The sequence below is a fragment of the Erinaceus europaeus genome, chromosome 12 (assembly GCF_950295315.1).
Source record: "Erinaceus europaeus chromosome 12, mEriEur2.1, whole genome shotgun sequence".
Taxonomy (NCBI): domain Eukaryota; kingdom Metazoa; phylum Chordata; class Mammalia; order Eulipotyphla; family Erinaceidae; genus Erinaceus; species Erinaceus europaeus.
The window spans coordinates 11,272,571-11,343,854 of NC_080173.1; the positions used below are offsets into that span (position 1 = coordinate 11,272,571).

The 71,284-nt window shown below is 45.2% G+C and overlaps 2 protein-coding genes across 5 annotated transcripts; one reads left to right on the forward strand and one right to left on the reverse strand.

Annotated features, from left to right (window-relative positions):
- The first annotated feature begins 9,519 nt into the window (after positions 1–9,519).
- On the forward strand, positions 9,520–41,813 carry LOC132541831 (CMRF35-like molecule 5). Of its 4 annotated transcripts, none has more exons than XM_060202696.1 (5): positions 9,520–9,673; positions 10,668–10,997; positions 12,681–12,888; positions 14,867–15,083; positions 41,308–41,813. In XM_060202696.1, the coding sequence occupies exons 1-5, from the start codon at positions 9,607–9,609 to the stop codon at positions 41,323–41,325; spliced, it is 840 nt and encodes a 279-aa protein (XP_060058679.1). In that variant the 5' UTR covers positions 9,520–9,606; the 3' UTR covers positions 41,326–41,813. The 4 variants fall into 4 exon arrangements, with proteins under 4 accessions (XP_060058679.1, XP_060058683.1, XP_060058681.1 ...); XM_060202700.1 differs by having other exon boundaries at positions 10,668–10,820; XM_060202698.1 differs by lacking the exon at positions 41,308–41,813 and adding an exon at positions 25,171–25,294.
- On the reverse strand, positions 18,839–23,736 carry CD300E (CD300e molecule). The gene is made up of 4 exons (XM_007525174.2): positions 23,602–23,736; positions 21,648–21,995; positions 20,848–20,926; positions 18,839–19,633 (listed from the first exon to the last, which is right to left on the reverse strand). Exons 1-4 carry the CDS (start codon positions 23,660–23,662, stop codon positions 19,516–19,518), a joined length of 606 nt encoding a protein of 201 aa, XP_007525236.1. The 5' UTR covers positions 23,663–23,736; the 3' UTR covers positions 18,839–19,515.
- Positions 41,814–71,284: the final 29,471 nt, after the last annotated feature.

Sequence of the window (71,284 nt, forward strand, 5' to 3'; positions counted from 1 at the left end):
CACTGCAATCTCCCCATCTAAATGCCCTTGTACTGACTTCTTATCAATGATGTATTATTACTTTGCTTCCAAATATTCCCTCTTCTGGTTTTGTCCAATCTGGATCATTCCCCATACTCTAGGAAGAGGGGTTTTTTAAATGGCAGCCACCATACCCTTCAAAGACTCTGATTCATTCTATATATTTTTTTCTGATTCATTCTAAAATAATTCTAAGAGCTCCAACATCGTTCAGCTCCTTGTCCATGGCTGTGGTAAAGTTGCTGACATGTCTATATGACAATAAAGACACCAAACTCCAGAGAAGGCTGACAGGGTAGGTCCTCAGGGGGAAGACATGGTTCATTAATGATTGTTTTTTTAAATATTTACTTATTGGGAGTCGGGCGGCAGCGCAGCAGGTTAAGCGCAGGTGGCGCCAAGTACAAGGACTGGCTTAAGGATCCCAGTTTGAGCCCCCAGCTCCCCACCTGCAGGGGAGTAGCTTCACAAGTGGTGAAGCAGGGCTGTAGGTGTCTGTCTTTCTCTCCCCCTCTGTCTTCCCTTCCCCATCCATTTCTCTTTGTCTTATCCAACAACAGCGTCCTCAACAACAACAATAATAACTACAATAAAACAACAAGGGCAACAAAAGGGAATATAAAAAAATATTTACTTATTTATTCCCTTTTGTTGCCCTTGTTGTTTTATTGTTGTTATGGTTATTATTGTTGTTGTTATTGATGTCGTCATTGTTAGACAGGACAAAGAGAAATGGAGAGAGGAGGGGAAGATAGAGAGGAGGAGAGAAAGATAGACACCTGCAGACCTGCTTCACTGCCTGTGAAGCAACTCCCCTGAAGGTGGGGAGCCGGGGGCTTGAACCGGGATCCTTATGCCTGTCCTTGCGCTTTGCCCCACCTGCGCTTAACCCACTGAGCTACCGCCCAACACCCTTCATAAATGATTTTTAAATATCAATATGAACTATCTTACACCAACCAAAGTACGCGGGTGAGCTGACCTTTACTGGAGAAATGGAAACAGCTTGAGAGATGTTTTTCTAACTCAGTGATAGACTGGTGGGACGGTGCAGTGGGAAAAGCCTCTGCCGCTGTAACAAAACTTCTTTCAAAGGTTAGAAATGATTTTTGTCATGTGGGACAGCAAAAACTTTTACTAAAATTCCACTGAAAGACACAAAGAAAGATTTGAAATCTAGGTAAAGATGGTAAAGGGAATGAAAACAGAGAAACGGTTTTTTGTTGTAAAGGTAGAGGTCCCATGTCATCAGCCCCCAAGTCCACTTACCAGCAACGGTTTTGGGACCTGGATCCATCCAGTGTGAGGGATGCAGAGTCGTTCATCAGATAAGCGCAGGGCATCCAGTCAAATTTGAATTTTCAGCAGCATTTGATGTTGCACATCGAAGTTCTCTTCATTTACTTGAAATTCACATTTAACTTGGTGGGTTGCTTCTTGCTTATTTATTTGTTTTATTTTATTTATTTTTGCTTTGAGCAGAGCATCATTTAGCTCTGGCTTATGGTGGTGCTGAGGACAGAACCTGGGACCTCAGAGCCTTGGGCATTCAAGTCTGTTGTGTACATTGCCAAGCTATCTAGCCCCTTTCTCCACTCCTTGCTTTTTAAATATTTTATTTCTTTACTTATTAGATAGAGACAGAGAGAAATTTAGAGGGGCGGTGGGGATACAGAGGAAAGAGAGACACCTACAGCCCTCCTCCATCACTGGTGAAGCTTTCCCCCTGCAGGTAGGGACCAGGTGCTTGAACCTATGTCCTTGCGCACTGTAATGTGTGCTCTTAACTAGGTGCTCCATCGCCTGGCCCCCTCCACTCCTTGATTATTATTTTTCTCTTCTAAATCTGGCAAAGTGAACTGCAGTTAATCCACACTTTCTCTGAATAGCTACTGGAAGTCCAGTGCTTGGAGTATGGTCTTCAAGGACAATGGAAGGCCACAGAGGAGGCAGGAGGGATCCTGCAGAGACTGTGTGAGCCTGAAGAGAGAACTGGGGAGATGGAGCTAGTGGAGAAATGGCAGAAACACCAGGTCTTGTAATTATTTGTGGATGTTCCTGAAGAGACCTACCAAAATGCACAAAAGTGATATTAGGAACCCTGGAGTACTATGCAGTCATTGAAACCAGCATCTAGAGCACTGATACGGGTGGTTCTCAAACACTAAACACTGATATGGGTGACACACACATGTAGACAGTGACTTCATTCCTTCTTGGTGGATATTCAGTTTTCAGCATTTTTAAGCTACATGACTATGATGACTGTCCTTGTATGTATGACTCGGTGTACTTTTCTGAATGTATTACTTATTGGTAATTTCAGTAAATAAAGTTGCCAGGTTTCAAGACTGCATTTTTCCAGTTTTGATGGATGCTGCCAAATAAATTATAAATTTTTTGACTCTTATCTATATGTGTTAATAAATGTCAACAGGCACAGAAGAATGGCACTTCTCCTCCAGGCACATAGATTAAAATATCCACACAGGGTAAATAAATCTGGAGAGTATGTGCTCTGTGTTCATCTATTTCCCATAATATATCCAATAGTAAGTAAATAAATATCACATGTGTGCCACCATCCAGCCCCCAGGTTTTCTATTTTTTAAGGCTTCACAGTGGGATGCATTGGATCGACCTTCTCGTGGTGCATCCCATTGGGGAAACTGATGATCCTTTGTAGCCGACTGAATCCACACAGATCCCAGTCACTTTCAAAGCCAGCAACAAGCAGACATCAGGCTCAACCTGTCGCTGTTGACTGGCTACGGAAGAAGGGCAAACGCTAGAAGAAGAAGAAGACTTCACAGTACTTGTGTCTCCTATGCTCTTGCACACAGGAGACTGTCTTGTGCCAGAACATTTGAACAGCAAGCAACCTGCCTGTCCAGGAGATTCCCTAATGCCCTACCTACTCCTCAGAACGTGTGAAGTTTCTTCACGGTCTCTGGGGTACAGTGTTGTGGCGTCAGAAGCCAGCCACTTCTTCTCATACTCTCAGATAGCGCTGTCTGGTTTGATGATCTGATTTGATCATTGATATGAGCCCACTGGACTTTATCACTAAAGTTCTCTAAGCCTAGAAGATTGTAGATTTGGATCATAATGTCTGTTTCTCTCCTGGAGGCTCTGTGGACTTGAATGTAGATTGTAGTGATCTCTTTATTTCAGGATAGTTTTTTTTAAAAAAATTCTTTATTGGGGAATTAATGTTTTACACTCCATAGAAAATACAATAGTTTGTACATGCATAGCATGTCTCAGTTTTCCATATAACAATACAACCCCCACTAGGTCCTCTGTCATCCTTCTTGGACCTGTATTCTCCGACCCGACTCCCTGGTCCCTAAGATGACATTTTGTCACAAGCAAAGAATTAGAGCAAGGACTCACTTGGAGAGTGTGTCAGGGTTAAGCAATAATTCTTTACTTATTTTAGATGCCAGAGAAGGGTCACGCAATTCACACAACACACAGTCAACCCGATAGCTCTCCTTACTACATGGTCACCATCTGCTGTGTTGCCGGACTGCAGGTCCTTCGTCTGCTGGCACGACCGGACGAGTGAGGGTCTCTGTAAGCTGGGCAAGCAGTTACTTGGCCTGGCGGCGTGTGCTTACGTCTTTAGCAGCACCGGCAGCATCCTGGTCAGTAACGGTGAAGGTTTCTGAGTACTTATACTAGCTTGCCTCCGGTTTCAAAGTTACATCTCCATTGGCCATCCAGGTTCAGGTTGATGTTTTATCCTATGTATACATATGTCTCTGTCTTTATCATACTATTCAGGTGCACTGTGGTTACTATAGTTACTAGGGTTCATTTGTCACTGAATCTCCTGGGCTGTGCTGAGCCCCCAATAGTTCCTTCCTGGATGCTCTGTGGATTTGAATGCAGATTGCAATGATCTCTTTATTTCAGGATAGTTTTTAATCCAATGCGATTACCATTTACTTTTATGGAATCACATTTCTGTTTCCTGTTCCTCTATCTCTAATCTTCTCACACATATATATTTTTTAATTTTTATATTATTTATTTGTTTGTTTTTTATAGATAGAGAGAAACTGAGGGGGATGGGTAAGCAGAGGGAAAGAGAGAAGGAGGGAGCCACACTGCTTCACCACTCGTGAAGTTCCCCCACTGTAGGTGGGGCCTGGGTGCTTGAACCTAGGTAATGTGTGTGCACACTGTAATGTGTGTGTTTGCCAATATAGTGTGCATGGTGTCCTTGTGTTGACAACTGTTCTCCTTTTTCTTTTTTCAAATCTAATATCACTTTTTGAGGAAATCCTGATTGACAGGATTTTTATTGTCACAAGAGTACATTTCTACATTTCTCCCTAATCCTGCAATCTACTCCACCAGTTTCCTGTGAGCACACTCCTCTGGACACTGTCAGCACACATCGGCTTCCTCTCCCCTCCCAGCCCAGCACACAGCCCCGGGTGGGCCACACTGACCTGGTCTTCCCATTGGTCTCTGTCAGGACAGGAATGACTGCAGAATCCTGAAGGAGGTGTTTGGGGGTGAGCAGAGTGTGGTCTTGGCTTGCTTTCACTTCTTCAGAGTGTCCACATGGGGGAACCACTACCTTCTAACAAGTGGGTCAGGAAGTTCAGCACCCTGAGGACTCTGGGAGCCCGGGGGGGGGGGGGGGTAGGGGCGTAGGAAGGGGGCTGTAAGTGTTCCAGTGCACTGACAGGTGTCTCAGCCCAGGTGTCACTGTGCCCAATCAGGAAACACTTGTCCTAAAACCCTCCCTGAGGCGAAGCATTGTAACCTCTGCTGAAATTTTTGTTCTCCAGCGGATATGCACCTTAGTCATTCCCTGATAAAGGAAGTGAGGGGCCCTTAAATGTTTAAGTGGATGTAGATGTTCAAAGGTCAAAAAATGCACAGCAATACTGTTCATACCCACCCGGAAGAAAGGGTCACACATGTAAACAGCCATCAACAATAATATAGATTTACTATTTGCATACAATGGAACATCCTAGCATAATTTGAGTTAGCAAGTTACAGACACATTGTAACAATGTTGATGAACTTCACAAGCAGGATTTTTACCAAATAAAGCTACACTGAAGGGAGTGTGTGCTGTGTGACCATGTGCATAAAGTTACAGAACTGACAAGATAAATGCCGACTGTTAGGAGCCAGGAGAGATTTGTCTGCAGTACAAATGGAGGCAGTATTGACAGCAGAGTTTGGTAGGGAACAGAGGGCTCCTCGGGCATGAAGACTTCTGTTTCTAAAATATTACTCGAACATTCTTCTTAGAACAAATTTATTGATCCTTGCAACTTGAGTGTGGATACTGTCCATATTTATTTCATACTCCAATAAAAGCTTGATAATTTGTCCATGAAATCTTTCTCAGCCATGCACCTATAGTGTTTTATTCTTTAAACAAGTGGCTAGAGCCCATCTTTAATGATGGGCCATCATGAGCTATTCCTGTGTTCTTGTATATCTATGCTACAGGCTCCGGGTCAAGGTGAGATGAAAACAAACACGCCCACCGGTCTCAATTGCTAATAACTGAGACCTCACAGACCACAAGGGGCAGCTCTCTGAGAAGTCGGCGTAGACCAGGAAAGGAGGACAAGGGGGCTCTGAAAATGGATGTGTTGGGGAAACTTAGACTGAAGAAAGGTCCCTGTAATACCCCGGGCTCACCCTCAGCTACCCATCTGTCCCTATCCGACCTTGCAGAAACACCCAAGACTCAGGAATTCCAGACCACTGCCCCTTCCCAGATTGGACACACACTAAGGTTAAGGTGGAGGCTAAGTGTCGGTCAAGTGCACCACAAAGGCTCAGAATCTGTACTAACCTTACGCCACATCCTCAGAAGCCAGATCAGCAATGAAGAGACAAATGAGGTGGCATAAAACTATAAATATGGTTTTTGTGCAAGGCTGACAGGATAGCAACAGTTCAGAGGCCAGTGAAAACCCCTAGCTCTTAGAAGAATCATGAGATTATTTGCAAGTGCAAAGACTAGCAGTCAGCTGCTAGTCATTCTGAAAGAGAAACTCAATAGGCCAGACCCCACACCTGGTAACTGAATAGAGCAGGAATCTCCCGGATGCCAGCCATCCTTCAAGGGGGTTGGTAACAAACTCTGGCCTCTGTTTAGACACAACAAAAATCCAATTTCAACTGACAGGCAGATAAACAGTGCACTCCAACCTAGCAGCAGGCAGGTGGGTCTCTCTTGGCCAAAATGTCTCCGTTAGAAACATGGGACACAAATGAGACAAGTAGAGTCAGGTGTGGAGACAAAGGAATGGTTTAATGTAGCAGCTGGAGGAGAGTTTAAGAAGCCAGCCATAGTAGCTGTAGTAGCCAGGTGAGCTCTAGGAGCCCCAGCCAGGAAGTGAGAGAGCAGGGGCAGGGAGCTCTCCCCCAGGACAGGCTGATGGACCTCATATAGGGTCTGGGATCAGATCTACCTACAGTGACGTAGGAAGGCCTGGTGGTCTTAGATCTATGATCTATGCAGGGCTATTTCTGGTTGGATGTGTCCGGTGCAGGCAGGAGTAAGGTAAGTTTTTCCTTTGTGGATGTGTGTGTGGGGGGTGGGGGGGGAGTGGTATCCTGATTGTTCCCAGCTGAGAACAAGCTCATCCCCTTCAGTCTGTCTCTTTCTTCCTGGTTTATGGTGGTGCTGGGGGTTGAACCTCAGACTCTGGAACCTCAGGCAGGAGAGTCTTCTTGCATAACCATTATGTTATCTATCCTCTGCCCTCCTTCAGTCTGTTTCAGTAGAGAAGTTCTTTCCATGAGGGCAGAGTCAGGTCTCAGCACGTTTCCTCTGTCTCACTGCCCACCTGTCTCTTCTCTTGGTGACTGTTTCTTAACTGTTAACAGTTCATTCCAATAATTCACTTCTATAACCTTAGCTGCATGCTATCTCTTTTTCTCCTGGATCCCCTATGCATTGCCAGACAGAAGATAACACAAACATGTCTTCAGTAACTACATGTGAACAGACTGCCATTCAAAAACCAGAATTTAGAATTAAAGACCTTTATGTGGAGATGAGGGATTGTTCAGTATGTCTGGGTTATTCTCATGAAATGATGCAAGATTTAACACTCATAGATCTACACCAAAATAAAATAAATTACACTGTGCTGTATACAAAAAATGCACATTAATAAACACAAGGGGTTAAGTCTTAAAATAGTTTCAATTTTAAAATAAATTTATATGCAGTTTATTTTATCCCACTTAAATCTAAATAAAACTGCTAAGGAATGGAGGGAGAGGGCTGGCAAGATAGCTCACTAGGACTGAAGGAGGTGGACTGAAACCTGCAAACAGAAAGAATTATGACACCCCAGTTCCCCCCCCCCCTTTGAGATACCTTCTTCCACAGACAAATCTGGGTAGTCCAACCACTTCCACTCCAAGCCACTCTCGGCAAAGGATGCATTTCTCCACCTGAGATTACCATCATCTTTGCCAACACAAGAAGGTCAAGCTGTATGGAAGTCAACCACCTTCCTTCTGCAATCCAGACCTGGATAGAATCTGCCTAACCCAAGAATAAAGAATCTGCTCCTTCCTGTCCCTCCACCCCCATGTACCCAGAACTTGTCACCTCATATTGCCTCCATCCGGGGTCATGTCTCTCTCTTGCCATCACTGTGCTGAGTCGTCCCTCACAGATGATCTCTAATGAAGTTTGCTGTTGTCTATCAACCTCTCTCTGTGTGATCTTTCTCACTCACTTTTCTAACAAGGATAGTGTGCTGCTTTGCCATGTGAGTGATCTAGGCTTAAGCCCGGTCCCCATCACATTTTTTTTTCTTTTCATTTTTTTACCAGAGCACTGCTAAACTCTGGCTTACGGAGGTGCAGACAATTGAACCTGGGACTTTGGAGCCTCAGGCATGAGAATCTGTTTGCATAACCATTATTCTCTATCTATCTATCTGTCTATCTCTGTCTACCTCACCTCTACCTCTTTACCTCTACCAGAAAAAAAAAAAAGAATGAGAGCAAAATACTCTCACTCCCCACTCCCCATTCTGATAAATTCTGGTTGTAGGAGAAACACCAGGACTCACTGAACACTCAAGCTCTGGAGAAGCATCATTTTAAATGTCAACATAAACAGGTTACTCCGAGCTTCCTCCTTTATGCTTCCTCCCAATCTGCCCCCCTCTTTCCTGGAGACCCCCATACGCCACTTCCAACCCCCTTCCAATACACACACACCTCAGGCTCTCTCATATATGTAGGGGGCAGGAAGGAAGACCCAGTAGGCTTCATCCCAGGAAGAATGGTCTGGAAGGAACACTGGAGGGAGGTGCTAGGCCCATGGACCCTGTGTCAGGACAGGTCCCTGAGGAGTGGGAAGGGGAAGGAATATTATGTTGATTATGTCTGAGCTGCTCGCAGGGTAGACGATCCACAGAGATGTCAGCAAGCACTGGCATAAGAGCCAGAACTAGGACGGGCAGGGAAGGTGCAGGAGCAGAGTATGTGCCAGTCATGAGAGCAGGGCAGAGAAGCTGACCAGGAGAAAACCATGGAGGAAAGACTTCCAAAAAAGGAAGATGGGTCTGTAAGAAGAACACCACAAAGAGGGAAGAGAGGGCACAAGTACAGGAAAGAGGAACACAGTTGAGGGAAAGAAAGAATTTGTGATACAGTTACTTAGAGGTCATTAGAATAGGAAGTTTCAAGGAGTCGGGCGCTAGCGCAGCAGGTTACACGCAGGTGGTGCAAAAGTGCAAGGACCGGCCTAAGGATATGGGTTCGAGCTCCCGGCTCCCCACCTGCAGGGGAGTCGCTTCACAAGCAGTAAAGCAGGTCTGCCGGTGTCTGTCTTTCTCTGCCCCTCTCTCTTCCCCTCCTCTCTCCATTTCTCTCTGTCCTATCCAATGATGACAACAATAGTAATTCCAACAATAAAACAACAAGGGCAGCAAAAGGGAATAAATAAATTTTTTTTAAAAGAATATGAAGTTTCAGTGCAGGAGAGTGGCCAACTGGCTAGAATCAGGTGGAAATCAGAGAAATAGAGAGAGAGACGGGAAAGGAAGCATCCCAGGCAAACTAGACAGAAGTGCGAAGGCCACTTCTCCTTTCCCGTAATCTCTTCCAGGATAAGTTTATTCCAGATAGACTTGGAAGGAAAGGGTAACAGTTTAGCCTCAGGGAGGCACTGCTTGAAGGATGCAGAGGCTGGGAGAGCCCTGAGTCCAGCATTCTTCCCAGACACAAATTCAGCACATATTAATTTCTCCCTCTGCTTCCCTCTGTCTCTGTCTTCCTTCTGGGCCCCTGACTCTATGCCTGCTTTGTGACAGTCTCCTAGCCCCTCACACCCCCTAGTCAGATTGGACCCTTGGCTTCCCCCAAATCACTGAAGACACATCATCATGCCAAGCAAACTCCCAAAAGATGATGTGCTGATGTTATCATTAATACAACTGGGAAGTAAGTGAAGAAAAAAAAATACAGGAAGTAGATGACAGAAACTAAAAAGTGATGATTTAGACACACAGAAGGAAGTTTGCCTCTGGGTTCATTCAAGTCCTCCGAGGCTGGCACTTGATCCCCATGGAGAGAAACCAGGTGGGCAGAACGCTGTGGCTACCCCCACTCTCTCTCCTTCTCCTCCTCCCAGGTAAGTGGGGCTTGGTCCCTAGGGAAGGGTGCTACAGAACTGGGACAGGAAAAAGAGGTTCTTCTCAGAGGAGAGCAGCCTGATTCATTCATCATGCGCTTGTTCATTTAAAGACACAGTTTAAAAGGTTTGTGGTCTGACAAGTACTGAGTTAGGTGTGGCTGAAAGAAATGAAATGGCATAAATGGTAGCTGTTTTCTACAATGTACCTTCTTAATCTTGGCAGATAGATGATGAAAGATAGACACAGATGTAGATGATAGACTAGATAGATAGATAGATAGATAGATAGATAGGTAGATAGGTAGGTAGATAGACAGACAGAAACAGTGGCCAATGGGATGGCATACAGATGAGAGAGCAGATATGCCACTTCCATACACACCTAAATTCACAAATTTCTGAGAGACTCTCAAGACCCAGATGCTTAGGCCGTAGGTCACACCCATTCAGTCAAGGAAATTCAGGTGTCTGGAGAGTTAAAAAAAATGTGACTGGGCTGACTTGTACCTAGTGCTGAAACCCTTTTCTCTGGAGATCTCAGAGCACAAGAGAAAGACAATTAGCAAAGCCAGGGGGAGATGCTCTCTGGGTGTTGCTCAGCCCCACACATGGCACCTGAGTTTCTGCTCTGGGTGAACCAAGAGAAGCCCATGGCTGCAGCTAAGGACTGTGACCCCTGGGAAAGAATATGGTGCCTAGAGGCTGGGAAGGGAAGAGTTTATAGGACAAGGGAGTGGCAGGGGTCAGGAGGATGAGGACTGAACAGAGCTCTTTGCACTGGGAAGTTAGGAGTCCCAAGGAAGAGGTAAAAACAAAATACTGATTGATGAAGAAGGTGGGGGAGAAGCAGGGCAGGGTATGGGGTTAGAATTCTGGGGCAAAGAGCAAAAGACTGGTCAGCCCCCAGGGAGGTGCCAGAGGTCCTGAGTGGCACCCAGGTAACCCTGAACTCATGGACAGAGGAGACTCATGTGGAGTTTCTGTCTTGCAGGCTGCTTTGCCATTAGTGGTCCAGGGATAGTGATCGGCACAGTCCGGGGTACGATGACCATCTTATGCCACTACAACTCAGGATGGGAGAGTTACTCCAAGTGGTGGTGCCGGGGCTCAGACTGGAGTTCCTGCAACATCCTCATTAAAACCGGTGGGTCTGAGCAAAAGGTGAAGGAAGGCCGAGTGTCTATCCAGGACAACCATCAATGGCGTTCGTTGACTGTGACCATCGAGGACCTCAGGAAGGAAGATGAAGATGCATACTGGTGTGGCATAGAGAGATCTGGAACTGACCTGGGACACAAAGTTATCTTGTCTGTTCACCCAGGTAGTGACTTCCTCCTGAGTGCATACAAGGGCTGACGCTGGGAGATTCAGAATTTTCTCCTCTGTCCTGGGAACAGGCAGAGGGGAGTGGGGGGCTTGGGGTGGAGAAAGGTGGGCATGTAGAGAGTCTAGAAATCTACTTGATATTCGTGTGTTTGTGCACGTGTGTTTGTGTGTGTGTGTGTGTGTGTGTGTGTGTGTGTGTGTGTGTGTGTGTGTGTCCCACATTTGCATGGGATGGGGGGAGTCTAAGGAGACTAAGAGTGGACTTGGGCACATCACCCCATCCTCATCTGTTGTCACCAGAGGGAGGCCAGCTGGATCCTTGGTTTGGACATTTTTCCAGGGAAGGCAAGTCCTTTTCAAAGTCATGTGGGCATCACATCTTAGTGATGGTTTTAGTATAGGACGAAAGAGTCTCTCCCAGGCCCCCTCTCCCTTCTCTCCTCCTTCTTCTGGCAATGTGAGAGCAAAAGAACTCTGCGGTGGGCACTGAGATAATGGAAGGCAAGATCCACTATAGAGCAGGAAACCCCTCATGGGCTTGCTCAGAAATCCATCCAGAACCCCAAAGTTTTGCCATTGATCTTGTCTCCATTGGGTACCATGCACCCAGGGAACCATGCACCATGGTTTCTCCAGGGAAACCATGCACCCCCACAAAATACAGAGACACACAGACATGAGGTAGCTAATAGACCTGCTACTCATTAGCCAATTTCTAAATTAGAAAAAAAAAAAGTCTTTTCAAACTGAATATATGCAAATGTGTGCATGTGTGTACACGGTGGGGCAAGGTGCTAATTTTAGAAGATTCCAGAAACCAGCTGAAAAAGATGACGAGAGTGGGGTGGAGGTGTGGAAGCGTAGACAAAGCACTGGACTGAGAGAAATGGAGACTGGAATTTCTGAGCAACCAAGTCTGCCCTAGGTTGGCATGGTGACATGAGAAGGCATCTGGAGGGGCTAGGCAGTGTGATCTATGCAGAGATATGGGTTTAAGGCTCCATTCCCAGCTACAGGGCAGAAGCTTTGTGAATGCATGAGCAATGCTGCAGTAATATCTCTCTCTCTCTCCTCCCCTCTATTGTTCTGTCTCTATCAGAAATAAAATAATAATAAGGGTCACCAGGAGCAGTGGATCATTCGGGCTTTGAGTCCCAGTGATAAGTCTAGTGGCAAAAAGAAAGAAAAATATCTGGAAGCAGGAAGGGCTGTGGGAGAGCAGAGGCCAGAGGTGCTGCAGCTGCAGGAGAGAGAGGAATCCTGGGGCCACCAGCTCCCAAGTCACATGGCTTTAAGAAAGGCTGCTCAGAGCCAGCCTGTCCATGCCACGGCCCCAAAGAGCTGGTTTGTAACATCACTTAGTAGAATGTGGCTTATAGGCACTCAGCTGTGCCCAGTAGAACTCTGAGATAAAACTGAGCATTCTGAAATCACTCACATAGCTGGCCACCCAAACCTCTCACAGGGAGGTCAAATGGTATCTGTCTAGAAATGCTGTAAGCCAAGTGAGCTCTTAATGAGAAACCAAACAAGATGCAAGAGATGGGCGATGTGCTGGGTGGTGCTGAGATGGGCAGGTGGTTCCTCATCCTTGGGAAGGGTGAAGAGAGGTCCATGAAAGAGAGAAGGGCAGCCAGAGTCACCCCCAGAACTGTGGTCCACTCTGTGCCTTTTACAGCAACCCCAACAACATTCCTGCCTAAACCTGTCACAACTTCCTATGGGAAAGCATACTCAAGCAAGCACAGGACAACAGCCACAGATGCACCTGGAACAACAGATGCTACTGAGCCTAAGACAATAGACACAAAGGCCTGGCTGAATTCCTCAGCCCTGATTACTCAGGACACCAACAGCAGCTTGGCCGTGACCAGCCCCTTAGTCAGGTAAGCAGAGCTGGGCCCCCTTGGCCCTTTCCCAGTGATGCCCTGCGCTGCTCAAAGCTCTCTGCCTTATGTTTCCTGTGCAGAAGAGAAGCAGCGAAGTGTACAAGGAGGAACAACCCTTTCCCCTTGATCCCCAAATAAATCCCCATGAGTTTGGCAGCTAGCAGAAATGAGTGTTTATTATCTTCTAGTTCTGAAGATGAGACACCTGAAATGACTCAGATGTCAGCAGAGCTGAGTCCCATCTGGACTCTAGGGGAAAGGGTTCCCTTGCTCTTCCAACTTCAGAAGGCCACCCACACTCCAGTGGACAGAGTCTATTATACAACATCACCGGTCACCAAGCTACTTATACAGACCCTGGAAAGAACACTGGGTCTACCCAGATCACCACCCAGGATAATCTCCACCTCTTAATATGAGCTGACGAGCAACTTCAGGTTCATCCTCAGCCACAGTCCCTGCCCCTAGCCATGCAATAAACACAACTCACAGGTTCTGGGAATTAGAATCCTTTGGGGTGGGGAAGGGGATTATTCTGCTATTACTACCACAACAGATGCATGTTTCCTTGCTCCAGCCCTCTCTCCGTCATGTGCTGCAGACTTTCTGGGAGGGATTAGGAAGCTGGGGTCCCCACTTCCCCACATTCCTAACAGGGCAAAGAAGCGTGTCCTATCCTGAAGCTCAGACCTTTCAGGGGCACCCCAAAAGAGGTCAGTAGGCTCTGGTATCATGCCAGGGCACATGCCAACACCCCAGCCTCACCCCATCATGGCCTGGTGCCTCCAGGCTCCTGGAGTCCAGTGTGGAGGCCTAGTCCCTGGCTGGGTCCTGAGTTCTGCCTCCCAAAATCATCCTGCACTGCTCACTCCCCAGCTGGAGCCCAACAAAGTTCTTTCATGCTCAAGAGATATGGTAACCTAGCCCCTAAGGGGTAGTGCTCAGTGAGGGGTCCCCTCTAGGGGAAGAGGCACAGTAAGGGATGTTTAGTCTTGCTTGAGGATGTTTGGAGAGTGGTAGTTGTAGGAGACCAGTGTAGGGATGGGGGTGGGGGCCGCAGCAGTCCCCAGGGTGTGGTTCATGTGAGAGAGCACAGGGATGTGTGGATATTATTAGGAGATGCAGCATTGTCTGTCCTCTCCATCCAGAGGAAACTGCTGGTGAAATTCACATGACTCATGTGCTCAAGGCCAGGGAGGCCCAGGGAGAGAAGGAGGCTGGCCTGAAGTGGGGAGGGAGGTCTTGAGGGAAAGGGGTGAGTCACAGGAAGAGGGCAGCAACTTCTTTCATACACTGGAGCTGGCAAGGCAACATACATAGCCAGGGGCCCTAAGTTCGCAATGATCAGGAGTCAAGTATAGAAGATCGTAGGTCACATATCTTCTGTCAGAGGGGGTCAGAGCAGGCAGAGACCACTCCCAGGAAACTAGCAGGTGCATAGCCAGGTTGGCAGGGGTCAGGGAATCTCCCCCTACTGCAAACAGATATGCACCCTGAGCTTGACAGATGGAGGCATGAGGTGGAGAGAACAGAAGAAGCAGGGCCCAAAAGACAGGAGAAGGGAAGCTTCTGAGCTTGGCTGGATTCAGAGGATATAGCGGAACCAGTCCAAAGAGCTCCAAGAATATGATGGCAGAAGAGGACCTAGTGGGGGTTATATTGTTATGTGGAAAAGTTGTACATGTACAAACAATTGTATTTGACTATAGACTGTAAAACACTAATGCCCCAATAAAGAAATAACAATAAAAAGAGCTTCAATACAGTCAGCAAAAGCATGCAGGGCTCCAGCTGAGCCCTTGGGCATCAAGATTCTGCCCCTCGGGGTACCCCAGCTCAAGAATCTAAGTGCTGACACAAGCTGAAAGGGTGCCCAACAGGTCTTGGTGTGGAGGGAGGGAGATAGGAGATGGGAGAAGTCTGCCCCTGAAGACACTGTCCCCCTGTCACTTTGCCCCCCCCCCTTCCTGCCCAGGGTCCTTGTCTGCAACATGCACTTCCTGCTCCTGACCGGCATGAAGGTGCCGCTGCTTGTCCTGCTGTGCTCTGTGTGGTGTTTGAAGAGGCGCTCGAGGGTCTCCAGGGAGAAACAAAGTCAGCTGGAGCAGGTTCACCACCTCTGTCTTGCCCTGGACACCGAGTGGTCTCCCATGATTGATGAGGAACTGTACAGTGATTACTACTTCGAAAAGGTAAGCAGCCCTACTGAGCAGAGGGACCCCTCCTCCTGGCTTCTGGAACCCACTTGACTGCTCCCTGCTCAGTGAAGCTCTGGAACCTTGATGGGGCCTCTCTGTCTCCTGCAATCTCCACCACAGAAGCAGAAAAAGGAAAGGAGACAGTAGCCCCTCTACACAGGGTCCAGGGACATCTGTCACCTCCTTTCCCCATAACTGCAGGGCAATCTGTCAATGACAATCTATTATTCTGTCCTTCAAGACTCAGGCAAATACTGGGCTTCCAGATCTCAGACCTGGCAGTAAAAATAAGGCCTGAATGAAACCCAAACACTGCAGAAAGTGTCTACACAGGCCTTGAACCCCACTCCATAGGTCAGATATCCAAGGCTCTGTTTGCACAACCACCTGCCTGGCAAGCAGCTATGGAGGCTTGTAGCTGAGCAGGACCCTGCCCGGCTCACACCCCATGTCTGCAGTAAAACCTCTCGACGTCTGTGGATTCTCTGTGCTCTTTGAGCTTTAAGATTTACTGTGCTGGGGCATGGTATGCACTTTCTCAACATGAGAGGATGATATCTCCATTCTGGCGGTTATGAAGTGCTCTGAAGTCAGAATGTATCTAGCAGTTGGGAGTTGGGAGAGAGTAGAGGCAAGAAGCTGGGGAGATATCTTCTCTCCTGCTCTCACCCTTGCTTGCAACTGGCGACCCCAGGTATATTGCAAACCATAACTTATGGGTAGGAGTGGTTAAAGTGAATCATGGATTTTTTTATTGTCTTTTTCTTCTTGAATCATGGATCTTTTAAAGATAACTCTGTGTAGTTACTGTCTATAAGTTAACAAGGTAAATAGTTAGACTATGTATATACTTATATAGAGTCATATGTATATCTAACTACATATATACTTTGAAAACGAAGTCTTCCTACTTAATGTAGACAGTTTAGTGAGTTTTATGAGTGTTAGCCTCGGGGTTCCCATCATTTCAATCAAGTCTTAGCAGAGATGGTGAATATATGATAACAGACTTGTCAAAACTTGTTTATCTTACTCTTTCCTCTTCTGTGATTAATAGAGATTCTGTGGGGAAGTGCTTTGAAAAGGCACAAATATCTGCACACCCCTGAATCTGTATCATTAGCCTCCAAGGACAAAGAACTCAGCAAGGGGTCAAGAGACCAAGACGCGGAGCTACAGGGCCCCTTCTGGCCTGGTCTTGGGAGTCACACAGGGTCACTGTCTCGTAGAGGGTGTATATTGGTAACTGAGGGGGAAAAAGTTTAAAGTCTTTTTTCTTTAATGTTTTATTTATTTACTGAACAGAGACAGAGATAAATCAAGAGGGAGGAAGGAAACAGAATGAGAGAAACTGCTTCACCATTCCTAACACTGTCCCCCTGCAAATGGGGATGGGGGCTTGGACCTGGGTCTTTGCACCAGGTGTGCCAACACCCAGACCCATTGCATAGCCTTCTTATATATAAAACAAGTAAATATTTGCTTTGATATATAAAATACAAATTTAGATATACAATAAACATATACAGTGTATCTTTGATATTACAATGTCATGGGATGGAGAAAAAAATTAGAGTGTCTAAACAGGAGAGAGAAAAATATAAGAAAAAATAATGTTAAGAAACACTAGTCTGCATTCTGATATCAACATAGCCTCAAGGGAGGGGAGATCGATCCCAACCTTGAATGGAAGAAACAAGAAATTTTCAATCACTTTCCTGGGATGGGGCAGGAGGGTGGGGTGGTGGTGGTGGTGGTTGTGGGTAGTATGAGGACTGGGGTGAGATAGTGCAGCAGATAGGGTATCTGACTAGCAAGCATGAGACCCCATGTTCAATCTCTGGCATCCCATATGCCAGAGTAATGCTCTGGTTCTTTCACTTTCTCTTGCCCTTTTTCATTAATAAATTTAAAAAATTTATAGGGGGGGGTGAATTTCATCATGTTTTAAAATGGCCACATGCAAGTCCTAGGCAAGCTCCTTTCTAAGGAACAGTGAACACAGTAAGAATATTGTCGGGGGGCAGGGGGGGACCTGGCCGCCAGTCATAGGGCCAAATGGCAAAGTTGGTCTAGACTCTGAGCCAGTCTGGAGCTGGCACACACATTGTCCCTCCAGGTGCATCTGTGCATTTGAGAAGGTCAGTTCCCAAGCTTGCAGGGGGCACTATGTTGTCCCAAACATCAAGACCAGGCTGACAAAAACAGTGGTGTGTGTGTCCTTCCTGTAGTGCTGCCCCACCCCCACTAGCAACATAACCCGCACAGACCTCCAGACGTGTTTTGCCTTGATCCCAACATCTTAAAGTGAGTCGTGCTGCCTGTACACAACAATGAGGAATTTCACTTCTGCTTTCTGATTTGAGTCTGTTTCAGTAGAGCCAAGGCCTCACATGTGCAGGATTCACCTCTCCCAGAGCAACTTCTCTTCTTCATTCTTTTTCACTCAAGTGGTGAGACAGGGAGAGAGGGAGAAACAGCAGACACCACAGTGCTGGATTTCCCCCAGGGCCATGACACCCCCAGGTGGTGACAAAACTCAAACCTGGCTCATCCACATGGCAGGGCACCTGTCCTGTCTCTCAGCCCTACTGACTTCTGTTTTAAAAGCAGGGATGTTTGGGGGCTGGGTGGTGGCACATTTTACAAAGCGTAAGAACCTGCACAAAGATCCCAGTTCGAGCTCCTGACTCTCCACCTGCAAGGGAGTCACTTCACAAGTGCTGAAGAAGGTCTGCATGTGTCTGTCTTTATCTCTCCCACTCTATCTCCCCCTCTCCTCTCAATTTCTCTCTATCCAGGAGTAGTGGATTTATAGTGCTGTCCCCTAGCCCTAGCAATAACCCTGAAGGCAAAAAAAATAATAAATCTAAATAAATAAATAAAAGCAAAAATGTCTGAAGACAGCAGACCCAAGATAACATACGCTCCCTCTCATCAGTGGAATGTTTAAAACCTAAATTTAGTGTTTAAAATGTTAGGGCTCTCTAGGGCCCCAGAATACCATTACAGCATACAGTTTACAGAGGGAAAATTAAGTTAATCCCATTTTGCAGATGACCTAACTGCAGATGTAAAGGAGTCCCAAAGAATGTAAAAAGACACTGTTTGAACTAGTCAGCTCAACAGAGTCCCTCTCCTGACTGGGGAAGCTTGGTGTAGGCTGTGGCATCATGCCAGCCCAGAGTAGTTGGGTATCCCCTTGCCTCTGTGTCCTGCACCCTAACTTCTGAAACTGTCTCATAAGAAAGTTTCATTGTGATGAGTGGCCCCACCAGGTTTCTCCCAGTCATTACATGTTTTTCTATGCTTCTCTATGCAAAAATGCACCATGACTCTCCTGACAGCCCATGTGTGAACTGGACTCTGAGTCCTCTTTGTTCCCAGGGACCCCCCCAGGTTGAAGACTCCCAAGTGGAAGACCTTATAAGGGGAACATATTAGGAACATATTAGGGTCCCTGACTCCTTCTCCCGTCTACTGCTCCAACTGGTGCAGAATTTTTGTACTATCTCCCCTTCCCTCCCACTGCAACTATAGGAATAACAATATAACTTATCTAGGAGGGCACCTGCTGTGCCAGCCATGTGACCCAGCTTCCAGCACCCAGAACACCACTCAAGAGTCCTAGGTGAGAAGCTCTAATTGTGTTTTCTCTCTCTCTCTCTCTCTCTCTCTCTCAACTCTCCCTCTCCCGCCCTCTTCTTCTCCTTTTCCCTCTCCCTCTCCCTCCCTCCCTCTCTCTCCCCTACCTAAAAAAGTTGGCCCAGAGCTTTGAAGCCCCAGTGACAGCCACAGCAAAGTTGTAATAAAAACGTCTTTTAAAAAAGAAATTTAGCGCCGAGAGACTTGACCACAACCAGTCGTGCTAAGCCCACTGGTCACAGGAGCACAAGGGAGGTTCAGGCCCAGTGAGAACCAAGAAACACCAGAAGAGGGGACAGAACCCTGAGTGGGCAGGATGGTGGGCATCTGCATACACCTCCTGCCAGGATTAGAATGTCCTGGGACTGTCTCAGAGGAGGCACCCTAGGAGCCCAAAACTGAAGATATGGAGACATGTCACCAGGAGGTTATCTGCTCTCTGCAGGGAGAAGGAGACCATAATGTTAAATGGGGGAGAGGGACACCGAGCTGAGAAACCTGTGTAGCGGAAGAGTGAAAGATTGGGTTTCTGAGCATGCAGCTTCCAGAGAATTCCCAGCAGGCCTAGGGACCAGAAAGGGTGTCCTACACAGAAGGGTCCAGGAGATGCTCTAAGAATCAGGGATTCCCCCCTGAGACACAGGAACAATCCTTTGGAGCTCTCAAGAATCCAGGCATGTTTTCACCCAGCCTCGTGTGATCCAGAGTCCCAGGGTGTGTCTTGCCCTTCGTGAAGGGCTATGTTCCCAAACAAGGTGTTCTTGGGGGCAGAGTCCCCTTGTCAGGCTGCAGGATTCCTCAGAGGCCGGTTCACCCAGAGGACAGCACTGAGCATGATCAGGAGTAGGGGGACCTTCAGGAAGACCAGGAGCAGGAAGGGGGTGCTGCTGAGCAGGGACCTGTGGGAGGACATGGTGACAGGGAATGAAGGACCACCTGGGGAATAGGTCCCGGGACCCATCTCTCCCCACCTCCCCTGTTCCCTGACTCTAGACGCAGATAACTCAGAATCACACCTAGAAGGGACCAGGCCAGAGCAGCTGCCACCCCAGTCCCTTGTTCAGGAAATATCCTGGGCCTCTGGCTAAGGAAGGAACGGCCCAGGCATTGTCTGCTTCCCAGAGTCCTGCCCCAATCTCCCCCTCCCCCTATTTCCTCGCCTTCACTTTCAAGCTCTGTCCCCTGTCCCTTCAAGAGTCTGGCTGTCTGAGAATCTCTGAGAAGAAGAAAAAAAAAAAAACCCAAATTCCAACCTGAAGCAGACCTGATACCCCACAGTCATGAACCTTCCTGGGAACAGAAGCAAGACTTCCTACCCAGAGCCTGGGAGTGGGATGAAAAGTGAGGAAACTAACAGTGGGAGTAGGGGTTGCATGTCCCCCTGAAGCCAGCCTCTCTCCATGGGAACAGTGTCCTCACAACAGTGACACTCTCCACTCAGAATCTCTGTGCACACTGGGGGAGAGGGTGTGAATTTAAAGTGTGCTCCCCCCAAAAAAAATGTTCCCCAGTGGCCAGGTGGTGGTGCACCCAGTTAAACACACACATTACCAAGCAGGAGAAGCCAGGTTCAAGCCCTGCTCCTCACCTGCATGAGGGAAGCTTCACAAGCAGTGAAGCAGGTCTGCAGTTGTCCCTCTTTTTCTCTCCCTCTATCTTAGCCTCCCCTCTCAATTTCTGTTTTTCCTATCAAAATAAAAAGAAAAAAGGGTCCAGGTGGTGGCACACCCGGTTAAGCACACATAGTACTAAGTGCAAGGACCTGCACGAGGATCTGGGTTCAAGCCCCTGCTCTCCACCTGCAGGGGTCCACTTCACAAGTGGTAAGACAGGTCTGCAGGTTTCTCTCCCCCTCCCTACCTTCCCCTCCTCTCTTGATTTCTCTCTGTCCTATCCAGTAAAATGAAAAATGGCTGCCAGGAGTGGTGAATTGGTAGTGCTGGCACCAAGCCCCAGTGATAACCCTGAAGAGAAAAAAAAAAAGAAAAAATATTGGGATCCAAGATGGAAGGACAGCCAACAGGCAACAAGGGGAAAAAGTTACATTGTGTGGCCAGCCCCCACCCCAGGGTCCCCTAAGGCTGCCCCATAGTCCCCAGGCCTCAGTCCCTACCCTGGGCAGTGAGTCTGCACCTCCTCTTCCTCTGTGCAGAGGTCCAGTATGGTGGTGGTTGGAGGCACGGTCGTTGGTGCTGCAGATAGAATCACAAATCACACCCTGCCTCCACCCACCCCACACCCACTGCCTGCACCCCACACCTGAGCCTTTCCCAAAAGCAGTCTTGCAACACATCTTAATCAGTCCTAGCTGGTTGCTTCGCTTTACTTTGCTTGTTTTGTTGTCCATCCCAGGTCTGACTCTGACAGTAGTGAAGGCAGAGGCACACTGAGGGTTAACCCAGGCTGCTGAGAAGCCTGAGGGGAAGGCAGAGGACAGGCAGGGAGGAGTCTGGAGCAGGTGACTCAGCGCAGGGCCCAAAAAGCCTCATAGACTTGAGAGGAGAAGTTGTCTATAGCTTCACTTCCACCCATGAGAAGCCAGAAGCCCAGCCATGACAGACATTCCCGCCAGCACTGAGCCAGAGGATGGAGAAGATCCATTAACTCACTCAGCATCATGTCCAGCTGTGTCCCTCTGACTCGTCAAGTCCCATACTCTCTGCTGCTGGAGGAGAAGACTAGCTCTGCGCATGTTACAGAGCACAAGGACCCAGGTTCGAGCCCCCACTCCCTGCCTGTTGGGGGAAAGCTTTGCGAGTGGTGAAGCAGTGTTGTAGGTGTCTCTCTGTCTGTCTGTTGCCCCCTTCCCTCTCAATTAACGGCTGTCTCTACCCAACAAATAAATAAATATAATACAAAAAAACAGATTTTATAATAAAGAGAGAGAGAGAGAGAGAAAAGACTATCTCTTACCTGGGAAAACAGAGACATGCACGTCGACTGAGGGGTCATAGGACCAGATGTCCAGGATCCACACTGTTTGAATCCTGCACCAGTAGGGTCCAGCATCCTGGGCACTGAGGTCTTCGATGGTCACTGTGAACGTGAGGCTCTTGGCATGGTCTCTGATGGTCACACGACCACTCCTCACTTCCCGCTCTTTGCCATGGGTCTCCACAATCTTGGTACAGTCCGGGGCATCTGGTCCTCTGCACCAGTACTTGTTATACCCTTTGTATTGTGTCTCATAGTGACACCGCACAGTCAGAGAGCTCCCTATAGTGCCTGACACAGAGTGAAGCGCTGTCAGGGGCAGAGAACCTGAAAAACACAAGCCATGAGCCACAGCTCCATCAGGGCTGTCCTCATCAGCAGTCGTCTGCCTTAAGCTCAAGGTGGAAGTGGCCAAAGCTGCCTGCCCAGCCTTCCCTGCAGCCTCACCAGGGCTGTGCTTGACTCAGGTGCCCAAGTGCTTCCTTTCAGAGTGAAGTCCCTGCATTCTGGGTTTCCCTGCAACCCATACTTGTTTATCTAGTCCTGTCATGTACATTAAATATATGTAAATTTAGTCAATTTATAGAAACATTTTATTTAAAAAATCACCATTTTATAAAACCATTTAATGTTTGATAATACTATAAGGTAACAGAAAATATGGAAATTTACGATTTAACATCAATTCTACATTCTATTCTTGGTAATAAGGTGAGAATAAGTGCCCATTAAACAAACATCCTATATTTTCTTTGCTAGTAGTATGCTAGCAAAGTACTTCTATGCTTGTATATAGATGACAACCTTGGGGCCAGGTGTTGGCACACCTAGTTGAGCACACATGTTACAGTGTGCAAGGGCCAGGGTTTGAGTCCCCGGTCCCCATCTTCAGAGGGAAAACTTTGCAGGAGCTGAAGCAGGTCTGCAGGTGTCTCTTTGTCTCTCTCCCTCTCTGTCACTCCCATCCCTCTCAATATCTGGCTGTTTCTATCCAATAAATAAGCTAAAGATAATTTAAAAATTAGAAATTATATCCTTTAATATAAACATATGACTCACTCTTGTTAAAAGACTAGCTTCCTATTCACTCCAGTCTCCCCAGGAGGGAAAACTAATATCTGAGGCTCAGAAGACTTTCATGTCTGAAATATTGAAGGTTCCAAGTTCAGTCCCCAGAACCACCATAAGCCAGAGCTGAGCAGTGCTCTGGTAATATATAATTTATTTATTTATTTATAAAAAAAAGAAAGAGGGAGTTGGGTGGTAGCACAGCGGGTTAAGCGCATGTGGCGCAAAGCGCAAGGACTGGCATAAGGATCCCGGTTCGAGCCCCAGCTCCCCACCTTCAGGGGAGTCGCTTCACAGGCGGTGAAGCAGGTCTGCAGGTGTCTGTCTTTCTCTCCCCCTCTCTGTATTCCCCTCCTCTCTCCATTTCTCTCTGTCCTGTCCAACAACGATGACATCAGTAACAACCACAATAAAACTATAACAATAAAACAACAAGGGCAACAAAAGGGAATAAATAAATAAATATTAATAAAAAATAAATCTTTTAAAAGAAAGAAAGGAAGGAACAATGAAAGAAAAGAAAAGAAATCTCTGGTCCCCAATTTAACTGCCTACTGAGGAAGATTAACATATTGCTGGGAATCAAGGCTGAATCTGGAAGGCTCTGATAATCTTCCTGACATGGATTTATGGTACTTGCTGGCCATGCCTTTCAGACTGCACTAGTGCCTGGGACCTGAAGTCACTACATGTGGATTTCAGGTGATCACAAGTGGTAGGAGACCTGACTCCTGGGTTGTTCTAAGACCTCTCCTTTCCTCTATCACTTATCTTACTCCAAACTCTGTCCCCTTCCCAACACCACATTTTTCTGGTCCTGACCTGCCAGAGCACATGTCCCATGTACAGAGCCAGCTCCACTCACCTGGAACACAGAGAAGCAGCAGCGTCAGTGACAGCCATATGGCCCTGTCCCTCTGGCCCATCTCTCCAGCTGCTGCTGGGCCTGAGCTTGGAGCCTCCTCGCCCTGTTCCACTCACCCAGCTTCCCCTTCCTGCCCTGGTTGGTGCTTCTTCACTTCCTTCTTCAGACTCCCACTGCTTCTGTTCATTTAAAAAAAAAAAGTGTGGGAAATTGGGGGCTAAGTCTGTCAGTTGAAAATGGTACTGAAACACTCACTGAAGTTGCTCCTCATAAAACACAGTAGAGTTTGTGGTTTCTGTGTCTCTTCCAGCCATAGTTCTCTTGCTTTCTCTCACCCATAACTCACAGGCCCTCCTCTAAACCAGTGATGTCTAGAATGGACACATCAGTCTATGTTGGTTTCCATCTAGATTCTCTAGCAAATTCTCCTCTTTATGAAAAGTCATTTCCATTGGCCAAAATGGGCAATCCGTGAGATTCAGGTATGACCAGCCCTCCTCTGGACAAGACCAGCTACTTGCAATGCAAAGTGAAAATGTCCATTGTTTCACGGGTCTTCAGAATTTCAAGATGGTGTCACTGGAGCATTAAATCAAGCAGGGGTCCTTCTGAGTGCAGGTTATGTGGTTATGTGATTGCACAGGGGCACCCCCATGGAGTAGCCCCATCTCTGGTTCTTGGTGGTTCAGAGAGTGAATCAGGCCCGACTTCAGTCTCAGCTTTTCTGAGCCTCCACCTCTGTGTTGTCCCAGCTGAAGCCAAAGGCCCTTGAGTGTCTTAGTCACAAGTCATCACAGCTCTGGCACTAAACATAACTTGAGAAACCAAACTCAAGTCTCACCTTTCACCTGTGTGGCTGGTTGGAAAGTCAAGGTTCTTGTGGATAAAAGGCTAGGCCCGAGGAGATCTCCCAGATACTGAAAGATAGAGATGGTGGGTAAATAGAGAGGTGGCACAGAGAAAGATAGAAAAGGAAAATTAAGCAGTGAAAACGACCCCTCTTACTATCCTGAACTATTTAAAAACCTATGAAATGTTTGGCTTGAACATCTGTGTGTGTGTGTGTGTGTGTGTGTGTGTGTGTGTGTGTGTGTGTGTGAGAGAGAGAGAGAGAGAGACAGAGAGACAGAGAGACAGAGAGAGAGAGGGAGAGAAAGAGGGAGGGGGAGAGAGAGAGAGAGAGAGAGAGAGAGCAGGCTGGAACATGCAATGACTATGGAAACATACACCTTCCAAATGTGCAGAAATGAGGGCAGAGTCTTAGACATTTTCATGCTTGTCCTGAGCTGACTACATATGGATGTGAGATGAGTGCAGGGGAAAAGAGGCCCGACTCCTGGCTTTCATTGAAATCCTTCCTTCTACAAATTTGCCTGCCTCCCCGCTCTGTCCCCAACCAGTTCTAGCATCTGTCTGGCCCCTCTTTGCCCTCCATGCCCTGTGTCAGAAGGATGGACATGGAGACCTGAGGCTCACTAAATCACAGGTCTTCACATTTAGAATGTGGCTTCCAAAAAAAATTAATATGGCTTATAGAATCTCAGCCCGATTTTTTTTATCAATGCACAGATATGACAGAAGCAAATAATCATGCTAAGTGATGACAAATGACATCAAATTGCTGTCGTGTGAACGAGGAAGCAGGACTGGATAGTGAAGAGGCAGCCAGATGGATCTTCGAGGCAGCATTCTTTCTCTTAGGTTGTCCAGTGAGTTTCCTAACTTGCACACAATTAAAACAAAAGAACCCAGAGGGACCAATGATGAAAAAGTGTCACAAAACATAATTAAGCCTTCCTGGAGACCTGAACTTTAGGAGGAAGAAGGATCTTCTCATTCCAAGAGATTTTTTTTTTCTGCTGAGGTGTCACCTGCAAGGTTTCCCTGCATGCAATAGTCAGCATCAGCACCATCTGGAAATGGGGTGGGGCAATCTGTCATGCCTAGGTCACAGAGCTCCCCAGAGAGATAACTCAGGGCCCAGGTGGTGGTGCACCTGGTTAAGCACCTACATTAAAGTGTGTAAGGACCCAGGTTCAAGCCCCTGGTCCCCACCTGCAGGGGGAAAGCTTCATGAGTGATGAAGCAGGGCTGCAGGTGTCTCTCTGTCTGGCCTCCTCTCTATCTTCCCTTCACCTTTCAATTTCTCCTTGTCTCCATCTACCCAATAATACCTATATAAGTGAATAAAAAGATTTTTTTTAAAGATGAAAGAAAACTCTCATATTAAGTAGTGATTTTTTATATTTATTTTATTTATTCCCTTTTGTTGCCCTTGTTTTATTCTTGTAGTTATTGTTGTTATTATTGATGTCCTTGTTGTTGGATAGGACAGAGAAATGGAGAGAGGAGGGGAAGACAGAGAGGGGGACAGAAAGATAGACACCTGCAGACCTGCTTCCCCGCCTGTGAAGTGACTCCCTTGCAGGTGGGGAGCCAGGGGCTCGAACCAGGATTCTTATGCCGGCCCTTGCTCTTTGTGCCACCGGACTCCCTTAAATACTGATTTATATAACTACAAATTAGGAGTGTACATAAACATCATTCCCACTACCAAAAGACTGTGTCCCATCCCCCTCCCTCATGAAGCCTAACAGCCACCCTCACCCTCACCCTTAACCCAGGGTTTTTCCTTTGATGCCCTACTCCAAATCCTGCTTAGTCCCTTTCTGTTCTTTTTTTTTTTTTTAGTGAATGATGATTATTTTATTTTTATTTTTATTTTTTATTTAAGAATGGATAAATTAACAAAACCATAGGGTAGGAGGGGTACAACTCCACACAATCCCCACCACCCAATCTCCATATCCCACCCCCTCCCCTGATAGCTTTCCCATTCTCCATCCCTCTGGGAGCATGGACCCAGGGTCATTGTGGGTTGCAGAAGGTAGAAGGTCTGGCTTCTGTAATTGCTTCCCTGCTGAACATGGGCGTTGACTGGTTGGTCCATACTCCCAGTCTGCCTCTCTCTTTCCCTAGTAGGGTGTGTCTCTGGGGAAGCTGAGCTCCAGGACACATTGGTGGGGTCTTCAGTCCAGGGAAGCCTGGCCAGCATCCTAATGGCATCTGGAACCTGGTGACTGAAAAGAGAGTTAACATACGAAGCCAAACAAATTGTTGAGCAATCATGGACCCAAAGCTTGGAATAGTGGAGAGGAAGTGTTAGGGAGGTACTCACTGCAAACTCTAGTGTACTTCTGCTTTCAGGTATATATTTTGCTGTAGTTTATAGATACGTGTGAAGATATGCTCTCTCTCACAGAAACTGGTGTATATCTAGGTTTTGGGACTTTGTTAGAAAGTGAACCACCTGAGATGAAATTAGAGTATACTATGAAAGGAAAGGTCTCACCCGAGTAATGAAGCTGAAGGGTTGTCATTCCACATGTGAAGTCTCTGGACACAGTCTGAAGTGAAGCATGTTGAGGTGGCAATCGTTGCGTTGGTTAGGTTGTGATCGGTGGATGCAATATTATTTGATATGGATTGGGAGAGACATACGGGAAAGTGGGCCCTATCCAAGGGTTCCAGGACTAGGGGAAGTAGGGGCTCTATAGTGGAGATGTGAGGTTCCTGCTGTCTTAGGGTTCAAAAAGACAATGGATAGTTAATGTTATTATCACATTATTTGATAATTGGGTTAACTTTGAAAAGTCCTTTTGTTATGGTTTGCTGTACAGTACCCAGTATCTTGTATATACCTGTGCTATTGGATGCTTCTGATCTACTTGGTCTAGGCTTTTGAGAGAGTCCGCATATCAAATACACAGCCTATATATTAAAAAGATTCAGTTTGTGTTTTGAAAAACTTTGAGACATACAATTGATTTTCCCCCTCTCAAATTAATTAGTGATTTATATGTCTACATTTTGCTAGGAGTGTACATAAACACCATTCCCACCACCAAAAGACTGTGACCTATCCCTCCCACCCACTCCCACCCCCCACTGGCCCAGGAAGCTGCATGTCTACCCCTCACCACAGGGTTTTTACTTTGGTGCCCTACTTAAAATTTGGTCAGGTCCTGCTTTTAGTTTCCCTTTCAGATCTTCTTACTCAACTTCTGTTGATGAGTGGGATCATCCCATACTCATCTTTATCTTTCTGACTTAGCTCACTTAACATAATTCCTTCTAGCTCTGTCCAAGATGGGTCAGAGAAGGTGGGTTCATTGTTCTTGATAGCTGCATAGTATTCCATTGTGTATATATACCACAGCTTTCTCAGCCACTCATCTGTTGTTGGGCACCTGGGTTGCTTCCAGGTTTTAGCTATTATGAATTGTGCTGCTATGAACATAGGAGTACACACCTCTTTTTGGTTGGGTGTTATGGAGTCCTTGGGGTATAAGCCCAGGAGAGGAATTACTGGATCATATGGAAGTTCCATGTCTAGCATTCTGAGAGTTTTCCAGACTGCTCTCCACAGAGGCTGGAACAATTTACATTCCCACCAGCAATGTAAAAGGGTTCCTCTGTCCCCACAACCTCTCCAGCATTTGTTGCTGCTGTCCTTTTTGATGTATGCCATTCTTACAGGAGTGAGGTGGTATCTTAGTGTTGTCTTAATTTGCATTTCTCTGACAATCAGTGACCTAGAGCAGTTTTTTCATATGTTTGTTAGCCTTTTGGATCTCCTCTGAGGTGAATGTTTTGTTCATATCCTCTGCCCATTTTTGAATGGGGTCATTTGCTTTTTTGGTGCTAAGTTTGCTGAGCTCTTTATATATTTTGGTGATTAGTTTCTTGTCTGATGTATGGCATGTGAAGATCTTCTCCCATTCTGTGAGGGGACTCTTTGTTTGTTTAATAGTTTCTTTGGATGTGCAGAAGCCTTTCAATTTGATGTAGTCCCATTGGTTTGTTTCTGCTTTAGTCTTCCTTGCAATTGGGTTTGCTTCATCAAAGATGTCCTTGAGGTGTAGGTGGGAAACTGTTTTACCAATGTTTTCCTCTAAGTATTTGATTGTTTCTGGTCTGACATCTAGGTCTTTGATCCATTTGGAGTTGATTTTTATTTCTGGTGAGATAAAGTGGTTCAGTTTCATTCTTCTGCATGTTACAACCCAGTTTTCCCAGCACCATTTATTGAAGAGAGCCTCCTTTTTCCATTTAATCCTTTGGGCCCCCTTATCAAAGATTAGATGTCCATAGGTGTGGTTTTCTGTTCTTCTTTCTCAACTTCTGTTTATGAGTGGGATTGTCTCATACTTGTCTTTATCTTTCTGACTTAACATAATTCCTTCTGGGTCAGAGAAGGTAGGTTCATTGTTTTTAATAGCTGCATAGTATTCCATTGTGTATATATACCACAGCTTCCTCAGCCACTCATCTGTTGTTGGGTTGCTTCCAGGTTTTAGCTATTACGAATTGTGCCGCTATGAACATAGGTGTACACATAACTTTTTGGTTGGGTGTTATGGAGTCCTAGAGTATATCTCTAGGAAAGGAATTTCGGAGACCCCCCCCCCAACTCTTCATCTGCACTATTCCAGCCTTTAGGTTCATGATTAGTCAACAATTTGTTTGTCTTTATACGTTAACTCTCTTTTCAGCCACTAGGTTCCAGATGCTAGCATGATGCCAACCAGACTTCCCTGGGCAGACAACCCCACCAATGTGTCCTGGAGCTCTGATTCCCCAGAATCCCGCCCCACTAGAGAAAGAGAGAGGCAGGCTGGGAGTATGGATTGACCTGTCAACATCCATGTTCAGTGGGGAAGCAATTACAGAAGCCAGACCTTCCACTTTCTGCACCCCACAATGACCTTGGGTCCATACTCCCAGAGGGTTAAAGAATAGGAAAGCTATCAGGGGAGGGGATGGGATACAGAGTTCTGGTGGTGGGAATTGTGTGGAGTTGTACCCCTCTTATCCTATGGTTTGGTCAGTGTTTCCTTTTTATAAATAAAATTTTAAAAAAAAATAAAATAAAAAGAGAAGGAGAGGTGAGGGTAGATAGTATAATGGCTATGCAAAGAGACTCTGATGCCTGAAGCTCTCAAGTCCCATGTTCAATCCCCTGCACCACTATAAGCCAGAGCTGAGCAGTGCTCTGGTGAGAGAGAGAGAGAGAGAGAGGGAAATTATACCACAGGTTTGGAAATATTTGTAAATTATACTATGCACAATGAACAGGGGCCAGGTGGTGATGCACCCAGTTAAGCACACATACTACCAAGCACAAGAATCATGGTTCGAACCACTGCTCCCCACCTGCAGTGGGGGGGACAGAAACTTCACAAGTGGTAAAGCAGATCTGCAGGTGTCTATCTTTCTCTCCCTCTCTCTATATCCCCATCCTCTCTTGATTTCTCTGCCCCATCTAGTGAAAAAAAAATTAGAAAGAAACAGAAAAAATGGCAGCTGGAGCAGTACATTCTTAGTGCCAGCACCCACCCCCAGCAATAATCCTGGTGGCAATAAAAAAAAAATACCACAATGAATAAGGGTCTATTTTTATTAAAAATTACCACAATGAATAAGGGTTATTTTTATTCATTTTACAGTGACATTCACTTCCTCTTAGTCCTTTTCCTCCTTGCTCTGTGATTGTCCTTACCATCTTTCTTTACACCCTTTCCCCAGCCCCTATCCTCATGCAAGTAATTCAACAAACACACTTGGTTGCCTTCCATTCCTTTAAGTGGCCACATGCTTCCAGAGGATGCTTATAACCCTAGACATGTGCGTGGAGGAGAAATATGTCAGTGAAAGGTGGTGACTGAGTCAGGAGTCAGGATGGGTGAAAAAGGAGAAGTGGAATTTAAGGTTGTTTGTTTACCACAAGGTTTATTGCTGGGGCTTGATGCCAGCACTACAAATCCACTGCTCCTGGTGGCCACTTTTCCCATTTTTTTTCCTTTCTATTGTATTTTACAGGACAGAGAGAAAGTGAGAAGGGAAGGGAAGATAGAGAAAGAGAGAAAGACACCTGCAGACCTGATTCACCATTTGTGAAACTTCCCCTTATGAGTGGGGAGTCGGGGCTCAAGCCCGGTCCCTGCACAGAGTAACAGGCGTACTCTACTGGGTGTGCCACCTCTCAGCCCCCAGAAGTTCAAGTCTTCAGCAGGGCAGGACAGGAACCCCAGCTGCAGACATTCTATGAACACAAAGGCGAGTCTGTGAGTATGGAGAGGTCAGTTTGTTCTCTGTGAAAGGGTAGAGAGAGGTTTACATCTGCAGTTTAACTGCGTTCAGGCCAGATGTTTAAGAGAGTGGTTGATCATCTCCAGGCCTTCACCAATCCAAGTTCATTTTTCCAGATGGAAAGAGCAAAGGAAAGAGAGGGAGAGGGAGAGTGAGGCGAGAGAGAGAGAGACAGAGAGAGAGAGAGAGAACAGCATCAAAACCTCCCCTTAGGGTGCCAAGCACCAGCTCTCCAGGCACCTCAGTCTCCACACAACCTGAGTCCAATCCTTCTCCCTTGTTGACCTTCTTCTCCCCAACTCCTTCACCAACAATCAGAACCCACTTCTCTCTTCCTTTAGTCCCTGAGTCCCCACTCCCACTTTCACTTCCTCATCAAATGATCATAAAATGCATCTGTCCCCCAAAACCTGTGCCCAGGAGACACCTTCTTCAATAGAAAAGGGAAGCTAACCACTGAAAAGCATTTCTCTTACTAGCCCAGAGTTAACTCTAGCAGAGCTCACTGCTTTTGGACAATTGAAAAAAGACAGAAGATGCAGCTGTACAATGTATTTAATGTCTGAAAAGTAAAACTACTCCTCCATTCTCCATTAACCAGTTTGTAGAAACTTAGAGTGATGACCTGTTCCCCAGAGGCACTGTTGGAGGAGACAGCTGCACCCTAATGCAACCCCTAGAAAATAGAAGGCCTGGGACTTAGGACAGCAGGCAGGGCCAGGCAGGGAAGGCGCCTAGACATCTGAGAAGGATCAGGAAGGGCAAAACTAAGGTAAGGGACTGAGTCCAGGAATACGCCCTGGGGTCTTTGTCTTCCCAGGGCAGAAGGCCTGTCCTCCTGCTCAGGTCCCAGCATCATCAAGTCCAGTGTCTGGCATAAGAGAAGCTCTGGGTCCAGAGCTGAGCAGAGCAGGGGAACTCAAGACAGACCCCAAGGTAGTGCTTGGTTTCTTCCGCATCTCCAGCACTGCTCACCTCCAGACATGGAGCCTGGGGACTGGAAGTGGCATTCAACCAGGCCACTGGTGGTGGGTGGGACACACTGAGTCTGGGGAGCTGAACTAAGGAGGAACCAGCCCACCACCAGCCCCAGGGGCACAGAGGAAGCATGGTCCAATCATTAAGTGTCTAATAGGAAGCGCCTAATATGTGCCAGACCAGTGTGAAAACAGGGAACTAAGGCCAAAAAGAAAATCAAGTTCCTGATTCCATATTCTTTAAGTGAAGTGGAGGACAGTGTCGACAGGCAACAGCTACATCCACACTTGTTGAAGGCGAAGGCCAGGCACTGCCAAGTGCATCCCATTCATTTAATCTACCAAACGAGACTCAGCTGTTACCCTCTGAGCAAAATCTATTCCCAGAGGTCCAGTCTCTTATTGTGAGTGAAGATTTGTACCTCCAAGCAACAGACAAACAAGCTGAGCTCAAGTCTGTCCTCTGTGTGTAGACAGGGCTGCTATGTAAATTAGATGAGTCACGGTTTAAAAACAGTGTTGAAATTCATGATCGTGCCGGTGTCACTTGCACAACTGGTGTCTAAACACTTCTCACTAATCTCTGTTTCTTGGTGCCCTGAGTCCCCATCAAGTATATTGGGGACCAGAAAAGGAGAAGTGGCACCCTTAGGGCAGACCCTAGACCAGGCAGCAAAACCACATTTATTCCTCAGTTGGAATGGGCTTTGCACTTTATGTGTGAAGTATCTATCAGAATGTGAAACCGGAAATCTCTTGTGGTTACAGCTGTGACTAGATGCTCCCAGGAATCCATTTGTGGTCTTTCTTTAGCACTTAATCCCCACACAGAGCCAGCCCCCCCCCCAGGGCCCCCTTCTTCTCTATCTTTGAGCCAGTCAAACAGAAATAGCCTAGAACACACATCTCATGATCATGTTTTTCACATGTATGAAAAAGTTGTGGAGGGGTCTTAAAGACTCTTTAAAAAATGTATTGTCTTTATTTATTTATTGGATAGCAATAGTCAGAAATTGAGATAGAAAGGGGAGATAGAGATGAAGAGAGACAGAGAGACACCTGCAGCACTGCTTCATCACTCGCAAAGCTTTCCCCCTGCAGGTGGGGAACATGCTCAAACCTGGGTCCTTGTGCACTGTAACATGTGTGCTCAACCAGGAGCACCACCAGCTGGCCCCTTAAAGACTCTTAAAGGTCCCTCAATGAATGAGTAGGTTTGATCATGGGAAGCAGCCCTAGTATACAGACTGACTAATTTTACCCTCCTCAAAAAATTCATACTAAAACCCTAATCTCTATTATGATGGTACTGGAGGGTGGAGCCTTGCAAAGGTAATTCAGTTTAGATAAGGTCATGGATGTAGGGTCTTCGTGATGGGATAAGTGCCTTTAAAGAAGAATCACAACAACAGGGGCAACAAAATGGGAAGGGAGGCCTCCAGGAGCAGTGGATTCATAGTGCAGGCACTGAGCCCCAGCAATAACCCTGGAGGCAAAGGGAAAAAAAGAAGAGTGAGTAAGGGAGCTGGCTCAGTGAGACGACATATGCTTTGCATGCAAGAAGCCCCGGATTCTATCCCTGGCACCATATATGACAGAGCACTGCTCTGGTCTTGTCTCTGTCTCTCCCTTTCTTTCTCCACCATGTAAGGATACAGCAAAAATTAATTAATTAATAAAATAAAATTGGTTTTCTACAAACCAAAAAGAAATCTCTAGCCAGGAGAAATGACAGTTTCTAAAAATGACAGAGAATCAGGCATCGATTGGTGCACCTAGTTAAACGCACACATTACAGTGTGCAAGGAGACCTTGTTCAAACCCCTCACCCCCACCAGCAGGAAGAAGTGGTGAAGCAGTGCTGCAGGTGTCTCTCTGTCATTTCCTTCTCTATCTACCAACCTCTCCTCCCAATTTATCTCTGTCTCTAGCCAATAATATAAATAGGCAGACAGATATAGATATATTCTTTTTTCATCCAGGGTTATCACTGGGGCTCAGTGCCAGCACTAGAGCCCACTACTCCTGGTGGCCATTTTTTCCATTTTATTGGATGAGATAGAAATAAATTTAGAGAGGAGGGGAAGATAGAGAGGGAGAGAGAAAGACACCTGCAAACCTGCTTTACCACTTGTGAAGCATCCCCCCTGCAGGTGAGGAGTGGGGGATTGAACCTGGATACTTACACAGGTCCTTGCTCTTAGTACTATGTGTGCTTAACCAGGTGCACCACTGCCCAGCCTCCTAATAAAAATATTTTTTAAGAAAAAGATCCATTTGTGAAGGAGGAGGAGGAGACATGTAGCTTTGGCTCTCATAGTTATTATCCTCACAGGGCTCCCAATATCTAAAAAGAGTCTTCCCAAAGCAGATAAGCCACTTTGTTATTTATCACCAAAACCTCAAATACACTAGCCAACATCAGATTTGTCTGATGTTGGAACTTAAGCTGGACAGTCACAGAGCAAGCTGTAGAAGAAATACTGGCACAGGCCTTGTCACACCAAATGTCTATTAATTCAACAATCGTCTAGTGAGTATCTGCTAAGTACCAGACCATGAGAAACAAAGACAAGTGAAAAAAGGTCTCACAGTCAGGACCCCATTAGCAGGCAGACAGCACACTCAGAAGGTAAAACTGAGGATAATTGAAGGAAGGCACTATTCACAATGGAAAGGAAGAGTTAAGGAGAAGGAGCAGAGAAAAAAACAGTGGGGTCCATTACCCCCTCTAAATCTACAGAAGCAAGGGAGGCAGGGCACTAACCAAACCCAACATGATCTGAGAAGCTGGTGTTGACAATGGACATCTTTGCTCAGACCACAACTCAGAACAGACCCAGGAGAAGGGGCAGCTTCAGCTGGAGCAAAATGGGAAGGACAGGAAGCTGGTAAGAAAGGGGTCTATAGAAGGGAAATAGTGAGTGGTTGATATGTTCTTCCCTATCTTCCTTCTCCCCCACTGCAACATGTTAAAGCATGAACTTACAGAGAATCACAGAGAAGGTCAAACCAAGGAGAAAGAGGCTAAAAATAGGACTCCAGACCAGGGAAGCTTCTATTTCAAAGAAACTGTTCTAGGGACTGAGTGGTGGCAAACCTGGTTGAGCACACATGTCGAAATGCGCAAGGACCCGGGTTCGAGCCCCCAGTCCCCACGTGCAGGGGGAAAGCTTTGCAAGTGGTGAGCAATGTTGCAGGTCTCTTTCTGTATCTCTTCCTCTCTATCACCCCCTTCCCTCTCAATTTCTGGCTGTCTCTATCCAACAAATATATAAAGATGTTTTTTAAAAAAATTAAAAAGAAAAAAGAAACTTTTCTACCCTCTCTTCCAATGAAATACCACAGAGAAGGCCTCCCTCCATCAGGCCCCAGGAGAAACTGCTGCAAATTACTCATCAGATAACATCTTCATTAGAGGAGCACATGGCTTTCCAAAGTGCTCCAGAAACTGTTATCTAATCTTCTCCTTGCCCTGGCCCGGTGGATCATTTGGTCAGGATGGGAAGGCTTCTCAAAAGCCATCACTTGCAAGCTTTTGATCTTTCCTGGAAGTGTGTCTTAAAACTGTGCATCCATCTGAAATCTATTTCTGGGTCAGTCATAGAAGAATCCCCCAGGGAAGGGTTCCTTGCAACTCTTCAGGCTGGCCAAGCCTGCCCTTCAAGAAGTTCTGAAAGGTCTCTTATAAACAATCATATCACCATAAGCATTGCCATATATCAGAACACTCTAAAATTTTAGAATAGTGGCATTAAATATCTTCATTCTATAATATCAATAAATGGCAGTGGCCTGAATTCACCTACTAAAAGGCACAGAGTAAGAAGATAGATCAGAAAGCACAACCCAACTATATGTTGGCTGCAGGAATCCCACCTAACTCAACAAGACAAAAAAAAAAAAAGTGGGGGGAGAGTTCAGGTCCTAGAACATGATGGCAGAGGAAGACCTAGAAGGGGGTTGAATTGTTCTGTGGAAAACTGAGAAATGTGAACAGGGGTAGAGGCATAATGGTTATGCAAAGAGATTCTTATTCCTGAGGCTCCAAAGTCTCAGGTTCATGGTGAATTCACCTTCCTTACCCCATCTTAATGGAGCTCAAAGATATCCTGTTAAGTGAGATAAGTCAGAAACAAAAGGATGAATATGGGATGATCTCACTAATAGAAGTTGAAAGACACGATCAGAAGGGAAAACTCTAAGCAGAACTTAGACTGGAGTTGGTGTATTGCACCAAAGTAAAAGTCTCTGGGGAGGGGGCAGAGAGGGTTCAGGTCCTGAAACATGATGGCAGAGGAGGACCTAGTATGGGTGTGTATTGTTATGTGGAAATGTTACGCATGTACAAACTATTGTATATTGCTGTTAACTATAAACCATTAATCCCCCCCAAATAAAGAAGTTTTAAAAAAAGAAGAAGAAGAAATAACACAGAAGTGCTCACAGTCAGATCTGCAGAGTCCCACTTCCATCCACAAGTCAGTCGTTACCAAGAGAATGGTGGGAAGCATGCTTCTAATGGAGTGGCTACAACACAAGCAGTCATTCTTGGGAACTGGCCATGATTGCCCAATGCATCCTCAGTCAGTTTCAATTCCTAGACCCACAGGAGTTTCAGTATGAGCTCATGCATGCATGAGGCAGGGAGGGTGAGTGTCTTCAAAATTCATGGGGTGTAAACAAAGGTTGAGGTGCAACCACAAAAGCAGCTGGGACTTTTCGTGGTTATTGGAATGTGGTTGCAAGAGAAGAGCCCGCTGTCCCTCTAAATCTGCAGAAGGAATACTCTGGTGGCCATGGTGGTGTATGGTGCTTGGTCATCGGTACTTTCAGCAGAGACATCAAGGCAATTCAGTGGAAAAAGGTTAAATGGTGCTACAGCAACAGAATTTCTATGGGAGAAAAAAAAAAAAGAATCTTGACCTCCACTCAGTTCTTTCTTTTTTATTTAAAAACTGATATTCACTAGCTAATTAATTAATTTTAAAGTTATCATAGTCATAAGCATAAATGCCAGACCCATAAGACTTTTAGAAAAAGAACACAAGTGATTGTTTCTTTGCCTCCAGGGTTATCTCTAGGGCTCAGTGCCGGCACTACAAATCCACTACTCCAGGGGGCATTTTTTTCCCTTTTGTTATTGGCTAAGACAGAGAGAAATTGAGAGAGGAGGGGGAGAAAGCAAGACAGACACCTGCAAACCTGCTTTGCCACTTGAGAATTGTCCCCCCCTGCAGGTGGGGAACCTTGTACTTAGTACTATGTGTGCTTGACCAGGTGCACCACCACCCGGCCCTGCAAGTGATCATCTTTGTAACCTAAAAGTAGGCAGTCATTTTCTTTTTTTTTTTTATTTCTTTATTGGGGAATTAATGTTTTATATTTGACAGTAAATACAATAGTTTGTACATGCATAACATGTCCCAGTTTTCTACATAACAATACAACCCCCACTAGGTCCTCTGTCATCCTTTTTGGATCTATATTCTCCCCACCCACCCCAGAATCTTTTATTCATTTTTTTTAATTTCTTTATTGCGGAATTAATGTTATACATTTGACAGTAAATACAATAGTTTGTACATACATAGCATTTCCTAGTTTTCTATATAACAATACAACCCCCACTAGATCCTCTATCATCCTTGGACCTGTATTCTCCCCACCCACCCACACCCACCCCAGAGTCTTTTACTTTGGTGCAATACGCCAATTCCAATTCAGGTTCTACTTGTGTTTTCTCTTCTGATCTTGTTTTTCAACTTCTGTCTGAGAGTGAGATCATCCCATATTCATCCTTCTGTTTCTGACTTATTTCACTCAACATGAATTTTTCAAGGTCCATCCAAGATTGGCTGAAAATGGTAAAGTCACCATTTTTAATAGCAAAGTAGTATTCCATTGTGTATATAGACCACAACTTGCTCAGCCACTCATCTGTTGTTGGACATCTGGGTTGCTTCCAGGTTTTGGCTATTACAAATTGTGCTGCTAAGAACATATTTGTACACAGAACTTTTTGGATGGATGTGTTGGGTTCCTTAGGATATTTCCCCAGGAGAGGAATTGCAGGGTCATAGGGTAGGTCCATTTCTAACCTTCTGAGAGTTCTCCAGACTGTTCTCCACAGAGGTTGGACCAATTGACATTCCCACCAGCAGTGCAGGAGGGTTCCTTTGACCCCACAACCTCTCCATCATTTGTTACTGTTACCTTTTCTGATGTATGACATTCTCACAGGAGTGAAGTGGTATCTCATTGTTGTCTTTATTTGCATTTCTCTGACAGTCAGAGACTTGGAGCATTTTTTCATGTGTTTCTCGGCCTTTTGGATCTCTTCTGTGGTGAATATTCTGTCCAAGTCCTCCCCCCATTTTTGGATGGGGTTATTTGTTTTCTTATTGTTGAGTTTGGCAAGCTCATTATATATTTTGGTTATTAAATTCTTGTCTGATATATGGCATGTAAAGATCTTCTCCCATTCTGTGAGGGGTCTTTTGTTTTGGGTAGCGGTTTCTTTTGCTGTGCAGAAGCTTTTTAATTTGATGTAGTCCCATAGGTTTATACTTACCTTAGTTTTCGTTGTAATTGGATTCATTTCATTGAAGATGTCTTTAAAAATTTATGTGGTAAAGGTTCTGCCAATATTTTCCTCTAAGTATCTGATAGCTTCTGGTCTAACATTCAAGTCCTTGATCCACTTGGAATTTACTTTTGTATTTAGTAAAATAGAGTGGTTCAGTTTCATTCTTCTGCATGTTTCAACCCATTTTTTCCAACACCATTTGTTGAAGAGACTCTGCTTTCCCCATTCAATAGTCTGGGCCCCTTTATCAAAGATTACATGTCCATCGGTGTGGGGCTTAATTCTGTGGCAGGCAATTATTTTCTTAAGAGACAAAATGTCTCACTATACATTACAGATTGGATTTCACCAAAATTAAAGCTTTCTGTTCCTCAAGAGCCATCACTGAGGAAATAAAGAGACGAGGCAACACGTGGGAAATATGCAATGTGTAGCTAGTGAACATCTGGAATACATACAGAATTATTATGAATTGCTGAGGAAAACCTGAAGCAACTCAATTTTTAAAGTAGGCCAGAGGTATAAATGGACACTTGGCTAACAAAGATCTAGGAATAGCTACTAAGCAAAAGAAAAGGTGTGCGGAGTCATTAACCATGGGGAACGCTATTTAAAACCACAAGGAGAATGGTGTTTACGCCAGCACAAAAATGGAACTAGACTTAAAGCTGCTCAACTGCATTTTGAAAATGACTAAAATGATAAGTTTGTGCTATTCATACCTTGCCACAATTCTTTAAAAAGCAGGGAGAAAACAAGAAATAGGTAAATCAATACTAATGAGATGCTCTCTGTTCAAAAGATCATAATATTCAGAAAAAATAAAACATTTAGTCTAATATAGATACATATATTATGACCACTCCTACTGCTATCTTTCTTCCTAGATAGGAGATCTTTAATATCATCTCAAACTCTAGTGATTTCATATATTTATTCCCCAGATAAGGTAGTAGCATAAAAAAGATGTTAATATATATTTAAAATAGGTTAACATAAATTTAGAATAGAAAATCTAATGGGGGTGTAGATAGCATAATGTTTATGCAGAACCTCTCATGCCTGAGGCTCCAAAGTCACTGGTTCAGTCCCCCACACCACCATAAACCAGAGTTGAGCAGTGCTCCAGTAAAAATAAAGAAGGAAAGAAAGAAAGAGAGGAAGAAAGAAAGAAAGAAAGAAGGAGAAAATAAAGAAAAACTAATGTACCTTTTCCTCCACCCCACCCCCAAAGATAAAGCCCAGCGAGACACCATTTCCCAGCCTGTGACATTACTGAAATCAAAAGCTCAGGCCACCATGTCCTCACCTATAAAGTGGAGGGATTCACCTCATGGCTATCAAGTTCTATTTTTTTTAACTCCTGCTTCATAAAACAAATAACAAAGAGATCAACACCCAAGAGAGGGACCCACAACTCATTATTCATGCCATGCTGTCTCACTGGTTTTGTGAAATTGGATTGTCTCCTGACAGATCATCAGAAAGCAGCCAGGTTAGAGACACATAATGCTAGGGAAGCAAAGCCAGGGGCAGGCAGTGGCACACACGGTTAGGCACACATGGTACTAAGTACAAGGACAAGCCCAAGGGTCTGGGTTTGAGTCCTGGCTCCCCACCTGCAGGCGGTGATGCTTCACTAGCAGTGGAGCATGTCTGCAGGTGTCTGTCTTTCTCTCTTCCACTCCTCTCTCAATTTTTCTCTGTCCCATCAAATAAAAGGGGGGAGGGGAAAAATGACCACCAGGAGGAGTGGATTCATAGTGCTGGCACTGAGCCCCAGAGATAACCCTACAGGCAAAAGGGAGGAAGAGATGGAGAAAGAGAAGGAGAAGGAGGAGGAGAAAAAGAAGGTAAAGGTGAAGGAGCAGCAAGGCCAGCCATGTTGACTGAGCCCTTGTGGGTTGATTGACCTGGATTTTACACATGCTCTTATTCAAGCTTAAGATTTACCCTGTGACACTGCCCATTTCACTGCACACACAGGAACTGGAACTGTATTTACGGGATCATTGCATATACAGGGCCTTGGAAGCATAGCACCGCATTATTCCTTGACCTCAGTCTGTGGTTGTGAGCACCACACACAGCCCTCTGTGGCCTTCATTTCTTTGCTTTTTATCTTCTCCTCTACCTCTACTTTAATCTTTTCCACCCAAACGACCACCCTTTCTTGAACGTTTATTTCACGTGAGGTGGAATTGCTCAGCATCTCCGCAGCTGCTTTTCCAGCTGAACAAAGCCCTGAGATACATGTGGAAAGCTAGAGGTCATTCCCCTTGACTGATGGGGCCTTTCCCATCATTCCCAGCTCCTGCACGCCACCAATTCTCTCCCCATTAACATTTCAGACTAGCTCCTGTCACTGTCCATGCTGGGGTGACCCTCATACACAGTTTGTGGTCAAAAGCACTCTAGGGAATACCCTCAGCCCCACTGACAAAAGAAGCAGACGTTCATAAGAGTCTGCATGAGTTATACTCAGTGGGCACAGTCAAATGCTCACCACCCAAATCCAGAGACCACATTTGCCGCACCCCTTCTCCAGATACTCTCTCTAAGCTGTGAGGCTAGAGATTGCAGAGCAGTTGGAAACAAAATGTATTAGTTTCTCTCCAGCAATATATATATATATATATTGAAGCCTACTACTGAAATAAGCATAACACAGAATTTAAAAACACAGTAGATAGGATGAGCATGACGGAGGTGACCTTTAATGGCTCCCACTCTTGAGAACTAATTTTGTTTCCATCAGACAACGTTCAAACTGCCCATTTGATCACCTGAACAGAACTTCCCACCTGAACGAATGTTCAGTTATCATGCCCGGAATAGTTCTCATTGCAAATCAATATTTTAGAAACCTGGCTTATGAGTCAGTCTTGTGGGGAATGTGGATATGGTAAAGCACTCCCATCAGTTCTAACAATAAAATAAGCTCATCTAGTTCTGAGGTTAAAACTTGTGTTTTTATCTCTGGCACAGGATCCGGAACTCAGATGAGCTAAGAATTTGCTGAGATGAAACGCAAAATGGCATTCTCAAGCTGACCTTGAAGCATGGGCATAGCCACTAAATGAGAACACCCAGCAAGCCCAGCCTGAACTCAAGTGTTTCTTGCCCATAACTTGTGAAGACATCCCCTTCTCTGTGCATGACCCCACAGCTTCCATGGGTCCTTTCATTGCCTTCAACTGACTCTGAGCTCAGGCACTGAGAAGAGCATCGGATCGGGAGTCAAAAGTCCAACATTCGGGGCCGGGTGGTGGTGCACCTGGTTGAGCGCACATGTTACAATGCTCAAGAACCCAGATTTGATCCCCCAGCCCCCAACTGCAGGAAGAAAAATGTTACCAGCGGTGAAGCAGTGCTGCAGGTGTCTCTCTTTCTCTTTCTCCCTCTCTATCTCCCCTATCCTCCTGATTTCTGGCTGTCTCTATCTAATAAATAAAGATAATAATAATAATAAAGCACATGTTACAAAACCCTAACAGTCTCAGCTCTGCCATTTGCTTCCAGTATGACCTGGATCAAATAACCTCTGATCCTCAGCGTTCTCATCCACAAGAAGAGGTCAAAAAATGGGACCTACCCATTTTTGTATAAAGGACTCTACCCTGCTATACTCCAGAGTTGTCGTGAGGATAAGATGAGTTAATGAATGGAAAGTTCTTTGCAAACTATAAAATGCTCTGTTATTTAATTTTTCAAAATGAAACTTCTTTCCTGTTATGTTATTTGCAGGTGAAGGAAGTCAGAATCAATATCCTCAGGGTATAGTACTGTGGGATGACTTGCGGTCTCTGATGCAGGAACAATGACTCATTACTTAAGACTGGCCAGGTTTTAAGAGGCCTGGTGTAGCTCACACCAACCTATTGCCCTCAAGATGGATGGAAAGTAGTAAACGCCCATTCTTCAGGTCCTTGTCTTTCATTAGTTAGTGTCAAGATAAATCAAAGAACTTTTTATTTTATTTTATTTTATTTATTTATTCCCTTTTGTTGCCCTTGTTTTATTGTTGTAGTTACTATTGATGTCGTTGTTGTTGGATAGGACAGAGAGAAATGGAGAGAGGAGCGGAAGACAGAGAGGGGGAGAGAAAGACAGATACCTGCAGGCTTGCTTCACCGCCTGTGAAGGGACTCCCCTGCAGGTGGGGAGCCGGGGGGCTCGAACCGGAATCCTGACGCCTGTCCTTGAGCTTAGCGCCACCTGCGCTTAACCCGCTGCACTACAGCCCGACTCCCAATCAAAGAACTTTTAAGACAGCTTATATCAGCAGAAGGCAGATCAGTTTGATAAGGGGAACCAAATGAGCAGGGAAATTCGCACAGGGCAGTGTCACTGATATGGAGGAGGTCAAGCCAGAAGTCTTCTGTTAAATGTCAATGGGGAAGGAATCTCGGCAGATTTACAGCTGCGGTAGTTAGCAAAGTATGCACCGTCTCGTTCACATCGGGTCTCAAATTGACTGTGGCCAGACACTTTGGCATCCAGACCTTTGCCTCCACGGATAACCATCAGTGTTTGAGAAGTTACAGGTCTTTGCTGGCCAGGCAGAGTAATTAGGCCATGATTTGTACAACCCAGTGGCCGGTGCAAACCTGGCATGCTGGGCTATCTTTTCTGGAGGTTCCCCCACATACATATAACTTTGTCAGCTCTGCTACTAAGCATAATAAGCACACAGCTGCAGGGATCAATGAAGAGGCTCAGCCATTTCAGTTGTTAGCTGATTCTTGTGACTTTTTTTTTCCCCATAGGATTATCTCTGGGGTTCAGTGCCAGCACTATGGATCCACTTCTCCCAGCAACCATTTTTTTCTTTTTTTTCTATTTTATTTGATAGGACAGAGAGAAATTGAGAGGGGAGGCAAAGATAGAGAGGTAAAGAGAAAAAGAGACACCTGCAAACCTGCTTCACTGCTCCTGAAGTGTCCCCCCTGCAAGTGGGGAAGGGGGATTTGAACCGATAACATGATAACATGTGCACTCAACTAAGTGTGCCACTGCCCGGCCACCCAATTCTTGTGACTTTTATTCATTTCTCCATCAACATTTCTGCCCAGGGCACTTAAAGAGAGAAAAGGAAGGCACTGCAAACAGGTTCGTGGTTCTGCCTGCTGAGTTTATTTCTCTCTCCTGTAGCTTGTCCATCTGGGCCTGCCCCACAGACAGCAAGGATTCCCTACTCTTACTCCTGCTGCTAAGTTTCTCTTTCGTCATAATGCCTTCCATTCCCAACCCCAGTCGTTGCTTAGTCTGCTGCCTTTTATTTATTTATTTCTGAGAGAGAGGAAGAGAGACCAGAGCACTGCTAAGCTCTGGCATATGGAAGTACCAGGGATCAAACATGGGTCCTCAAGTCCCAGGCTCTGGCACTGTGAGTTATTGTGTTCCCCTCCTTTTTTTTTTTCCAAAGAAAGAAACTGAGAAGAAAAACAGAGAATGTTTGTTTGACAAGCAAGTGCTAGAACACAGAAGTGTGACTGTCTCCTAACTCTTAAGCTTGGAAACCTCACCAGCACAGGACATCAGCCTGCCATGGACTTGGCTGTGGGTGTGGGGCAGGGCTGGGCTATCTCCCCTGGAGTGATCACAGGGACTCTTGAGCAGCAGCATTCTAGGGGCTGTGGAACATAAGTAAACAACTTGGTGAAGGATAAGTAAACTGTAGCGCATTGTACTCACAGCTACAAAGAAATGATTAGGGACACCCTGGTTGCAAAATATAACCTGTTTATTTTGTTGTTGTTGTTTTGTTTTGTTTTTGCCCTCCACTATAGCCACTAAAAATCACCATCCATCCCAAACAGAAGTGCTTCTGTGGACTGGAGGTTCCAGCACCCTGGCCAGAGAGGAGAGGAGCTTGATACACTTTAGGGAGAAGGCAGATAGGCCAGGATAGACACACTGCCGAATCACCAGGAGGCAGTGAATAGACTCCACCCAGCCTTTCAGATACTGTCAAGAAAAATCTATAAACACCCATGTGCAGAAGAGCCTTCATAGAAGCCCAGACATCCCAGAAGAAATCCTAGAACTCCAGGCAAACACAATTTAATAATTTTTTAAAAACTGAAGTTTGAGTGCATTTGAGACCGTCTGAGCAGGGAGACGGGAGCTACATGCATGAGTGCCTGCTTCCCTAGTTTTGCAAATGCTGAGTTAGTAACTGGATCTTCAGTGCATTAGAGGTGGCTCAGCATAGGATGCACATCCTCCATGCCTGAGACCTCTGTCCATACTTGGTACTATGTGGGACCACCATGGACAGCACCAATGATAAAAATTGATGGCACTCCATGAACCATAAAGCAGTGCCTCTCTCTCCCTCCCCCTCTCTCTCTCCTCTCCCCTCCCCTCCTCTCCTCTCCTCTCTTCTCCTCTCCTCTTCTCTCTCTCTCTCTCCCTCCATCCATCCCTCCTTTTCTCTTTCCCTCCCTAAAAATATAGAAAAAAGATGTAGGCTGGGGAGTCGGGTGGTAGTGCAGTGGGTTAAACGCAGGTGGCGCAAAGCACAAGGATTGGTATAAGGATTGCGGTTTGAGCTCCCGACTCCCCACCTGCTGGGGGGTTGCTTCACAGGTGGTGAAGCAGGTCTGCAGCTGTCTGTCTTTCTCTCCCCCTCTGTCTTCCCCTCCTCTCTCCATTTCTCTCTGTCCTATCTAATAACAAAGACATCAATAACAACAACAATAATAACTACAACAATAAAACAACAAGGGCAACAAAAGGGAATACATAAATAAATTAAAAACCTTTTTTAAAAAAATGTAGGCTGGGAGAAAGCTCACTCAGGAGAGCATACACTCTACCATGTGCAAAGACAAGAGTTTAACACCCACACACAGGAGGACCAAGTACAGGAGAAACTTTGTCAGCTATGGAGCAGTACTTCGGTGCCTCACTGTTTCTCTTTCCTTCTTTCTGTATCTCTCTATCTGATATTGAAAGTGGAAAATGAGTGCATTAAGAGCAGTGGAAGAAAGCAGAACCTGGACTGGAGTCGGTGTATTGCCCCAAAAGTAAAAGAGTAAAAGACTCTGGGGTAGATGGGGGTGGGGGAGAATACAGGTCCTGGAAAAGGACGACAGAGGACCTAGTGGGGGTTGTATTGTTATGTGGAAAACAGAAATGTTATACATATAAACACTATTGAATTTACTGTCAAATGTAAAGCATTAATCCCGCAATAAAGGGAAAAAAACTGAAAAAAATAAAGATCAGTGGAAGGATGCAGATACAAAAAAAAAAAAAAAAAAGCCCATGTAGTCTGAGAAGACGGCTTAGAAATAGTGCTCAGATAAATCCTAGATCCCTTCTCCAAGGATGTGTTTAAAAAATTTTTTTTGAGGTCTATAAACACGATGGGATATTTTTAAATGGTGAATTCATCTTCTTCACCTCATCTTGGCTGGAGCTGGAAGGTAACATGTTAAGTGAGATGAGCCAGAAAGAGAAGGGTGAAAATGGGATGATCCCACTCATGGGCAGAAGTTGAGAAGTAGGAACAGAAGGGGAAACACAGAGCAGAGCTTGGACTGGAGTTGGCGTATTGCAGCAAAATAAAGGACAGGGGGTCGGGGGGTGAGGGTTCATATACTGGAACATGATGGCAGAGAAGAACCTGGGGCAGGGGTTAGATTGTTGTCTGGGAAACTGAGAAATGTTACAAATGTACTAGTGGCAGCATTTGACCGATGACCTAGACTAGCTGTTGTCTCCTGCAGAAAAGCCAAGGATGCTAAAGCAGAGGAGGGAGTTGGGGGTGGTGGGGAGTGAGAAGGTACATGGTGCAGGAGAATGTCAGTTAGTAGACGCCTATCATGAGGACATAAGAAACTGCACATACATGACAGCTGTCTTGGAAATTATTCCCCCTTCCCCATTCAAGTGATTAAAATATTTTTTAAAAGCCCACAGGTCACTAGGATAACCTCACCCCAAGACACCCCTCCCCCTGCTGTGGACTGTGGCCAATGCCCCAAATGTCACACCTGCACCTCCCCCTGACTGCTCTTGATCAAGCCTTCTATATCAGGAGGGAGCTGCTCAGAAGACAGGCCAGGCTCTGTGCACAAAGAAAGAACCACAACCTTGAGCTGTGGCGCCACCTTCAGGAAAAGAAAAAAAAGGTTTCTAATCACCAATTTAGGATACAAAGAAATTCTGCCATGTAGACGAGGCCTCGATAGCATAGATCGAGCACATCTGTACAGCGCTGGGGGAAGTTCACATATAAAGCGAAGCAATTAGGGGCCAGGTGGTGGTGCACTCAATTAAGCGCACATAGTACAAAGCGCAAAAACCCATGTGGAGATCCCAGTTCCAGCCCCGGGCTCCCTACCTGCAGGGGGGGATGCTTCACAAACAGTGAAGCAGGTCTGCAGGTGTCTGTCTTTCTCTCTCCCTCTCAATCTCCCCCTCCTCTCTCCATTTCTCTCTGTCCTATCCAATAAAAAATGGGGTGGGGGAGGTAGAGGAGGTGGGGGACGGCCACCAAGAGCAGTGGATTCATAGGGCCGATACTGAGCCCCGATAAGCCTGGAGAAAAAAAAAGAAACGAAAACAAGTGAAGCAATGAGAAACATCCCTGCCGAAAGTAAAGATTGGAGGCAGTGTCATAATTTCAAATCAGTAATCAGACTTCCAAGAAAACTGAGAATTCAGGAACAAAGGACAGCACCAAAGCATTAAAAAAATTTTTTTAATTGGGGGGTCGGGCGGTAGCGCAGTGGGTTAAGCACATGTGGTGCAAAGCGCAAGGACCGGCGTAAGGATCCTGGTTGGAGCCGGGGGCTCCCCACTTGCAGGGGAGTCGCTTCACAGGCGATGAAGCAGGTCTGCAGGTGTCTGTCTTTCTCTCCCCCTCTCTGTCTTCCCCTCCTCTCTCCCTTTCTCTCTGTCCTATCCAACAATGACGACGACAACAATAATAACTACAACAATAAAACAACAAAGGCAACAAAAGGGAGTAAATAATTATTTTTTAAATCTTTTTTTTTAAAAAAAGAACCCTCCAACAAACTGAAGCCACAGAAGTCTGTAGTGCATTTGACAAGTAATTCCCAAAACAGGGACTAGAATGATAGTTCACCAGGTAAGCTTCATGCCTTGACATGTTTGCGAGTCGAGGTCAAGACTTAGTACCTTATGGGAAGCACCATAGCACTGGAGGAAGCTCCAGAGCTGTGTTGCCTCTCACCTCTCACTGGTGTGTGTGTGTGTGTGTGTGTGTGTGTGTGTGTGTGTGTGTGTGTGTGTGTGTGTGAAAAAGTTGGTCAAGAAGCAGTGAGATTATATATGCGTGAGGCCCCAACTCTACAAAGAGTAATAATAATAAGGCAAAATAGCTGTTATGAGAAGTTTTGACTCTGTGTGTGTCTCTGTGTGTGTGTGATGAAAAAGTTGGCCAAGAAGCAGTGAAATTATATATGCGTGAGGCCCCAACTCCACAAAAAAGTAATAATAATAATTCAAAATAGCTGTCATGAGAAGTTTTGACTCTGAGTGTTGTAAGCTGTTCAAAGAGGACTGGAGACTGACATCACCAGACTGTGAACATGTGCTGGAAAGTCTGTTATTCCCAAGTTATATCGCCAACCTCCCTTCCTGGATCTTCCTAGGAGGACCACCACTCTCTGAAACTCCTTTCTTTCTTTCTTTTTTTTAATATTTATTTATTCCCTTTTGTTGCCTTTGTTTTATTGTTAGAGTTATTGTTGTTGTTGTTATTGATGTCATTCATTATTGGATAGGACAGAGAAAAGTGGAGAGAGAAGGGGAAGACAGAGAAGGGGAAATAAAGAGACACCTGCAGACCTGCTTCACTGCTTGTGATGCGACCTCCCTGCAGGTGGGGAGCCGGGATCCTTATGCTGGTCCTTGCGCTTTGTGCCATGTGCATTTAATCCGCTGCTCTACCACCCGACTCCCTGAAACTTCTTTCTTCTAAGTCCATGTTTGGATTTCCAATTCCTCTGAAAGTTCAAAGTGACACTGGGCAGTTCACCCCACCCCCCCATGCCCAAACTATCCATCTCTCCTACCACCTCCTAGTGGGCAAGTTTTACAAGGGACCTGGAGTCCAGCAATCCAGGGTCAGAAGCCTGAGATCACTGACGGGCAGGGCAAAGCCAGGTCAGCCAGGTGGAGACTTCTGTCTGCAGGGGAAATTGGGTGAAAGAGCCCTGGGACAGACTCCTAAAGGTCCTGAAAACCCCAGGCTGTGGATCCAGGAAGCCAGAAGTCCACTTTCTTTTTTTTATTATTTATTTATTTTTATCGTTGTTGTGGTTATTTTTTTTTATTACTGTTGTTATTGATGTCATTGTCATTGGATAGGACAGAGAGAAATGGAGAGAGGAGGGGAAGAGAGAGAGGGGCAGAGAAAGACACCTGCAGACCTGTTTCACCGCCTGTGAAGTGACTCCCCTGCAGGTGGGGAGCCGGGGGACTTGAACCAGATTCCTTACACTGGTCCTTGCGATTAGCGCCATGTGTGCTTAACCCCCACTGCACTACCGCCCAACCCCCAGAAGCCCACTTTCAAGCCTGCTTTGTGTCCCAACTTGGGCCAATATCCTGGAAGGAAGGCTGAGAATTAATGGCTCAATCCATCTGCACTTTCGAGACCTGAAATGCCAGGATTACTGGTGGCAGAGGAAACAGTATTCAGGGATCTAGCCCACGGAAGCTGCACCTGCCTTCCACGGGCCTGGGTGGGAGCACACACCCCCTGGTGGACAGAGGAGATAGGGCAGGGGAGAGAGAGGGGAGATGAGAAAAGGGGAGGAGAAAGGGAGAGCTCCCAGTGTCTCAACCTGAAACCACTTGCAGGAGGCTGAAGCTTAGCATCTGAAAGTGCAATCATCTGAAAGTGATTGCACTTTTCGGGGGCTGGGGGGAGCTGACTCTGAACCCTCCAGTGCACAGGTGTGTGCTTGGAACAGTGAGCTGAGCAGGGCTGTAGTCTGATCCCCTGCTCCCTGGCTAGCATGCCATCACAGAGCAGACAAGAGAAAGGAGTGAGTGGTGGGCACTGGTGTCCCACATTCTCCATCCTGGTCTGAGACATTCTGGAGTGATAGAAAAGCCCCAGCAGAGCCAGATCCCAGAATAGTTCTGTCACCTTCTCCCTGAAAGTCAGAAAATATTTCCATCTTACTGGTCAGCCGTGCCAAGTGTGCCACTGAAGCTGTCGGCACTCCTGCCCCTCAGCACACCAAGCACAAGTGAAATCTCCCGTTGGTGGTTTAGCACTGCCGGTGATGTCAGCTCTCGTGCAATGCGCTGCAACCAGGAAGCTTCTCTTCCTTCGCTTCACCACAGCAGACACAGGACCCCACCCAGGGGGCTACCAGGCAACCAAGCCCTCTCTCCACACCCCTCCATCACCTCCTTCTCCCCTCCTCTGCCAGAATAAAAGGTCATTCTTGAGGGACAAATCCTGAAAAAAAATAAGTAAATAGGAAAAACCACATTAAGAGAGAAGTGTCATTGTTTTATCCTTCAAGTTTAGCATATTGGTGAATTTAAAGGAGGAAGAAAAAAAAGAAAAGGGACAGAGGGAATTAGGGGAGAACAACGCAAGAAGTTAGAAGGAATTGATGCTGGACTAGCTCAAGCCTGCATTCTCTGGGGCCCATGTACCTTGACCAGAGAAGGAGGTTAACAAGTGACCAGGGAAACAGCTCAACTGGTTCTTGCAAGCACAGGGTTCCTTGTTCAGTCCCCGGTGCCACGTGTACCAGAGTAGTACTCTGGCTGTCTCTCTCTCTGTCTCATGTAAAGCTCTCTCATGTAATACATAACAACAAATTAGTTACTTTAACAAACAAAACAAGACAAAAAAGGAAGGAAGGAAGGAAGGAAGGAAGGAAGGAAGGAAGGAAGAAGGAAGGGGGATTCAGTGAGACTTGGAGCCTTCTCGCCTTCACTCTAAGTCTTTTTTTTTTTTAATTACCTTTATTTACTTATTGGATAGAGACAGCCAGAAATAGAGAAGGAAGGGGGAGATAGAGAGGGAGAGAGACAGAGAGACACCTGCAGCCCTGCTTCACCACTCGTGAAGCTTTCCCCCTGTAGGTGGGGACCGGGGGCTCGACCCTGGGTCGTTGCACACTGTAACATGTGCGCTCAACCAGGTGCATCACCGCCTGGTCCCTTCACACTAAGTCTTAACCAACTGGCTCTCTGCAGGTGTTGGAGAGAACCAGTCTCCCAAGGATCCCTGCTTCAGTTAAACAGCTCCCAGATAAACTATATTTAAATAAGACTCTGCAACTCCCTCCCCCAATGTAATATTAACTAACAGAGTTTATGTGACCTATAAGTGAAGAATTATGTTAAAAAATATACCTGTGTGCTTGCCCACCCAGGTTAAGTCTGTGGGGAGGGGGGCAGGGGGGGTTAGCTGTTTGTTTCTGGGGTATTTTGTCTGTTTTGTTCCTGATTTAAATGTAATACACGCTCACTGTAGAAATTTCACAATATCCATATGACTGAGAAAATTCAAAGGACACAAAATGCCACCAGCTTGCTGCTGATATTCTGATAATGATGCTTCTTCTTCTAGCGTTTGCCCTTCTTCTGTAGCCAGTCAACAGCGTCAGGTTGAGCCTGATGTCAAGTTTCAAGACCTCCTTTGAATCTGGAGAGGTGGCAGTCGTTGACTATGTGGGTCATAGTCTGTCTGGAGCCGCAGGGGCAGTTCGGGTCGTCTCTGGCCCCCAGTGATGGAACATAGCGGCGCACCGGCCATGGCCTGTTCGATAGCGATTGAGGAGGGCCCAATCATAACGTGCTAGGTCAAAGCCGGGTTGACGCTTGCAGGGGTCTGTGATGAGGTGTTTGTTCTTTACCTCAGCTGACTGCCAGCTCTGTTTCCAAGAGACTGGAACAGAGAAGTTCAGTGTAGGTGTAGGGGACCAGATTGGGTGACGAGACGTCAAGCGTTGGACAGGGTGGGCGAAGATATCCGCGTATATTGATGCTTCTCTGGTTATACACAACATCTATCCTTTTTCTAAAATGATGATTAATGCTCCTTTCTTTTCTTTCTTTCTTTTTTTTTTTTTTTGGTATGACCATTGTGCTTAGACCAGCTGATGATATCTTCATATCCTTCTACCTCCAAGTTCCTAAGAAAAGCATGCTCTAAACAGGCTTTTTTTTTTCATTTTAATTGAGGATTATTATTTTTTGTTGTTGTTTGTTTTTTGTTTTGTTCTGTTTTGTTTTAAGAGGCAGAAGCAGAAGCTTGCAGAGGAGGAAGATCATCCTTGTCTGGCTTCAGCCAAAAACAGAAACCAAATGAAAAGGTAGCTAAAGAACATCCTGTTGTGTCTGGCCAGGGTGGGACCTGGGGAATAAACAATGACTGATGATCATGCTTCTCCTTCTCTGGAGAGAAGAGAGAAGAACAAGCACCAGCACTTTCATGATAAACAAAGATGCCCAGAATCTGTCTCTGTAGCCCAGTGCAGAACTCAGGTCAGATTCAGGTCAGATATTCAACACGTACCGAGAATGCTCGGGCTGTGCCCTGTGGTGACATCTTACCCCTGGTGATAGCATGCATGCCTTGTATGGAAAGCAGCACTGCAAAACAATGGAGAAAAGGGTGACGGACAGCCTCTTAAAAAATACTTAGTTCTTTTTTTTTTTTTCTTTTTGCCTCCAGAGTTATTGCTGGCCCGCAGTGCCTGCACTACGAATCCAATGCTTCTGGTGGCCATCTTTTTTCCATTTTATTGGATAGTACAGAGAGAAATTGAGAGCAGAGGGGAAGATAGAGAGGGAAAAAGAAAAATAGACACTTGCAGACCTGCTTCACCACTTATGAAGCGACTACAGGTGGGGAGCCAGGGCTCGAACTGGTATCTTTGTTTAGGTCCTTGCACTTCATACTACGCCCCCTTAACCCAGTACACCACTACCTGGTCCCCAGAATTACTTAGTTCTAAATTTCAGCCCCCACCACACTGCTATAATGACTCCCCTGCCCATCTCTGGCAATCTCCTTCTAGCTGGAGAAAATAATAACAGTAACTTAATGGTGGGACTCAGGAGATGGCTCAACAAGTAGGGTGGGTGTCTGTCTTACTGTGTGTGAGGTCCTGGGTTTGCTCCCTGACACCGAGGACAGCCCGAAGGGAATTCCATGGAGAGTGGGGTAGTGCTTGGGGTCTCCCCTCTTTCTCTGTCCCTAAAAATAGAGCATAAAAGTGGGGCCAGCGAGGCCACTCAGCACCACTGTGAGTACGCAAGGTCCACTTTTGTCATTGGTCCATAAAGTGGGGTCAATAATGTGTTTCCTCTGAGACCATGCAGAGTAAAGTCAATAATGAGCATGAACTATATCGACCGACTATAGCCGTGTCATTGTGAATGCCCTTGTCACTCCACCCCATTTTGCAATTAAAGCACCAGGGAAGCAGGTTCAGAAGGGAAATGACACGTGTGGCCTAGGAAGTGAGGAGCAAAGTAAAGATGTAACTCATCTCATTGCCTTGGCTTGATTGCAGTTGTGGGTAGTGGGTTCTCACAAGGTCCTCCGCCAGCAAAAAAACAAACAAACAAACAAACAAAAAACTGACTCGCTGAAGCACCAACGATGGTGAGCACTTAATAAACTTTTAATGATTTACTGCTGGTTTGGAATCCTATATAAAATTTTAGACTAGCATAACTACTCTAGACATATATACCCCTCACTGTACCTACCACCAAAGCTCAGTGCTTTTCCCATAACCAGACTGAATTCCTCTTCCTTTTTACCTTCTCCTTTCCCTGTGGTAGCCGTATATGTTTGTCATGGAGTCTGTGGCTAATTAGACTGCTTGCTCTGGTGATTCATGTCCCCCACATGGGAGAAAACAACCAGTAATTGTTTTTCACTTTCTGACTCATTTTGCATACCACAATCACTTCACTTTCACTCTATGTTGTTGCAAAAAAGGCAAGAATTCTTCCCTTGTAATGTCCGAGATCAGACGAGATCGGGCGTGTTCAGGCTGGCATGGCCGTAGACCCCTTGTAATGTCCGAATATCACTCCACTGAGTATATATTCCACAATTTCCTTATGTCATCATCCATGGGTGGGAATTTGGGTTGTTTCCAAGTCTTGGATATTATGAACAATGCTGTTGTAAACACAGAGGTGCTTCTCTCCTTTCAAATGAGTGCTTTCCGGTTTGAGAGATAAATCACCTATAGGTGGTAGTTTTGGGTTATGTGATATTCCTAACTTTAAGTTTTAAAATAATCTCTATACCAGTTTTCATAAAGGCTGTGGCAGTGTGTATGCCTACCCATAATGTACAAGAAAAACTTTTTCTCTGCACACTAATATGTATGTGTTTTGTTTTTGTTTTGTTTGTTTGTTTGGACTACCAACTTTTCATAGGGTTTTATACCCAGACAAGCCTTAGTCCCTTCCTGAGACTCAATTTATAAAAGAGAGAAAGAGAGGAAGAGAAAGAAAGGAAGGAAGGAAAGGAGAAAGAGGGGGGTTGCTACTGAGGTTGGTCCATTTTACATCACTCAGTTGCTGCCAGGTAGGTAAAGGCCGTTCACACTGTATCAAGTCCCATCCATCACAGCCATGCCTCTGGGGGAGACCTAAGGCTAAGGATAGCAGCTGATGCTCAGAGAAACATGAACTAAAGTTGTGAAGGCCGCTGAGACCACATTGTGGATATCAAGAAAGAAAGTGACAGCAGGAGAGTCCTTGGTGGTCCACCCAAATGCCATTTCAGGGGAGGTGTAGAAGTCAAGTCAAATGCAGGCTGTGAGAGTAACTCTGGCAGAACTTACAAGGAAAGGATGGAAACTAGTAGCCGATGAAGGGACAGAGGTCAAGTGGACAGTCTCTTCAAGCTTAACCACATAGGTCTATGGATCAGATATCCCTTGACCTAAACCCTCTGCTTGAAACCCCATGTTGTGCAATCAGCCATCACACCGAATACCCACCTGTACAAACTACCAAATTCTTTCCAATAATGACTCATGTTTATGGTTGTAAATGACACATATCTGACTCAAAGGTCCCAACCACAGCCACTCTTTCTATTATTTCTCCTCTTGTGCATGGAACGGAAAGGCATAAATTAACCAGGGGAGATGAGTGAGCAACAAAGGCCAGTCTGTCCCAGAGCGTAGTCTTCTCCAAGGAAAAGTGGTCCCTCCCTTCTTGTCTCCTGCCCACTCATATCCACTGCACTATACTCTCCCCCAGCAATCTGAAGGATACCAAGGCCCATTAGAATTGGACCTTCAAGACAACAGTTAGTTTTGGACCAAAAAGCAATTCCAGACAACTGCAGTGTCCAGTCAGCTGCCCTCTGCCCCTATGGTCCCTCACTGAAGTCTGGATCTGAGCGCACACACACACACACACACACACACACACACACTCACACACCACCTTCCTGGGCTCACACTGTAGCAAAACTGCAGGGGTGACAATAAGGTCGTGAGGTAATGACAGACTACATAACAGACACAGGCAGTGCCAGACTCGAGGAGGTTATTCCAGGCTGACTTTATTTAGTGTGTCTCACAGCCATTGATCACCTGAGAGACTATGATGCCATAGCACAGAAGACAAAATAAAATAGCTCTGACACCTGCGTGGTCCTCGGGGCTTGGGAAGAGCACTGGGCCAGTTTCATGCTCAGAGCTTGTCTGGGAAGTGATAAAAGATAAAAGACTTTCTTTTATCACATTTTTTTTTTTTGCCTCCAGGATTATTGCTGGGGCTTGCTGCCTGTACTACAAATCCACTGCTCCTAGAGGCTAGTTTTTCCCTTTTTACTGCCCTTGTTGTTTATCATTGTTGCTGTTATTATTATTATTATTATTATTTTTTAATATTTCTTTATTTTCCCTTTTGCTGCCCTTGTTTTTCATTATTGTGGTTATTTTTGTTGGTGGTATTAATGTCATCATTGTTGGATAGGACAGAGAGAAATGGAGAGAGGAGGGGAAGACAGAGTTGGGAGAGAGAAAGACACCTGCAGACCTGCTTCACCACCTGTGAAGCGACCCCCTGCAGGTAGGGAGCCGGGAGACTCTAACTGGGATTCTTATGCTGGTCCTTGTGCTTAGCACCACGTGCACTTAATCCGCTGTGCTAGCACCCGACTTCCGTTGCTGTTATTATTGTTATTATTGCTGTCGTTGTTGTGGGATAGGACAGAGAGAAATCGAAAGAGGAGGGGAAGACAGAGAGGGGGTGAGAAAGACAGACACCTGCAGACTGACTTCACCGCTTGTGAAGCGACCTCCCCTGCAGGTGGGGAGCCGGGGGCTCGAACCGGGATCCTTAAGCCGGGCCTTGCACTTTGCGCCACGTGCACTTAACCCGCTGCACTACCACCCAGCCCCTGGTCGCATCATCTTTTTTGAGTCCAATATTTTTCTCTCTCCCTGCTGCCTGATTTTTTTAGAACAAGTAAATGAAATAAGACATTCCATCTGTTCCCACTTCTAAAATACCAGGCATAAAGGGGTAGTCTCTTTGGCTTAAAAAAAGCTTCCATCTTGAACCATTAGCTTGCAGGTTGCTGGGTCCTCTTTTCCTTACGCCTCAGTTGAATATACACAGCAGTAAAAACAACAAACTACACAAACATATGGACTATACGGAAGAAACTTGGCAACATAGTCTTAAATTGAACAAAAACCCAACCGAGATTTTTTTTTTAAAAAAAAATGTAGGAATTGGTGAAATAGCTCACCCAGTCAGCCACCTGTCCAGTCATGTGGTCATGTGCATGGCCCAGGGTTGAGCCCCCAGAACACCAAGACAGAGTGGGAAGGCACTTCAGAGCTGTGGTATCTCTCCCTCTGTTTCTGTGTCTGTCTCTTTCTCTCTCTCTCTCTCCACACACACACACACACACACACACACACACACACGAAAAAGTCAGCCTAGAGCAGTGAAATTACTTATGCCAAATAATTTAAAAATTAAATTAGAAATGTAGTTTTAAGAATTCATATGGGTGAAAGAAACAAAACTGATTAGCATTGGACTCTCAAGTATGGGATCCTAGGTTTGATCCCCAGCAGCACATGTACCAGAAAGATGTCTGGTTCATTCTCACTTTCCTCCTATTTTTCTCATTAATAAATAAATAAAATGATTTTAAATAAATAAAGAGGAATAGCTAGATAGTTCACCTGGATAAAGCCTGGCCCCCACACTGGAGGAAGGTTCATCGCTGTGACGTCTTCTCCTCTGTCTCTGTATCGATCTTGTCCTCTCTGAAAAAGTCAGCCCAAAGTGGTGGCACCCTGGCATGATAAGAATTAAAAATAAAGAGGAAGGGAGACTTTTTCGTGTGTGTGTGTGTGTGTGTGGAGAGAGAGAGAGAGACAGAGAGAAAGAGACAGACAGACACAGAAACAGAGGGAGAGATACGATAGCTCTGAAGTGCCTTACCACTCTATCTTGGTGTTCTGGGGGCTCAACCCTGGGCCATGCACATGACCATATGACCATAAGGAATCCAGATAACCATATGCTCAGGTGGAGGAGAATAAAGAACAGGCAGGGAGGTGGGAGGCAGGAATATGATTAAATATAGGTCAATGTCAAGGTTCTACTCAGACAAAACATGACAGTTATCTAATTTACATTAGAATAAGTTTGTGGATTTATAAATGAACAAACTATCTGTGCATGTGTGTGTGATTATTCAATTATTTGGTCAAAGTTAAAGAAAACTGATTAATAGATGAAAAAATGAGTTTAAAGGCTTAAACCATCAGCTTTTAGAAAGAGGGGCTGAACTTTTCTCCTTCCCAATTTTGGTGTTTAGTTATGTTATTGAGGTGAAAGTCACAGAGGATGGTACACAGGAGCCCAGAGGGCCTCCTCCCTCTTCTGACAAGAGCCTGGAATCGAATCCACTGGCTCCTGCAAGCAGGTGGCAGGCTGTCCAAGAGGGCCAGCTAGGAAAGGATCATGGCCAAGTGGGGTGTGATTTCAATAAATACAGGCCCTCAAAAATAGCATGCCTCCCACATAGACACACACACACTCCTGCTGCTGACTCTAAAAAGACCATTTTTAATACAATCAAAGCTGGAGCCTAAAGAGCCAAATTTCTTCCTGAAGGGTGATATATAGACATAATTTCCCTTTTTTATGAGTAGTTTAATAATGATTGACAAGATTGTGGCATAAGAGGGGTACAATTCCAAATAATTCTCACCAACAGAGTTCTGTATCCCACGACCTACATTGGAAGCTTCCCTATTCTTTATCCATCTGGGAGTAAGACATAATTTTTTTTAAATGTCAATATATAAATGACATGTATTTTCTCTTGCTAGAAATACATTTCTTGGGGGATGGGCAGAGGTTCACCTGGTTAAATGCACATATTACCAAGAGTAAGGAGTAGGATTTGAGCCCACGCTCCCCACGTACAGGAGGCCCACTTAACAAGAAGTGAAGCAGGTCTACAGGTGTTTATCTTTCTCTCCCTCTCTATCTCCCCATCCTCTCTTAATTTCTCTCTGTCCTATCTAGTAAAAATTAGAGGGGGGAAGAGAAAATGGCCACCAGGTGCAGTGAATTTGTGCTCTCAGCACCAAACCCCAGTGATAACCCTGAAGGAGGGAGGAGGAGGAGAAATGCATTTCCTATGTGGAAGGAAGGCTCAACTACAGAAGAGAGAGGTCACAGAGCAGAAGGAGGACTGAGAGAAGTACACATTAACTTTGCTGACTTTAGTATTTGACCTGGGGCTCTCCCAAAAATTAGCCCAAAGAAGCCCATCACCTCAGGTCTGCTGAGTTAGCACTACTACCAACTTCAGAGACACTGCCGGAAACAAATGTCCACAAGGAGGAAGCACTGAGTCGCAAAGAACTTTGAGTCCTGCAGAGAAACTTGCCCAGCAGTTTAGCTTCTTTGAGGTCTGCAGCTGCTGGGCTGCAGGCCAGACAGGAGACAGGAGAGGGCTCCAGGGCTGATGACCCCTGGAAAAAACCATCAGCCCTATCCAGTCCTGCCCCTGTGGATGGTGGTGAGTTTTACTGCCCAGGTTCCAGGTAAGGGAAGTGCAGGAGCACAACTCTGCATCTCCACACACAGACCAAGAATTGGGTATTGGGCAGATGTGCCTGTATACCCAGGGTCCTGTTGTTCAGAGGTAGACCACCCACTGTTAACTTCTCCTCTTACCCTGACCCAGGAAGAAAAGGCTAGAGCATAGAGATGAAAAATCCTGTATGTGGGGGCCAGGCGGTGGTACACTCTGTTAAACGAACGTAGTACTAAACACAAAGACCTGTGCAAGAACCCAGGTTCAAGCCCTCAGCTCCCCCCCGCAGGAGGAATGCTCACAAGTGGTGAAGCAGGTCTTCAGGTGAATACCTTTCTCTCTCCTTCCCTATCACCCTCTCCCATCTCAATTTCTCTCTGTCCTACAATTGGAGGGGACACGTGGTCACACGTGGTCGAGTGGGGCCCTTCTGAGTCTGTGGTAGTTCTGACGAAAAAGAATTTACAGGACACGAGTTCAGGTGTATGATTTCTAAAATATTTTTTTAAATATCTATTTATTCCCTTTTGTTGCCCTTGTTGTTTTATTGTTGTAGTTATTGTTGTTGTTGTTGTTGTTGTTGATGTCATCGTTGTTGGATAGGACAGAGAGAAATGGAGAGAGGAGGGGAAGACAGAGAGGGGGAGAGAAAGACACCTGCAGACCTGCTTCACCGCCTGTGAAGTGACGTCCTGCAGGTGGGGAGCCGGGGGCTCGAACCGGGATGCTCACGCCAGTCCTTGCGCTTTGCACCACCTGCACTTAACCCGCTGAGCTACCACCCGACTCCCTCTAAAATCTTTTATTAGCCGTGAAAATTAAGCTTGAGAGGAAAGCTCAGGGGATACTTTACCTATGGGCCTGCGGGCCCAAAAACCCAGGCTAGAACCCAAGGTCAAAGATCAAGACCCAAAGATCCCGTCATTCAAAATCCGCTGTTATAGCACTGCTTACGTCACATCGGAGCTCATTTTTCATTGGCCCAATGGAGTAAACTCCTCCCCCTTCATGTGGGGCGGAAAGGGTAAGGGGAACCCTTCACCACCTTCACCAATCGTATCTCTGCTTCACATGTGCAAATTCAGTGAGAACAAACTAAATGCTACAAATGTACAGCGTGCATCCCAGTTCCATGTGTGTAAACCTAGAAAAAATAAGTGTACTCCCCAGGATCTCGTGTCCTGAATTTTCCCTCAACACTACCCAATAAAATGGGGGGGGGGGATGCGCACCAGGTGCAGTGGATTCGTAGTTCAGGCACTGATAACCCTGGAGGCAAAAAAAAGAAGAAAAAAAAGTTGTATATACTGGGCCAAGGAGATAGCTCAGTGGCAGAGTGTGTGGCCTGCATATATATGTAGACTTGGGTTCGATTCCTAGCACTCAAAATATTCTGATGCCAGGGGCTTCCTCCAGGTGCACCCAGTGAATCTTCCCAGTTCCTTCCTGATTCTTGGCTGAGGACTCAGTGAAGAAGGACAGACACTGCAGGCTTGGACAGCAGATCACAATGCTGAGGACTGTTCCTGGGCTCTCTGTGCCATCTGTGATTGATGTAATGAGGCACTCAGCATCTACCAGGCACTGGGAGGAGCATTCCCCAAGCCTGAGTCCATTTACTCCTCAGGCAACCTTATGAAAGAAGAGGAAAGGGAAAATGAAAAAGCAAACCAAACCAAGTCTCAGCTATAACATATGGGCTCGGACGGCCTTTCTCACACCGTGTGGTATTTTTGTACCTGTTAGTCACACATCCACCGTCAGCTCTTGAGAGGCCAGAGATGTGGCGCTCTTGCATATTTATCTCCAGCGCCTGGCCCAGTACCATTCTTCAGAAGGAATGAACGAATGAGTCAAAGAAAAAGCAATCTCCTCCAATGCTCCGAGGAAAAGGAAGGTACCATTGTTCCTCCTACATCAACATGACTCCTAGCCTCCATTCCTGCCTGTCTGGAGGGAGGAAGGGGAAGGACAGGTGGCCTTGGGGACCAGCTGCCCCTCCCCTGCAGAGCAGCCCTCTCACACAGAGCCCAGAGCTGGTGGTGGTACCTGTGCCAAGCTCACCACTGAAGCAGAGCTGTTTCTTCATCTGTAAAGCTAAAGAAGCAATTCCACAGCTTTTTTTCAACTAAATTCTTATAAAGTTTATTGGGGATGTTTCCTTCAGATTCTTGTCGCACATTCGTTACTCTGGCTTAGAGATGATTTCCTGAGTGAACTAGGAAGTTGTCATGTTTACTCCCCACATGACCTTCAGTTCAATATTTTCATCAAAATTATGTAGAGACTGAGTGAAATCTGAAGTCATGAGCACCCGGGTTCAAATTCCAACATCAGGTATCAGTTTTCAAAACCCTTTAAGCCTCAGTGTTTACTTCTGTAAAACAAACAAACAAAAACCAGACACAATTAATACCTCCACTATTGTTAAACAGATAATACATATATCATAGCACAATATCTGGCACATAAAAATTACTTGATAAGTATTATTTTCTAGTTGTCTTGCATAGAGCTACGTAAGGCAGTTGTGGAGGAGTTAGTACTCCCAGAATAAAGTTCAGATCACTCTAATTTGGGGGATTCACTGATAGAAGTATGGGGGTCAAGATGCAGAGGAAGAGAGAGACAGAGAGACACGTCTCCAGAGTCAAGGCGGGTTTACCGAGACAAAATCTGAGAGGCACCAGCAGACAAAGGAGTCGAACCAGTATCCTTTCTTGCAGACTAGGAAGCTTTATACGTGCGGGTAAAAAGGGGGAAGGGAGTAAGGGAATGGGCTGTATGCAACAAGGGTGGGTGGTCAGGTGTTGTAATTTGGGTGGGAGCACAGGTTTGCCTGAGGGGGTGCCATTACTTCTTGTTTTGTTCGGAACAATAAAAGGTTGCAATAAAAGCATTTTGCCCCTAGCTACATCCTGTTTTTGTTTTGAGACCCCCATAGTCACTACATTACATCTTATTTTTGTGGCAGTCAGTTCCTCATTTTAGAGAAGTCTCTCATTCACCATCTACTTACCCCAAATGCTTCCAAAAAGATCTCATCTTTCTATATCTCATTCTTAAAAAAAAAAAAAAAAGCTGTTAGAAACAAAATATAGATGAGTCAGTTGAGCAGACAAAAGAAAGCTGCTGGGACAGATTAAGACAGATTAAGAGGGGCAACAGCCTGGGAGTAAACCAAGAGGGTGGGGCTTGAGAGCCCCAGTGGGGTAGGCAGGAGGAGAACCCATCTGGGGGTGGGAGGGAGCTTGAGAGTTCAAGCCTGCTTGGGGTAAAGTTGAAAGAGTTTTTACAGGGTCTTCAAGGTAAGGTTTTCCTGTATGGGTGAAAGGTCTGTTCTTCAGCACTTTTTTTTCCCCAGGCTATTTGAATGAGATAAGTTCTTTTCATGTGGGGGTCAGCAATGTTTCCTTCTTAGACAATCCAAGATCCTTAGACATTTTTAAAATTCTGCGACATGGAAGAGAAAACCAATAGACCTAGAGCCTGTAACATTACAATCCTGTAAACCACCATTAATCACAAATAAATAAGAAAGCTAATGTAAATAGCAAAACTGACTCTCATCAAAGCATAGATATTTTTAAGGAACAGGAGAGAAATTTTCAAATAAGCAAACAGATCGAGAAGTTACTGTACTCATAATACAAAGATATAAAAGAAATTAAATGTTCTAACTTCTCAAAAAATTAGAAATCAAAGGACTGAGCAGTGGAGCACTCAGCAGAGCACAAACATCACCACCATGCATGAGAACCTGGGTTCAAGTCCCCAGCTCCCACATGCAGGGAAAGAAGCTTCATGAGTGGTGGAGCAGTTAACTGGTGTCTGTGTTCCTTCCTTCCTTCCTTCCTTCCTTCCTTCCTTCCTTTCTTTTTTTAGGATTTTATCTCTGTTTTCTTTCTTTCTTTTTTGCCTCCAAAGTTATCGCTGGAGCTCAGTGCCAGCACTACAAGTCCACTGCTCATGGCAGCCACTTTTTTTTTTAATTATTGGATAGGAAAGAGAGGAATTGAGAGAGGAAGGGAAGATAGAGAGGGAGAAAGACACCTGCAGACCTGCTTTGCCTCTTGTGAAGCGACCACCCTGCAGGTGGGCACCGGTATATTTCTCTCCTCCTCACTCTCTGTCTCAGTGAGAAAGAAAAAAAACATACACAAGTACCATCTCAGCATGCTTCACTTCAGACTGTGTCCAGAGACATCAGGCATGGAATGTCAACTCTTCAGCCTCATTACTCAGGTGAGACCTTTCCTTTCACAGGATTCTCAAATTCCATTCCAGGTAGTTCACTTCCCAACAAAGTCTCAAAACCTAGATATAGACCAGGTCCCATGAGATAGAGCATATGTTCACATGTATCCAGAAATTAGGGCAAAATATATACCTGAAAGCAAAAGTACACAATAGTCTACAGTGAGTCAGTATGAAGTTCATAATGAAATAGTGTCTACTTAGACTTAGATACCCTCCTCACCTACTTCCTATTACAGTTCTCTCACTCACTCCCAAGCTATCCTTATCAAAGCAAGGACTGCAAAAGCTGAATAAGAGCAAGAGACTGGCATACTTTTATGATGACTTTTTAGCCACTATCAGGCCACCCCATCAGCTGGGACCCTATTCGGGGAGTCCTGAGATTCCCAAACAGACATGATGAGCCTAGACCTCAAATAAATCTCTCTCTGCATCGTTACCGGTCATCTCTATCAGGAACAACAAAACAGACCCCTTTGTGGGCCCCCATAAAACCTTGCCCTCAACTTGGATCAACAACGGTAGAGAATGTTCCATCCTCTGAAGGGAGGCTGGACAACATGCTGTAAAAGGCAGTAGCCTTGAAATTCCCTTTTTATGCAGTTGTTTGTTAAGTGCTTTTAGTATGAGTTGCTTGTAGTATGAGGTGGAAAATTCCTTGCCCTTTTCCCTTTGAAGAACAGGACTAATCAGTGAAGGCTATCGGGTGTTTTACAGAAGTTCTGTGTGAGGGCTAGCCTTATCAGGACCTCTGCACAGCCCCAGCAGTATACTGGTCACCAGATGGCCTGGTATGAAAGTAGGGGGATGTGAGGACCTAATACCTGGTCAAGTCTTATTGGTTGTCTGGTTTTGCAAGGTTTGAAATTAGCCCGCGCTTTGCTTTGTATGAACCCCGCTTTTTGCTAAGTTTGAAATGATTGGATTTTGTGTTTGCTATAGCCTGTTATTGTAGGTTGATAAGGTGATGTGCTCCCCCTGCCTGAGTGTAGTCTGAATTCCTATAAATTGTGTGGTTTGAGCCTTGTTCAGGGTCGAGCTTGGTAGACTAACACCAGTCACCATCTTGGCCCGGATTGCAATTCGTCAATAAACATCTTTGCTTCCTTGCAGTGGATGGTGGTTTGATTTATGCTCTTTAACACATACTCTATGCTCCACCTGAGGAAGACGGGTCCTGATAATTGGGGCACCTTGGAATGTTCCTACTCATGACCACAGAATGTGAGCTCAGATCTACAAGGATGCAGAGGTCACATAGGCTCCTAAACTGAATATGGGCTCCAGAACAGATCATATTGATGGGGTTTATAGTCAACAATATTTATACACCTTTCCCATATTTGGGAGCTACTCTCTTCCCAGATCCAGCTTTCTGGTCCTTTTTCTAGCCATGGCATCATCTCCCCAGACAATAACTAGGATCTACCTGCATAACAGATTTCAAGCTCAGGGAAAAAAAAAAAAACTAGTATAGTCACAGGCCCTTTGGAATATAACTAAAATAGGCCTACTAACTATCTACAAAACAGAGACCCCCAACTCTTCATCTGCACTATTCCAGGCTTTAGGTTCATAATTAGTCAACAACTTGTTTGGCTTTATATGTTAACTCCCTTTTCAGCCACCAGGTTCCAGATGCTAGCATAATGCTGACCAGACTTCCCTGGACAGACAATCCCACCAATGTGTCCTGGAGCCCCACTTCCCCTGAGCCCTGCCCCACTAGGGAAAGAGAAAGACAGGATGGATGGGAGTATGAATTAACCTGCCCATGCCCATGTTCATCAGGGAAGCACTTACAGAAGCCAAAAGATTTCCCCCTATCGGTGGGGACTGAGGGCTCAAACCCTGGTCCTTGCACATTGTAACGTGTGCTCAACCAGATGTGCCACCACCTGACACCCCCCACGCACACACACAGTAGGGATTCATACAGACTGAAGGAGTAGAATGGTTGCCAGCCACTGGAGAGAGGGTATTGGACTTCAGCCTTTCAAAACAAAGGGTTCTGGAGATTGTTTGCACAACGCATGTGACAGGGAGACCAGGCGCACCTGGTTGAATGCACTTGTTTCAATGCACAAGGACTCAGATTCAAGCCCCCAGTCCCCACCTGCAGGGGGAAAGCTTTGCAAGTGGTGAGGCAGTGCTGCAGGTGTCTCTCTGTCTCTCTCCTTCTATAACTCCCCCTATCCTCTTGATTTCTGGCTGTCTCTATCCAATAACTAAATAAAGATAATAAAATATACTTTTTTAAAATGTGACTAAATATATATTACCAAACTAAAAACTGTTAAGGTAGTAAATTTTCTGTTATAGATAGATAGATAGATAGATATTTAACCACAATCATTTTCTTTTCAATTGAGAACAAAAAGTGATTGCTGGAAATTGAAAGGAAGATGCTAAACCTTGTTGTTGTTTTTTAAGAATTTAATTATTTATTCATGAGAAAGACAGGAGGAGAGAAAAAAACAGACATCACTCTGGTACATGTGCTGCCGGGGATTGAATTCAGAACCTCATGCTTGAGAGTCCAATGTTTTATCCACTGCGCCACCTCCTGGGCCATACTAAAACTTTTAAATGCATTATAAGGAGTTGAAGTTGAGGAAATACCCTAGTCCAGATAACAGAAAGACAAAGATGGAAAATAATGAGCTTTGTTTTGTTTTGCTTTGTTTTACCAGAACACTGCTCAGCTCTGGCTTTTGCAGGACTTGTTGCTGTGGCATAAAATGCTAAGGCTTTTGCTAGACTAACAGTTCAGAGGCAGGCCAAAGAAAACCCCCAGGCTGAAAACATTTACTAGTGCTTTAAAAACGTAGCAGTCAGCGTCTAGCCATTCTGAACATCAAAAGAAAAGGCTTACGCACCTGGCAGTTGAATAGGAGGCAGTTGAATAGGACGGAAATCTGCCCCTGTGGCGTGGACGGTACAAACTACTGCTTTCCCACAGAACCCAGTTTTCACTGCAATATTTACAACTAACACACTCCTGTCTAGCAGGAGGTAGCTGGCTCTCTCTTTCCTGACATGCCTCCCCCAGTCCCAGCTTTAAGGCAGATGGCTTCTTTCGACTGTCCCCCCTTCTCTTAGTGACCGTTTCTTAACTTGTTTATTCCAGTAAACTCCCTATAGCCTTTGCGAGCTGCTGCCTTAATCTCTCCCGGATTCCCTGTGCATCACTGGCCAGAAGGATAAATATAAGACACAGAGGATTGAATCTGGGACATCAGAGCCTCAGGCATGACAGTCTGCTTTAGTCTATCTCCAACATCCAAGGTTTTTTGTTTCTTTGGTTGGTTGTTTTTTTTTTTTTAAGATAACAAAAAAAGATAATCCATTAACTACAATAATACAATATCTGTTACTTGGGAAGGTAAAATAATAATAATAGTAATAGTTTAAGAGAACAAAAAATTAAATAAGATAATTTTCTAGAGAAGGAAAGACACATCTTCAAACTGAGAGAACCTATTGAACCCAGCACAAGAGATGTTAGAGGTACATAACCAGACATATTAATGTGACATTTCAAAGACAAAATTCTAAAAGCTGCCATCAAAACTAAACAAGAAAATGGGTCATTCCTAAAGCTGAGGAATTCATCTGGCAACAAACTTTCTGTTAGCAACATTTCCAATTATAATTACTAATTCCAAGGGCCAGGTGGTGGCGCACCTAGTTAAGTATTCACACTACAGTGCGCAAGGACCCAGGTTCAAGCCCCTGGTCCCCACCTGCAGGGGGAAAACTTCATGAGTGGTGAAGCAGGGCTGTAGGTGTCTGTCTCTCTCCCTCTCTATCTCCCCTTCCCTCTTAATTTCTCTGTCTCTGTCTATCCAATAATAAATAAAATATAAAAAAACATTTTAAAAAGAAAGAAAGACTAACTCCAGGGGCCAGCAGAGGCAAAGCACACACATTGCAGTGTACAAGGACCCAGTTAAAGCCCTTGGTCCCCACTGGCAGGGGAATAGCTTCACAAGTGGTGAAGCTGGGCTACAGGTATCTCTCTCTTTCTCTCTCTCTCTCTCTCTCTCTCTCTCTCTCTCCCTTCTCAATTTCTCTCTGTCTCTATTAAATAAAAATAGATAAATAACTGTTTTTTTAAGAAAGCAGTAACTCCTGGTTGTGTCAGGGACAACACAGGAGTACCATGAGACCCTGGGGAGCACAGACACTCTATTGCACTGCATTTGCACACATGGGACGTGGGAATTGGGGCACAAGGATATTGCACCAGCACATGCAAAGCAGGAACTTCAGCACAAAAGACGCACATTGTGGGAGAGGTTTGAATAATGTAAGCACACCTGGAGCTTCCAGCTGGCCAGTAGGAGGCTGGCCCAGGTGTAGTGTGTAAAGTTTAAGAGAGAGGGCCTTCCTTCAGAGAAGCCTTTTAGGAAACCTGCCAGGGCCCTCTACTGATGGCCTTCCTGAGCTCTCTCTCCCCCGTCGAATTCCAATTCTGCACAACTTCTACTTCATAACTTAATAAAGGAAGATTTGGAAATTGCATACCTATCACGCCATGTTCCCTTGTAATTCTTTCAAGGGAATTCACGTCAGACCCATGAAGGGGGCAACTGGGAATTTCATCTTCCCCAACAGTTGTGCACTCGAACAATATTATGTCATCAAACTTGGAGAAAATAGTCTTCATCCTGGAATTCCAAATTCAGCTCAAGTTGAGTAAGAGTGGGACAAACAACCACAGATGTGGAACGACTAAGAATATCCTTCTTTCACGCCCCTTTCCTAAGAAGTCATTTGAGTATGTTCTCAAGTAATTCCCTGTAATACTTATGCATGAGAAGTAAGCCAAGAAAAGTAAACCAAATTCAAGAGGGAGTAAACCAAGAATAAGGACAGTACTGGCCATGTAAATACTGAATCCACTTAAGAATAGAACTAAAGGAAAATATCAGAGCTATAGTTATGCAATAGACCTAGAAGCAAGCAGTTCAAATTGGATCAGGAAAATAAAGAACTAAAGCAGAGATGTGTGACATGGCATAGAAGAGGACTCGAGGAATGAACCTGGAGTGTATGATGAAGGCCCAGAATTCAGCTCTTAAAAGCAATTAAAACTTAGGTTAGGGGAGTTGGGCGGTAGCATAGTGGGTTAAGTGCACGTGACACGAAGCGCAAGGAACAGTGTAAGAATACGGGTTCGAACCCCCAAGGAATGGCATAAGGATCCCGGTTCGAGCCCCCGGCTCCCCACCTGTAGGGGAGTCACTTCACAGGCGGTGAAGCAGGTCTGTAGGTGTCTATCTTTCTCTCCCCCTCTCTGTCTTCCCCTCCTCTCTCCATTTCTCTCTGTCCTATCTAACAATGACGATAACAATAATAATTATAACAACAATAAAAATAAGGGCAACAAAAGGGAAAATAAATTAATATTTTTTAAAAAATTTTTAAAAAGAAGAATGAAACTTAGGTTAGTGGGAGGTTAATGGGAGGGGGGATAAATCAGCCTGCACAGGGCATTAGCTAGATACCAGAGCATGTCATTATCTAAATACCATATCAAGCCCATATCAGAACAGGAAGTCATGGAGCTTCCAAAAAGGAGTGGAATAGACACCAAAGAAAACTAGAGTGAAAGATGAGTGATGTGAGAGATAAAATGAAGAAGATATGCATTTCATCTCCCAACCAGCAAATAGAAGGTTAATTGTAAACTTCAGAGAAAAAAAAAAAAAGCACACTAAGAGGTAACATACAAACTAAAATGATGCATGGTTTCAAACATTGGGTAGATTGTAAGAGAGAATAATATTTTTTAGCTTAAGGATATGTTTTTTTTAAGATTTTATTTATTTATGAGGAAGATAGGAGGAGAGAGAAAGAACCAGACATCACTCTGGCACATGTGCTACCGGGAATCCAACTCAGGACCTCATGCTTGAGAGTCCAAAGCTTTACCACTGCGCCACCTCCAGGATCACTGATGGTATGTTTAGAAATGCATTATTTGACTTTGCAAACTTAGAGCTTACCTAGTCATAGTTGTTTGGATATTTGGCAGTTTGGGTTGGGATTCAAACTTTTGAATAAATCTGTAAAAATCAAAGACTATAGTTATATGTCACTATGATTACAATTAGTTGTTATTTCTATCCATTGAGAAACTGTTTTTTAAGTAAAAGCTCATGATAATATACCAGTACTGGATCAGGAATATAGCTCAGTGCACTAGAGCACAAGACTTATAGGCCTGAGGGACAAAGTTCTATACCTGAATCTACTATATGCCAGAGTTTAGCAGATCTTTCACCTTTAAGGCTCTTATTTAAAAAAAAATTCTTAGTGTATTGCACCAAAGTAAGGGACTCTGAGGTTGGTGGGGGGGGGGGGTTCAAATCCTTGAGGATTTGATAGCAGAGGACCTAGCAGGGGTTGTATGCTATGCATGAACAAACTATAGTATTTACTGTCAACTATAAAACATTAATCCACCAATAAATAAATTAAAAAATAATTCTTAGTGAAGGTCCAAGCATTTACTTAAAGATAAGAATCTACAATAATGGGAGTCGGGCGGTGCACAGCAGGTTAAATGTGCGTGGCGCAAAGCGCAAGGCCTAGCGTAAGGATCCTCGTTCGAGCCTGCATCAGTTTTAATACCTAGAGAAGGAATAGCTCAAGAATGGAGGACATCTTCTTATGAAATTAAAACTCGAATTGTTGTGTCTGTAGGAAGGGTAACACGGTTATCAACTTCTAGAAGTCGAAATATACCTGGATTGAGATCTAAAGCTGGAATCATGTAAGAATCGAAAGACTCCTGCAGGGGAGTCGCTTCCCAGGCAGTGAAGCAGGTCTGCAGCTGTCTGTCTTTCTCTCCCCCTCTCTGTCTTCCCCTCCTCTCTCCATTTCTCTCTGTCCTATCCAACAATGACAACAATAACCACAGCAATGTTAAAACAAGGGCAACAAAAGGGAAAATAAATAAATAAAAATTAAAAATTAAAAATTAAAAGAAAGAATTTACAATAATAAGAATTTCCTAAAGCTTAAGAGTTTAAAATAATAATTTATAAGATAAAGAATTTTAAATAAGAATTTATTTTTAGGGGGTCGGGCGTGGCGTGGTGGGTTAAGCGCATGTGATGCAAAGCGCAAGGACCAGCGTAAGGATCCCGGTTTGAGCCCCCGGCTCCCCACCTGCAGGGAAGTCGCTTCACAGGTGGTGAAGCAGGTCTGCAGGTGTCTATCTTTCTCTCCCCCTCTCTGTCTTCCCCTCCTCTCTCCATTTCTCTCTGTCCTATCCAACAACGAACAACATCAACAATGGCAATAATGATGACCACAACGAGGAGGCAACAAAAGGGGGAAAAAATGGCCTCCAGGAGCGGTGGATTCATGGTGCAGGCACCAAGCCCAGCAATAACCCTGGAGGGAAAAAAAAAAAGAATTTATTTTTAAAAATACATACAAGAGCCAGAAGATAGCTCACCTAGTAGGTTGTGTGCCTTGTTGTACACACAACCTGGGTTTGAGCTCCAGCAGCCAAGCATGAAGGGAAGTTCTGGTGCTGGGGTGTCTCTCCCTCTCTATGTGCCTTTTCTATCTTTTTCATTCTGAAATTTTATTTGTTCGTATTTTAACCAGAGCACCACTCAGCTGTGGCCTAAGCTGGTGCCAGAGACTGAAGCTGGAATTTCAGAGTCTCACACATGAAAGCCTTTTTGTGTAGCCACTATGTTCTCTCTCCCTATCCACACCCCGTCCTCCCCCTGACCCTCCAGCCTACCCCATCCCTGTCCAAAAGCTTTGTTTTGTTTTGTTTTTAGTCCACTCAATAATGATAAAATTGTGTAAAAGCAAGGTCTTGGTGTCAATAGGCATAACAGCAAAATTTAAGAACTATAAAGTTTTTAAAGGAAAGGCTTCTTTGGGACCAGGTAGTGGCACACCTGGTTGAGTGCACTTATTACAATGAGCAAGGACTGGGGTTTAAGCCCCGTCTCCACCTGCAGGGGAAAAGCTTTGTAAGTACTGAAGCAATGATGTTAGTGTCTCTCTTTCTCTCTCCCTCTTTATCTCTCCCTTCCCTCTCAATTTCTGGTTGCCTCTGTCTTATAAATAAATATAATTTTAAAAATTATTTTTCAAAAGGCTTCCCTAGGAAAAAAAATATGATCCACAAGTAGCAGTGAATAAACACCTAGATCTTGGTTAGTGATATCATTCCAACAACAGGGACCTGAGTTCCTTGGGGAAATGATTGGTTTGAAATCTGGGGCAGGAGTAGACATGACAAGCTTAGTAGTAGGATCTCAAATTCTAATTCCAGGAAGAAAAAGAAAAAAAAAAAGCATTTAATGAGACCAATCAAGGGGAGCATGTGCAAACAGTGGAGAGGAAGTACCTATAACTGGATACATCTGACAAACACTACCTCAGGTGACTGAAATATGCACACCAGTGAAAAGCCATATTAATAAGACATCTTCTTTTAGCAGGATGTGTTGAGAATATGATCCTTATTCTTTAAAAAGCCTATAATCCCAGTCTAACAATGAGAAAAACTCTATGCTAATCCACTGTCTAAAACACCTAACCACTAATCCTTAAACTGTCAAGGTCATCAAAAACAAAGCCTGAGAA

Bases quoted from the DNA above. Each gene is read 5' to 3' on its own strand.
- LOC132541831 (XM_060202696.1), top strand. From the start codon at position 9,607: ATGGAGAGAAACCAGGTGGGCAGAACGCTGTGGCTACCCCCACTCTCT. The intron at 9,674-10,667 runs GTAAGTGGGGCT...TCTGTCTTGCAG, and splicing joins TCTCCTTCTCCTCCTCCCAG to GCTGCTTTGCCATTAGTGGT. The intron at 12,889-14,866 runs GTAAGCAGAGCT...CTTCCTGCCCAG, and splicing joins GTGACCAGCCCCTTAGTCAG to GGTCCTTGTCTGCAACATGC.
- CD300E (XM_007525174.2), bottom strand. From the start codon at position 23,662: ATGGGCCAGAGGGACAGGGCCATATGGCTGTCACTGACGCTGCTGCTT. The intron at 21,996-23,601 runs GTGAGTGGAGCT...TGTGTTTTTCAG, and splicing joins GCTGCTTCTCTGTGTTCCAG to GTTCTCTGCCCCTGACAGCG. The intron at 20,927-21,647 runs GTAAGAGATAGT...TTCTATCTGCAG, and splicing joins GCATGTCTCTGTTTTCCCAG to CACCAACGACCGTGCCTCCA.